Raw genomic sequence first — 59067 nt, 5'->3', positions numbered from 1 at the left:
GAATTGCATTGAAACTGACAATAATAATTAACTTTCAAATTCCATGCTAGAAAACCATATTATCAACTGGTTGCCAAACAAACACATCTTTACTTTTAGTTTGCTTTAAAAACAATCAATTCATTTTTCACAAAATTCTCCCATTCAACTGGTAAAATCTCTGTTGTATTGTTCCTCCTCATTTTCGAGTACAATCCCATGTTATTCAGAATTTTTAGCGAATGTTCACGTGCCTTTTTTTTATGTGTCTGTGTGATTTTTTAAGTATGAATTTTAGTTTCTATGAAAGAATAACGAATTAGTAATGAAATTACTCGTACAGTCTTTGACATCATACCCGTTAATTACCTTGGGAAAGATCCGGAGAAATCCAATGCTTGAGTACTAATATCAGTATTATTGCCAAAGCTAACAGCCAAAGCATTCCCACCTTTAGTAGCTATTCCTCAGCCTTTTGTCATTTATAAAAATTAATTAATTAAAATTAAACATACTTTTACAAAACAACAGCATCTCCTGTATGCGACTTACAGATCAAAATCCATCTCTTTATAATATAAGAAATTAAAAGTGGCATTCTAAAACTAACCAATTTTTAAAAAAATAACCTTTTTATAAATAAAGAGTTTTCTGCTTGTGTACACATAATAATTATTTTTTGCCACTTTATTCCAAGCAATATCCCTTATCACTCACGGCTGACGCTTTGAGACGTGTATATTCATTATCGAGAAAGATTTATTTTGGTTTCGTTTGTTTCCAGCTGAAATTCATACAAAGGAATTTTCAACTGCATTGTACAGTTAACTTCTTAATCAATTAGCGCTCCTATACGAATATCGCGCAGATGACTGTAAAATTCTCGCTAGTAAAGTATACATGACTGTGTACTGCTCGAGATCCTGACAAAGTTTTTACAAACTCATTTAAATTTTTGAAGTAAGAAAGATTGAAATTTTAGCTTTCTTATTTAAGAAAATGATTATTTAACCCCTTTCCTCGAAATAAATGAATATCTGGGTTATCAGCCCGTATTAAAAATTTTCGGATAACAGGGGACCATTCCTAATCGTGCACTAAAGTGCTATTTGCGGTAAATTTTTTATTCATCTCATACCTAACTTTGCGATGACATCATAGTGAATGAGCGGGGAAAATGAACACAGATCCAATAAATTTCCTTCCGAAATTTTCAGTATTGCTTTCCTTTATTTTTAATTTGTTGCCTTTTATTTGATTATTTTAATGAATGTTGCTATTTTAATTATGATGATTATTTTAATTAATGTGTTTTGTTTAGCTGAGCCCAAAAGGTATTTCATGCATAAGTTACATATATTGTAATTCTGAATCCACCAACGTTTAAATCGTAACAACAGCTCAAGTAGAATCTGCAATAAATGCAGAACGGGCCTTGGAGGCAATTTCTGTCCAAGGCCTTGGATGGGCCTTGGAGGCCATCGCCCAACAGGCGAATTCCTGAAATTTCTCTGAAGATACGTTTTTGAAGCTGAATTTTACCAGAAGGCCAAAAACTTTTAGAATTAAGAATGAAAGCTTCGCCAAAATAGGAGTGGCTCCATCAGACCGAAGAGGGGAATATGTATATTTGAGAAGTTTACTTTACAGGGGTTATCTATCTAGCTTTAAAACCTTTTTGCGCATGAGCGAAATAGCTGTTGAGTTGCCACAGGCTGGAACAGAAAATTGTACATAAGCGGCCGTGTTTGCGCTATACCCGTTTTTCCCTAATCACCAAAAAATTTGCCGCTTAAAGTCGATGTAATTTGAAGATTATTTCAAATTTCTGCCACTAGATAGAGGCACATACGCCCTGATTTTCGCGCCGTATCGACGGAGAGCTTCAGCGTTCGTAATGCCAGTTAAAGTTACAGCCTTAGGACAAAACGATCAAGACTGATTAAGACTCAGTAAGCTATATGCCAAAAGAACCAAAGTTCCAAATTCCAAGCCGCAACCGTCAGCCTCCGTTCAGACTCCAGAAATGCAATCTTCATTTGCCATAATAAAATAAACAAACCACGTCTTTAGGAGGTTTGGTTTGGTTTATGTTATTATGGCAAAACACTCGAGGGCTATCTGCCTAAGGGGAGGGAGCCCTTGTGGAGGACTTTCAAAGGGAAACTGCCTCGGGTACAGGTTACAGATTGGGAAAACTACAAAATGGCCATGCAGCCAGCCCGTTCGTCAGGATTCGAACCCTGGACCGACCGAACTAAGTGTTCTGCGATATTACCACTCGGCGGCTGGTGAGCCTATTGTCCATACTTAAAGACTAGTAAGGGGCATACTTAAGTACTAGAGGAACCACCCTGACGCAATTGGGCAGTTTTTTATAATATAAAATAGTTATTGCACACTTATACACTATTGCACACATATTTCATGTTTTTATTAGGTATTTATCCTGAAAATCACTCAACCATCCTACTTACAAACACTTTTTTGCTTCTTTTATTCTGGTGGAAATTTGGTGACTATCCCTTTGAGAATAAATTCACAGCTACTTTCCCCTTTAGATTTTGGTGGAGAATATTGTATTCTTGCAAAACAGGGGGAAAAGAAATATTTCGCTTAATTTTACCGCAGTTGTTTCCATTACAAACAAATCCTCAAATTTAACTTCCATATTTTACAACTGAGTCAAAGCCCATATTTGAAGTAACTGAGTTATTTGTGATAACTTAGTTTAAGCACATATTTTATAGCTGAGTTTAAAGCAAAATAAATATCATGATTTGTCTACATAATGTATTAATACTTGGAATGTAACAGAAGGAAAGCATACGACATGTGTGCTTGTTAAAATTGAAAAATTGTCATGTGTATGGTTGTGAGAGTTCGCAGCATTCTGGAAATATAGCGACTTCTCTTAAAGTGATTGGGCTAATACATAACAGCCAGACTTCCCTTTAAAAACCACAAAATGAAACTGTATTTTTCTACTAACGAAACACGAAAATTCAATTCTGTCAACTGCAGCTGATGAATGATGGTAAAAATGCAATCATTTATATACTTTCTTATTTTGTGTTCGTTTTTTATATTAGTTTTGGATTTAATATAATAGTATTTTCCCTCCATGCTTTATATTTCCAAGGTTTATATATCGTTAAAGTGCAACCTTTCTGTCTGTTCAGATTTCGCGCCAATACTTACATATATGTTTAATCCTTAGAAAACCGAAGCCTTCGCTAACCTATGTGCTTAAAATATAGAAAGCCCGCCACCATTGATTACCCATCCATTAAACCACAAAGAGGTGTGAAGATTTCAAATGACATCCTTTCTACTTCCTAACAAAAAAGCTTCCATTAGCCTTTTAGGACAAGCTATTTGCTAACTGATACAACGCATTTGGGAAATTGCACCTGCTACGGCATACCTTAGGGAAAGGGGCAAAAACAATATCCCGACCTCGTCCGTTTCGAGCAGTTGTGGTCGTTTGAATGACCGGCTGTCTAGAGAGTTTTGGCCTTCAAAGTGTTAAGGGACAACCTGTTAATTAAAAATACCAAAAACTTTACCTGAAGAATAATTCAAGTTAAAATATAATTATTTTAAGTACATTTCTGTAAACTGCAGTTCAAGGTAAGTAAATAAACTAGCAATTCTTTTAATATAAATATGTCTTATCATCTTCGTTTGTTAAGCTCATAGCAGGATACAACAGATGGTGAAACAAAGAAAAAATTGAGAAAACTCATATTTTTGTATAGAAGAATATAATTTTTGTGTCAATTAGAATTACATAATTTATGAGTTTTTATAAAAACATAAAAGTTATTTTAAACGATACATAAGTTTAGACATACATCATACACATTTGCTTTTTCGGTGCAAAGCTAACAAGAAAGAGCTAGGAAATATATAAGGGGCATACATTTTTTAAGTAATACATATAATATACATATTTTTGTAAAGCTTCAATTACTGGAAACCATTTAAAGGACTGTTAATAGATAAAAGCAATGAATAAATAGATCGACAAAACTCAAATTTATTCAATTTAGATAGAGGTACCTTCTAATTCGTATTTAGAAGTCAGAACAGGTATGAACAAAATTCTTTTACTTGAAAAAATGAATCTTTTGTTAGAAAAAGAGAAAAAATTAATCTTCAATAGCTAATTGCAGCTGATTCCTTAACTAAACGCTAAAATTGTCTAAATAAATCCTGTAGTTAACGAATTAGATTTTCTTGCACTCTTTCAGATTTACAAATATAAAACTATTTCAGATAATGGCATTAATTGTGAAACAAGTTCTCTACAAATATTTTAAAATTCTTATCTCTTAATTTTTTTTCTTTTTTTCTATTTTGCCTGATAGGTGGTAGTATGCTCATTTAGTCTTTGGTCCAGCCCATTCCTTTGACGCCCGCTTCGCTACCACAGAAAAAAAAAAAAAAAAAAAAAAAAAAACTGAAATTTTTCATATTTTAAATTACGTCCAAAGGGGCGTTTTTTTAACGTTTTGAGTGTTACCTTTATTTATTAAATATCATGTTCTTTGCACTTAAACCATAAAATTTAGTTCAAGAGCAATATCGCAAAATAATGTTAAATTAAGCATATCTTTAGAATTTCCGATATACACAGTCTCGCGAGCTGGAGATAAAATATATATAAGTATTTTTTTTCTATATAACGTTGCCATTTCTCGCTTTTAAAGCATTGAGTTTGTAAATCAAAAATTCGTTAAAGTTTTACAAAATATAAAATCTATAATAAAACAAATTCCAAATTTGGGATTTCAGATGCCCATATTCGCAGTAGGAATTCGTCATTCAAAATTCGATGGAACTATGTACCATTGTTTTATCACAATGCGAGAAATAGACAATCATTTATGCAGATTTTTCATTATTTAATTTCTTCAAATATAATGCAGGACTCTAACATTTTGTGGCAACAGTTTGAAAAGTGAACCGACGTTTATGAGTCCGACGCAAAATGCCAAAACGAAAGCAATAGTCCTTCGGGACTGAAATCCCTTTGGACTAAAAAAAAAACTTTTGTTGCTTGAAGAGCGTACATTGCTTGAAAAGCACTAAAAATCGACTAGAGCTTTTCAAGCAACAAATTATATAAATAATATATACTTATGAGTTTTATATAAAATGTTAGCCAATCTAAAATTCTTTTCATGCCTAACTTTACATGCTTTAATTCAATATAAAATCTTGGGCAATCTAAAAAATTCTTTTCATGCCTAATTTTATTCACTTATGATACTTTATTTCAGTGTGTTGGTTAGCTTATTACGGAATATTTTTTAAAGTTTTTGGAACATGTAGTGCAGATTCAGATACATCAATTTAATTGTTTATTATATAACTTGCATAATGTTCTTTTAATCCTTTCAAAACTAAAGCAAAAATGTAAAATCCCACAAGATAGAATACAGTGTGAATTGTGTAAGTTCGTATTTTAGTCCAAACAATAAGGAAAGCTCCTCAATGAATGTTATTTTAAAATTAGTTTTCAAAATTCAGGAATCTAATTATTCCTTCTTCCTCCCCGAGAAAGAACCGACAAATGATCTTGAAACAGTAAAAATGCCAGTTCGCTATGAATGGAATTTTACCCTGAAGCAGTAAGCAATAAGTGTTGAAGCAGTAAACATCAACATTACTCTCTAAAATATGCTCAAAAGAAGAAATAAGGGGAAAGCAGAAGTAAATCTGTCACTGCAATTTTCCTAGGTGTAATCATGTTAGCTTTCCACCGAATATAATTAAATAATCTTCACAATTATCCTGCAAAAGAATTTCTTCACATGATTAAGTGCTCGTTGTATATTTCTCTACGTTGTCCATCTGAGCTCTGTTGACTGGTTTCCTTTCCGCTTGCAATTCTAGGAAAAAGAAAGTTAACTTAGTATCATGAATAAACAGAACTAATAATTATTTTATTTTCATTTGACTGAAAAACGGTGATTTGACATTCTTTATTAAAGTCTGCGTTAGAGTCAACAATTGTCTGGAATATTTTTGAGTTGCTGAATATGATTAAATGTTTCTCCTGGTCGATTTACAAAACCTAGTTATTGTTCATTTCAATGTTAAAAGAGAGAAACAATATTATTTCAATTTTTAAAATTCCTTTAATTTTCAATGAAAATATTGTTACGAAATGTAAAGGCGCGGTGAGATGGCTTCCCCCGCAAAGCAGTTTTAGGGTTGCCATAAAATGGCAAAAAAGATAGAATTGCCACATTTGGCGAAAAATCGCCCAATTGGCGACATTTGGCGACAAAATTGGCAATATTCCTCGGACGGTTGAAGAACCTTCTGGAACGAATTCTTACCGATTCAGTCCAGAATGTTCCCGAACACAAGCCGAAAGCTATATAAACCCTGCTGGTCCGCATTCAGGAGAAGTGTGCGTTTCTCATCGAGTGGTGTGTCTCGTCTAGCGAGTCAATCCCTGCGGAAGCGATCGCGTTGACAGCCGGCCAGCGAGTGCCGAGTGGGTCATTGAGTGCACCGAAAGAGTCTCGTAGAGCATCGTGGTTAGTGCATCGTCAAGAGAGCGTGTTGAGCTCCGGAAACGACTGGACCGAGAGTCAGAGCTGTGCTCTGTGTGTCGTAGAGAGCATCGCGAGTTGTAGCGTGGAGAGTCTCGAGAGTACGTGGAGTTCTGAGAACGACCAAGCAGAGTCGGGAGCTGTACTCCGGAAAGCAGAGTCGGGTGCTTTGCAGGAAGCTTGTCTCCACCGTTATTGCCTGACAGTGTGAAGGCTGTGTCGCTGAACGTGTCAGCGTGTTTGTAGTAGATCTTCGACGACTGTAAAAAGTGATTTTGGAGCTGTCCTGAGAATATTGGTAAATAAAGTGTGTTTCGATACTTCAGTAAGTAGTATTGTCATTATTCACTCCAAATCCATACGAACCCTTAATAACGTAACAACTGATGTCAGAAGAATTAAAGGAAAACGTAACAATATCTTTGAGAACTATAAATTCTACACTTATTCTCCTAAATATTAGACACCGACAAGACTGCAGTGCCATAATAAGACTGCGGTGCCAGAATAAATGTTGATTAATTAATAACCATGCATAATTAATGTTTAAAAATCATTTTAATAATTTCAATTGTACTGTTAAAGATACTGACAGACGTTGCGAGGACAGAACATGAAAATTAATTACCTTCTTGCCAGGTATGCAACCGCCGTATTCCGTTAACTGTATGCATGTGCTAATCAACTACACCAAAATAACATGCAGGAGGGGGAATGCGGTAATTTCTTACATTCTTCCTCACTCAGAATAGCAATATAGGATGGGTAGGGAGATCTAGTCGAGCAAATCTAGAAGACAATATTTAATTCAGACGTCACTGTGTAGAAGATCTACTTTACAAGAAACGTGGAAAGTCAGGTTTCCTCAACGAAATTTAAACCACGGTTTTCCATGTGCTAGTTAGATGTCTTAATCAGAGCAAGATTTCCGACAAATGCCAGCCATTGATGTAGAAAAAACAAATCCCCAAGACCATGGCATGGAGGACTGCGATAATTTCTTATACCTCTTTCTTTTTGAACTAGCGACGAAGCAAAGACAAGACACCCAGTCGAGAAAATCCACGTCACCACATTTTAGTTTAAGGGTCATTGTAAAAACTATTAGAGTGCGAAACAAACAAAACCGAGTGCTTCGCTAGGATTCCAGAGACATGTTATCTAGGTGATAGATGGATCTGTTACAATTACATCCCAGGAGCATGCATGAAGGCATGTGATAATTCCGCATAAGGTAACATTCAATTTCCTAATAACTATTAGTGGTTATTTTAAATGTTACCGGAATTCCAAAACAAATTCTGAAACATTTTCACAGGTATCAACTATTCAGTAACTATAACGGAAACGGAGCAGCAAACGTACTTAATGCAGATTTAATCTGTAACAGTGAGGAAGCTTTATGAAATATTAAAAATATTAATGCACATCTAAGAGAGGATAAGGTTTAAGAAATTTCTTTGAAGATGAAGCTGTTTTCTCAGATCATGGATTAGTTCGATTCTTTGATGATCAGAACATTAGCCAACCAATTAGTGCCTAAAGTAAGGTTCACACTAAATGTTTCAGAAAATTTTTTTATTTCATTTTATGTGGTATTTTCTTCTGAAGAAAGGCATGCAAATGGCATATTCTATTTCCTATAACTGTGATTTTGGGAAACTCTTAATTGGACAAAATGCAGAATTTCAAACACCTTTCTGTGAAAGTATGAAGAAACACTTTTGACAACGTTCTGTGAAGCCTGTTCTGTGCATGTAAGAAGAAACAAATTTGAGAAACACTTTTGAAAATAGTATGTAAGAGCTCGAAGAAATGGTATTTAAAAGATTCAAAGATGCGAATGTTTACATCTTAAAGATATTATTTATACACGATTCATGGTGAATTATGATAAAAAAGTACAATAGAATTTTTATTAATTGAGCCTCCATCAACTGAGGTCTCTGTTAAACGAACTAGCAAGTAGTTTAAAGAAATCATTAGGAAAATTTAGTAGCATTAGAAAAGGTACCACGCAAATCAGTAACATTCGCGAATTCTTTTGCGGAGATTAATCTTTTGGTCTTTTTTTATCAGTGAGTCATCTGCACTGCGATACAAAAATGTGATTTACATGCATTAAAAACAAATACAAGACTAACTAATAAGGAATTTGTAGATATTTTCAAAGAATAAAATAATAACGCTTCCTAATGAATAAATTTAGAAAATAGCGAACGAAATTTTCAAGTTTGGCAAGACAAAGAAATCATTTCCGGCGTAGATCATACCCATCTTACCATAAAAACCATGAATTTTCTTATAAAGCCAGTCCATTCACCGGAAATTTAACTTGAGTCGAACTACCAATGTTCAGTGGTTTTTAACGCTAGGCCGCTAGTGAACATGAAGCCCTGAGCAAAGCTGTTTAGTATTCAGATCCTTTTTAGTGATAGTTTGTTGATAAAAGCTTAGTATAATCGCGTGGTGCCTGACGGAGTTATAGGACTATCACAAAAATGGGTAACATATTCTTTCAAAAAAAAAAAAAAAAAAAAAAAAGAAAGAAAGAAACTAACGTTTAAAGAGAAGTATGTAAACAAATTTGACAACATTTCACAATTTGCGTAAATTTTAAAAAGGTTTTTTTTTTTTTTTTTTCCTTTGTAATTTTATCAGGAAACAGTTTAAAAATGTTTCTGACGTGGACAACATACGCCTTCCTTGTACCGATTGTTAAAATATATATATTTTTTTCTTTCCTCGAATTTCACCAGAGATATATTTCTTATTAAATCATTTCAATTCTCACTTCGCGGCAAGGTAAAAATACATAAAAATTCAAAACACCTTCATTAAAAATTGCAAAATACAGAAAAATCTAAACCACCAAATACAGTAAAAAACAGTAAAAAAAGATTTTTTTTTTTTTTTTTTACAATTAAAGTAAGGATAGGGTTTCTACGCAAAACAAGCAATTTAGCCAGCGGGCAGTAAAACAAAATTTTCGGTGCACAAAATTGAAAGTTAAATTTGGCCCTACTGTTGAAAAAGATATTGAAGTTGGTGCACCAACTGAATTAATTCACTGTTCTACTAAGAGTTTCAGATGCTAACAATTGGCAATCTCATTAGGCCTACCGCCACTTTTAAATGGTTAATAATTCTACAACTCTTGCATACAGATTAACTCTTGCATACAGATTAGATACAGATTTAAGTCATAAAAACCATAATCGGAACATAAAAGCAACATAATTCAATTACTTGTAAAGCAAAAAAATGCACAATTTATCAACATTTAAGAATTGAGCTCGTTGAGCTGGACAAAGCACGGGCCTCCTGGCAAGTAAAGTCGCCCTATGACCATCACCGAGCCGGGTAACAGAGTGAGAATATATAATATGTTGCGGCAGATTGCAACGAAAAAAGGAGAGCGCCCAACTACGTGTTACAGAAGTCCCATATACAAAAGTTCAACATTCTACGGCTACTCGTTTTTGAATTATGCGAGATACATACATACATACTTACGTAGAGACGTCACCAAAAAGTCTCTTCTGAATCCATTTCAAATCCTTTTTGGAAAAAATTGTCCTTTATTCTGTCCATACGAAGAGAAGAGACGTTATGCAGAAGTATCGTTCAAATGGATTCGAGAGTGGTCAAAACAGATATTTTCATTGAAATATGATACCTGAAATTTTTTGCGATTAAAATACTTCCTTTACTTCGTTCAAGAAAGTAAAAATCGATCGCAAACTTTGACCATAGCAACAAATAGCATTAAGAAGAGAAATAAAAGTTTATAAAATAGTGTGACGTATAATGACTTCACACTAACTTTGGAACCAATGTTACCAAGGTATGGGGAAGGAAAAACGAAAATTCCATTTCTGCTTTAAGTCCTAATATAGCATACTTTAAAAAATTATTAAAAGAAGAAGAGTTTGTTTTATACTCTGCCAAAATTTCAAAACTTTATAAGAGATACGTTTCTAGATGTTGAAATTTTAAAATAGTTTATATTAAACAGTTAAAAAAATCGTAAGATTTTCGGAAATTTTCCAATAAAATTTCAATCAAGTTTCATATAAAATATTTTTCGCAGCTGTATCGATGATGCAAACAGTAAAATTCTCAAATTTTTGTTTGTTCGTTAAACGAAGATGTACGGGAAAAATTGTTTCAATATTAAATTAAAAGCAATCTAAACTGAATTTTTAAAAAATCGCTTCACCACATTGTGTTGTCATCCACAAAAATGCGCTCAGCAGCTTATCAAGAAATAGTTCGATGACAATCTTTTAACAACAGCTAAAAACATCATAAATAAGCTAAAAAAATAGCGAAAAAAAGTTTGAAAATTTTTCTTAAATATGAATCATGATACTGTAATACTGGAACAATACGTACGGATACTGACCTCGAAGCTCTCTCTCATCTAAATAATTTCGTACGGCATTCTGTATGAAAGGTATGGCCATAAGCTCTTCAGGATTCAATTCTCCATTGTCATCTTGATCGTATTCTTGAACCATTTCGACGACAAATCGTAGCGTCCTAGCAATTCGTCTCTAACAGAAGAAAATCAACGAATATTTAGAATAATAATGCAAACTATAAGACATGTCCAATGTAGCTTTTCATAACAAATTCTGGAACTGGTTATCACTCTTCTACAGGCACTTGGCAACCCGGCGATACATATTTATGATTTCAATGTGCCGATGCATTTAATTAATTTTACTGATGATGTTGTGTTTCAGCTGCTGTAGTGCGAATGCTTTCAAAATCTGGTGAAAAATACTGCGATGTCCGAAAAGCTTTCTAACACTGCCACAGATTTTCTGGAAATGTGCCAATTCGTTTCATTATGCTAGAATAAAAGACAACAGCAGGAAAGGCTACTGTACGTGTATTTTTTATATCCCAAATGTTTAAAAATTGTGCAACAAATAGCTATGTTAATAACGACTTTCCGGAAAAGGCTTTATGATACTTCCGAAAGACCTACGGCAGATTAATACAGCTTCTTCGAAAATCACTAGATTTCCTGATCGCAAAAATCCCCCGCCAACTTTTTACTATGAATGCAAAATATCTGTGCTATAAACCATTTTTAATCCATCAACTGAAATATGGAATTATGGTGCCAATGACGCTAGACCCACTGTGATCATTGACACAGTTGCCAAATACGAAGCGCCGGTTGCCGGGTGCTTGTAGAAAGAAGTTATTTAACAAGAAAAAAGTGTTTGTCATGATGTGATACGATGGACACTGCTGAAGATATAAACTGCCAAAATCGCATTTGTCTTTCTTTTACGCTACAGCAGACGTAAGCGATAATTCGACACTTCTTGCGCAAGAAACAATCCCTGTGAAATTAATATGCATATTTTAAAATTTAAATATTGACACAGTTTTGTAACATTAAAAATAAATTTATGTAATGCAAGTACCAGTAAAAGATGAAACTTTTTTGTTTAAATAATTACGACAAAGCACGCAAGGACTATCTGCCGGGGGAAGGCGGGATCCCTTAGTAGAGAAATTTTGGAAGGAACCTAGATCCTGTCTGCATTACACGCGGGAAAAACCGCGACGATGATATCCGGATTTCGAATCCATGTCTAAATGTCAATGTTCAGCGGTTTCTGAACTGATAAGCGCATACTTAAGTTTTCGTAACAGCTATATCATTATAAGATGAAGTATATCATCATTTTCGGTTGTTCATTTTAATGAAAAATTTTATAATGATTTTTCAAAAGAATATTAAAGTTGGTAAGCTATTAATTTTGTGTAAGATTTCAAAATCTGTAACTTAATTACTGATTGAAATATAAACCTAATATAAGAAATATTTTATACTAACTACTAATTTTTTTTTAAATATATAAATATAAATAATCAGAATTTGGAAATTAAAAACTTTATTTCATTGGACGTGGAACTTTATAAACAGTTCAAATGTTCCACCATTTCCTTAGAAAGTCCTCTACGAAGTGATTTCTCTTTTTAGGCAGACAGCACTTGCGCCCTTGGCCACATTCGAATAATGTAACCTAAAAAACAGTCATATGTTCAAATAATGCAGCTTTTTTTTTTTTTTTTTTTTTTTTTTTTTTTTTTGTTAGCTTATACAGAAATGGCATGCAAATAACAAATTTTATAGAAAGTACGATATTTGTTATATGAATAAATGAAGCTAATATTTTGTGTTACAAAAAATAATTATCATTATACACAGAAAACAATATTTTCATATTTTAGACAATAGGTTTTTTTTTTTTTTTTTTTTTTTTTTTTTTGGAAATTAATGATAAAAATTGTTTTCTTAATTCGTTGCATTTTCTGTAAGTAAAGTTAAATAAAAGGTATTTGAATTCAACCTTCGTACTTTCCCTCTTAATTTCCGAAAACGGATGGAAAATGTTTAATTCAGTTTACTATTCTGTATGAATGAGTTGTTTCATAAGAATAAATTGAATTTAATATAATAAATTTAATTTAAAAATAAATTTAATTAAATATAAACAAATTTTAATTTTAATTTTAACAAACACGTATAAAAGTAATAAAGCAAATTTAAAGCAAAAAAATAATAATAATAATAATAATAATAATTTTTAAAATAAAATTTTAAAAAAGTGCAAACATATAAAAGATTTAATTCTCGAATTAAAACTAAAACAAACAATTTTTTTAAAAATGCATTAGTGAATGACTGTTAAGTATATAAATTGAATTTAATATAATAAATTTAATTGGATATCTACCTCTTCCATATCAAGTTTGTCCAAATTGTGCTGCCATCTGTGAAGCATTACCTACATGAAGTGTGTTTCGGTATTTTTTTTTTTTTTTTTTTTTCTGAAACATACTAAGTTGGAAACGTTCTTTTTAAAATGTTTATAGCTTTATTGCGATATTAATGTTACTTTCCTCAGTCTTTAATTTATAATTTGAGTTTGCTTCTGTAATTTTTGTCATAGTTCTATCACCAGTTGCGGTTAATTTGAAGCCAGGCATACCGGAAGCACATTCTTCTCGCCATCTCTCAACGCCTGGCAAAAATTCTAATTCCCGTAAAAGTACATTTGAGTTATTATTCAGTTTGATTACGGCAAAGCACATTTTCATCTGCATAGGAGGAAAGTGGCCTCCGTAAAAGATCCTGTAAACTAGCTCATCTTCACGGAGTTATTCCGTTAAATGCTGTTCCGATTTTCTTTACTATCAGAACCGTTAAATATAACTTTAATATTTAACAGCGGCTATAATTAAAATTATTTTAGTTGAAAATGTAACCAATCTTCAATGTAAGCAGTGTTTCAAAATACTAAAAAAATAAATAAATGAAGTAAAATAATAATAATAATAATACACAAAATTTCTCGGGAAAGTATCATTTAGATAGCGAAATCTAAACGTCATCCTGTACAGGATCGAAACAAAAGAAAAAATTGATTTCTGATTAACAATTAAATTATTGTATTCAGCATCTTTTACGCTAAAGTTGATAATAAATTTAATATTTTATGTTTCACGAAATATTTGGATAAAAACCATATTGTTTGTACATCAGGAGATAGGATATTACGTAAAAATCAAAATGCTTATATTACTTCTATGCTTCGTAGCATGTTTCATTATCAATCTGGTTTTTTATTTAATTTTCACTTTCATTGATTTCGATAAAAATTAATTTAGGTACTATTCGGTTTTGTGGGGCGTAAAAAATCGCCAAACTATTGTTGACGCCATGCTGTCAAAAATAATTGCGGCAACCCTAACGCAAGAAAGGAAGTATAATAGTAAATAACTATTTAAGATTGATGTTTTAATTTAGATGAAAGGTTAATTTCATATAATACTTTTTTATTATTATAATTTATATGAAAAAGGCTAAATATGACTGAATGGAAGCATAAGAGTAAATGACTATTTCAGATCATTATTATAATTCATATAAAAATTGCCAAACATAACTGAATGGATGCCTGCATCGCTATTTCGCTACCGACTTATCGCTATAGCATAATTTCATCTCGTTGGTTGTTCAAACGTAATTTTCTATAATGAATGATGACTTTTCTTTGAAAATATTCTCGGCAAAGTGCAGAATCGCTCACTTATTTGTTCGCCGCTTTTTACAAGGGTAAAAACAATTGGATTTTTGTAAATTTTCTTTTACTTTTTAAGTGAAAATAGGTCGATGTGTACATAGATAAAGTCAAGGGTTTGCGCAGTGCCATTTTTGCCCAATTCGGGGATTTTTTTTAAGTGAAAATAGGTCGATGTGTACATGGATACCGAGTATGGGCAATTCTTTAAAACGCGACAAGCAGTGGGTGATTCTGCACTTTACCCAAAATTCTATTGTAGACTTTTCGTCATGGGCAATTCCCAAATTGTTAAATCCATAGAATATCAAAAAAGGATTTAAAATCAAAAAATGATTTAAAAATTAAACTAGTATTTAAATGGCGTCTTAAGAAATATAAAACTATATAAACTTCCACAATCTGAAATAGGCGCGTACGCTAGATTTTGCGCGCTGTTTAAATGGGTACGTTTGCTAGATTTGGCGATTTTGCGCATACATTTTCGCTGCAATTTTTTTACGTTCCTCAAAACGGAATAGTACCTTAATTTATTTATTTATTAACTTTATTTTAATGTATTGTTACGACAAATATTAGTAAAATCCTAGTACACGGTACGGCCTTGGCACGGTTTTGTCGCCAACACCAAAATGACCCGTTTACTGCTCATTATAAATGTAGCATTTACTGCTCAGAATAACGTCGCCAAAAGTCGCCAAGTCTCGTGTGTACCGCATACTAGGATTAAACTCAAATATTTTATTTTGCCAAGTTTTAGTGAGCATTCCCAGGTACCTTATTAAAGGTTTTCCATCTTTTCTTTTTGTAATAAGCCCTAATAGCGCATCCATATATTAAGATGTTTACGTTAACATTACCACACAAAGGTACACATTAACATCGCATTTCTCAAAATTTGAGCTATCCAATATAATTTTTAACTATTAATATATGCGTTTCTGTCAGGAGTTTTTAAAAGCATTTAAAACTAACAAGTATATTATCTAAATCCAATCGTAATATTTAAAAAATTGATATGAAAATATAAAAATTTAGGGTAAAATTGCTTTTGCGTACAATACACAATTTCCGTATCATATTCAGACGTCGATCTATAAATTATTGTTCTGAGAATTTTAGCTGGTCAGTATATTATTTCACCTCTGTATTTATTGCATTTATTATAATGAGTTCCAAAGCAAAATGCTATCAGATTTCTCCTGTAAGAACTTAACAACTAACTAAAAAAACTAACATTAGGTTGTTAAAAAAAAAGGCTTAAGGAAAAAAATAAACTTAAAGTGTAACTTAGAGTGTAAATCTTAATCATTCATGTAGTCATTTTTGGATGCTTGTTACATCGCACAGCTAAGCTGATGCATCCATTGTCGACAGAAATTAAGCCCAACTACAGAGAAGCCTTAATGAGGCATCGTAACATCTCATCATCGCTAGGTTCAAGTTCCTGCGGGACCACTTGCTTCGATGTGGAGCTCTTCGTGGTCTTACATAGGAGTCGACATACTGGAAGGCAAAAGAGCTCCTTGGGCAATGACTTTTTTTTTTTTTTTTTTTAGTTTTATTGTTTGTAAGATTTTAGTTCTTTGTAACATTTTGCCTAGCCATAGGAAATAAAAAAAAAAATTCTTTCCAGGTGCAAAATTTGATCAAACCCGAACCAGAGATGTTAGATGGAACAAAATCCAAGGAGTGTAATGAATGAGAGAAGACTTCCCATCATGATGTAACAGTTTTGGCTAGGTCTATAATGATATAAAAGAATGTCCATTGCCTTATAAAACCGAACCACGTTGCAGTTAATCAAAAGAAGAGCTCCAGTGCATCAGTTTATTTCAGCAGTATCTGCATGAAGACATTCCTTTTGATTGCCATACTTACCACCACTAAACGAATGGTTTTTATAACAATTCACACAATATCAAGGTGAGAACATTTCTTAGATCACAATTGCCCTATCTAAATCATCGCTTTGGTACCATGCAAGGTAATGTAGCAACCTTCTTTGAGAACCTTTCCATATCTCAGTACCTTTTTATATGCAACATTAATATAGTACAGCACAGTGCTTAAATTGCGCCGGAGCCCACCGGAGCCCTAAATAAGATGGGCTCCGGTACTTCTTCTTGTAAAATGAACCACAATTTAAAGGGGGGGAAATTTAGAATTCCTAACGTTTTAGTTTAACAGTAAGCAGACCTTGCAATACTTTATTTCCCTAGAAATATGAACTCATGAGAACATGAGACGTTCAAGTAAAATCCCCTCACTCACATGCGGAAACCTTTCCCTTTAAGAAGGGCAATAAATTTGGGGGAGTTTGTTTAGGAACGCGTAAATTTTCGCTATGCCATCGTGGGTACTATATTGTTATCCATGCTTACAGTTAGTTATTCTCACAGGAAGGGAAATTTGTGTTCTTAAATGTGCGTTAAGTGACAGCGAATACAATAAGAGAGAAATACTGAGATAAACTGCTCAAGCATGCCCTCTACATCGTCTTCTCACAGTATCCACTAATGGGGGGAAGCGTAAACAGCAACTTTACATTCATCCTTAGGAGTCAGATTCAGGACTCATTTTAGCCCTGACACACATCTGCTTGATAGCCATAATTATATCAGCAGAGAGCCGCGGTCAAAAAGAACGTTCTTTCTCACCAAAATTCCCCTCATTTTTTGTTTCCACCCACTCATACCCTCACTCTGTTTCGTCCTGGAATTTTCATCAGCTATACTTTAAGCATATTTAATTTTTGCGATGATAAAAAAACTCCTCCTCCCTCTACGATCAGAGCTTAAATTGGGCCGGAGCCCACTGGCTCCGGTGTTTCTTAGTTCTTGTAAGAAATTATAATTCTAGTCGTAACGCACCAGAGCCTAGAATAAGAAGGCTGCGGAACTTCTTTTATGTAATTGAATAACAATTTCAGTAGAAATTTTGTCTCTAAAATTTTATTTTAACAATAAAATTATATTAAAAATCGCTTATTAAATTTCAATTTATCTCTTTACATTTTATTTAATTTTAATTATTTAATTACTTCAATTTTTAATTATTTCAATAAATAATAATTAATTACTAATAATTATCATTAAATTATAATTAATTATCTGATTATTAGCAATTAAATTGTAATTAATTAATTATATAATAATTATTGATTAAGTATCAATATATAAACATGAATTAATTTGATAGTAATTAACTATTTAATTTAAAATTATTAATGAGTTTAATAGTCATTTTATTTATTTATTTACTCTTGTTCCTCTTTGCTGACGGTCTTCCATAGGGCACCGGCACTTCTAATCTTAGAAATAAAGCCCTGGTACAGCGACAACTTTTGATTTTTAGTCGCTAGTTGGATAAAAGTAAAACCCTGCTCTTCTCACATACTTGGGGTAACCACGATACTGTAGCTGTCACCCCAATTTCGTCTGACAAGCATCAGGGACAGCTTTCGTCAGCTTGCAAGAATTCGATTTGGGTAGTCGAAGTTTAGTCTTTTGAAAAATAGTAATTTCTTCTATTAATTGTCTCAAAGATATAACTGATTTTCTCAATAGTTCATTTTTCAACGTCTCGTGTTTAAAACTACTGAGTCTTCCTATTCTGACAGCATATAACAGACCCGAACACAGGCTTTGAATATTTGACCACTATATTGTGGTTAAAAACCTTATGTAATTTTCCAAGTTTAACTTTCATTTTCGTACCATTCAAATGTACATTTACTAATTTCCAATGATAATTTTGTATTGCTGTAGATGTATTTTATGTTGCTGAACAGTAAACTCTTGCCGAACGCGAACTTGCGGAATGCGATTTTGTGCATACGCATTATCTTTATTGTCTCATATTTAATTTGCCCAATACGAGAATTTAAGTTATACACGGTACATTGCGAAACGTCGGCCGTGTTTCGAATATCTTCATTAATGATTGATTTGGAAATTTATTCATTATCGAAGTCAAACATTGCTCAGAACAGCAAAACATGAGCTTTAAATTTCTCCTAATTCTCGATAATGCTCCAGGATACGGTGTGAAGGCTTCACAACATTTCATCCAAACGTAGAGATTTTATTCCTCTCACCAAATACCACTTCTTTAATCCAACCAATGGATCAAGGAATCATAAAAGCCTATTATGCCACGCGTGTTTACATCTCTGCAAATAAAGCACTAGACGAAGGAGAGCACGGCACACCAATGGAATTTTGGAAACAATTTAACGTAAGACACTACACAGAAGTGATTAAACTCGCATGGAAACAAATGAATTCTTCAATAATGAGTACTTGTTGGCATCAGCTCTGGCCAGAAGTTGTCGACAATTTTAAACGAATTGAAAACGAGGCCAAGGAAATTTTAAAAATTGCAACCGCAATAGGCAAAACGAAGGAATTTCAGGTATAGAAAGAAGAGAAATCAAAGAATTAGTCGAGAATGACAATAGTGAAATGACAAATGAAGAATTGGATGATCGTATTATGCTAACAGACGGTGAAAGCAGCAATACTGAAGAAGATGACTTGTAAGCCTTTAACTTGTAAGAAGTTAAACAAATTCTTAAAAAAACACACAAACTGTCTGATTTTGTAACTGAGATTATCGCCAATGAAGAAAGAAGGGATCATTTTATGAGAGGTACTGAGAACATTTGCACTTCTTACTGCGAAACCTTTAACACGACTCGCATGAGACATTTTCCAAAACAAAAATAACCAGCTATTTAAAGGAAATAAGTGTGTATTAGGGTTTGTACAAATTATGCATACTTTCTTAATCTGAACTATTGCTAACCCATTTTTTCCATTGAAAGTTAACTTTTGCGAAACGAGATTTAGCAGTACGCACAATGTGTTAATGACGTAGCCCTCGACAAAAGTTTACTAATTTGTGCTGTTTTTCTTTAATGTACTAGCGCAGTATTTCACGAATCCTGTGTCTCACTTCATCGCCTTCACGATAGACTTTTAATAGTTGAAATAAATGCCCAAAACTAACACCTTCTATATATTTGCCACTTGCGCGTTATTTTTACATGAAGCAGCTCTGTTCCACTCGAAAATCTTGCAAGCAGGATGCGGTTCTGTTTTGCACACATGAATCTACGATGTTTGCGCTATCAGTAACTGGTTATGTTCTACGGTCAAACGCGTAACTTGGCTGATTTCCAGAAATTCGGCTTTACTACTCATTATTTTAGTAACTTAGATATGAAAGAAATGTATCTTACCACAAGATTTGGCAAAGCTGAGTCCGATCTTCGGCCCATTCGTGGAATGGAACTCTTTGTTTTGGTGAAAAATTGACCGTTGACTGTAAGATGTGCAAAAACTACCACTAAAGATGCACACAACAACATATGTGAGGCTGAAAATAATAATAATAATAATAATAATAATAATAATTAAATAACTAGATGTAAGTACTAATGCAATAAAATAAATTTTCAGTATTCTCATAACAGCTGAAATTAAGCCACAGTCGAAAATTCTTTCATGACTGAGTTTCATGAATCTCCACAAAGTTATTTTCCCTTTGTTAGATGCTTGTAAGAAGCAAATCAAACCTGGACCCTTAACTTAGTTTAATCATACTATACATTAGATACTTAATAATTTCATAACAGCTATTTGTGTTATTTGATAGATGCTTGAAAGGTAATTATCCTAGGATAAAACTTGAAAAAAATTTTAATGAATTAAATTGTAAATTTACGGTTATTGTAAAATAGGCCGGTTTCGAATCCCGGGGAGTGCAGGGTTCTTTGTAAATATATAGTGTCAGTGCGGCATGACGGCACTTTAAATATGCGGTGAGCCGAAAGTCCTCTCGTGTGGTTTGGGGGAAGGGGAGAGGGGTGGGAGGTCCTCAGACCCATCCCTCGGGGTGCTTCCCATCAAAATTGGGAGGCGGAACTCAGTTAAATCGCACTGTCACCTGAATGGTGCTCAAGACTGTTGCTAACGATAGGCGTAATCTACCGCTCCTTGCCACGAGAATATAATATTGTAATTATATTATAAATACTAACTATATTAATATTCATAATATAAGTAATAAAAAGAGAATAATATAAATAGTGAAAAATTGTAAATATTGTAATTATATATTATTCAGCGGTTTAATTACTAGATTGCATTTGTATGAAATTGTGAATTAAAAAAAAAAGAACCTTGAGAGTTCCCTCAAAGCATTTAAAGAATAAAGGATTTCAAATTCATATTTCAATAAATTAATAAAAAGGGAAGAAAATTAAGAAACTGATTAAAAGTTTAAAACCGCTGCTAAGTTAACTGTTATTTAATTCATTTTTTACACAGTAAAAAAAAATGATAACAATATTATATATTTCAGGATTCTAATATTTGCGTAGTACTGTGCCATGGCGCAATTTTTTACAAAAATTCGGCATGAGATTTGGAAAACACGGTTTTCTTCTTTCAGTTTTTCAGGAAATCACAAACTTTAAATAAACAGAAATTAAATGAAATAAAATGAAAAATCTAGTGCTAATATTACTTTTAATTTTAATGACTTCAGAAAACTTAGCCGTTGCAATATGCTTCTGTGAAATAATTTATCATTTAGATAATAATTTCCACATAACTATTATAACTTTCTAAAGATAATTTTCTTATCGTGTTTAAAGTTACAATGTTAGCAGCAGCAAGTTAAACAATTAATTGGGTGATTCGAACTCTAAAACTAAGTTCCGATTTTATGCAATGTCATGCGTACTTTTCAAGTATTATTTTAAGAAGACTGGAATACATTTTCTACTTACATATTTAAAAAATGTAGATACACATGAAATTCATAATATAGGATCAAATAAATTATTGTAGCGGGAAATTTCTGCACTCCCAATTATGAAATGAAGAAATATAACAACAGACCACTCGAAAGACACTCAGAAGTTTGCCTGCCATTGTAAACTGAATTAAATTATAAATGTTAACAAAAATGCACGGTACTTTTCCACTTTGTCGGCGCAGGCGATAAAGTCGCCAATAATGGTACAACTGATGCCAAACGGAAAATCCTCGCTGGTAACATTTTACGCCTTATTTTTAAAACAAGTTGCAGCCATTTCTTATCAGATTGATTGTTTCGTTCAATACTGCATACAATTTACATAGAATTTTTACTAGATAGTTCAGTTTTATGCCCTAAGGCCATTTGCGGTAATTAAGTCAATTAGGATGCAATCACACCGCTCACCCGAAGGCGAAATTATAGAAAAGCAAAGTCAGGGGTTAAATTCATCAATTCTAATGAGAATGCACTGCGGTTTTATATAATTTCTGAGTAAGCTATTCGTAAGCATTGAAATAATTCTTGCATTTAAACTTGTATTCCAAATTAACATTTAATTTAAAATTAGTGTAGATAATTACTGAAAGAATTAGATTTTTGCAGCGTAGTTTGCGTGAGATGAGATCACTTGGGGTCACGTGATATGAACCGGCGAATCAGGATGTTGAACCATGAAAACATAATAAATTCTTAAATTAATGTCTTTTTACAAATTTGTTGTGTTTATTTATTTGCTTTCTACAAAATTTTAAACGATATTAAAAATTTATGCCTTCAAAATAAAAAATTCTTAGAACGAACATTTGTTAACATTTTTTATGTGTATACTGTATGTTGTCGCCAATAAAGTCTGCTTGACGAGATTTACGCCGGCGAAACGGAGACGTATCAAATTTATAAACTAATTTTCTTAAAGTTTGACAATTCGTGGAATTTGTCTCAGAAAAATAGCTAAATAATAGAGAAAAATTCGAAATTTTAATTAATTCAGATTTATTCATAGTTCTTTTTCTCCTGTTACTGTTAGAATTTATGCACCATTTACCCGTAGAGTAGTAAAAATTAAAGGGAAATGGCTAATGAGCCAATTCTTGTGTAAAAATAATTTTCTTTCATTTTAGAATCGATGTGGTTTTCATTGCATTGCATCTGAATCAGCAATTTAGTGGTAAAAAAACTGTTGATATTAAGTAAATGCCCTAAAATGTGTAAGATATTTTCTCCCACCTTACCGCGCGTCTTCTTGGTGTAATTGGAAGCATATCCGGCTGACATTCAGAGTTCAATTCTCGACGAAGGCATTGCTGATTTTTGATGTTTCTTGCTTCGATAAACTTAGTGACCCTAAAATTTTATATTACATTCGATTTCAAATCTGTGAAACCGAACGAAATATAAAATACATCATTTAATAAAACTAAAAAATATGACGAAAATAAAAGGCTTATCTATAGTTAAATTTCTCATCAACTGAAGATCATTTCCTGTAAACGACTAAATCTAAATGTGATCAATATTTCGTATAATCTATTAAATATTAGTGGCTTCTCTGTAAAAATTAAAGCAAAATTTAAAATCTGCGATTAATGAAAAATTAATTTAAGAATACAATTTTAAAATATGCATCTGTACTTATTATGATACAAATTAAATGTAGTAAATGAAGTATATAATTTAAAGTCTTGAGCCTTCAGGTTCGTTTTCTCAGTAAAATTTGACAAAAGACTTTTTTGAATAATATGTCATTTATTTTTTAAACATTTTTATAGAATATACTTAAATAAAATCAAGAACAGATTGTGGAAGATTATTTCAGAAACATCTTTTAAAAACAATGAATGTGGACTCATTAATTTTCTGCAGAAAATTTAGAGTGTGGTACACAGGGCTATCAGGAGCTGATACTGCTATCGAGGTTCACTGAGATTGCTACTATAATCACATTCATTTTTAATGAATATTTACGAGGACATCAATAAAAATAATCTTTCCGAAGAGTTAATTTAAAATACTTAAAGATTATTTAAAACTCGAATGACTGAAAAGAAGCAAAGATTCCAATTTTCGAATCTCAATTTTTTTTTTTTTTTTTTTTTTTTTTTTTTCCCCGTGGGATTTGATGATGAATCCTGAAATAACACATTTCTGTAATTAAAATCATTGACTTGTTGAAACTTACCTCGCATGTCTAATTTGAAAATTGCAGTGGTCCTCTTTAATTAAAACTTGATGTACTCTCAGATTTAACTCTTCACTTCTTTCAGCTCCTTATACAAAAGGAATAGCAGCATGAATGATTCCTCTGGGATATCACAGAGTTCAAGTTATACGTCGAAGATGCGGGTTGTCTTCAATCAGCAGCTTATTTATTATTTTCAATTGCTATTGTGTCCAAAGCCCAGATGTTTCTGAAAATCATACATAAATAAGGTTAATATAATGAAAGTAATTTATCAACCTTTTCTCTAGCAGGTGATAATCTCTTGCTCGAAACGAATCTAACCTGGAAACGCACGGAAAGGTGCAGGCAATGTACGTTTTCCAAGTAATGTGTTCTGTAAATATAATTTAGAGGAAAACCTGCAGTTACTAGGAATAGTTTCAAGACCTGTTATTATAAACTGATCATTAAAATGTACATTTTCTCACTTTTCTACATTTTGTTTTTTGACTGGTAATGTAAGGTCAGAACGGAGTCAATAGATATACTCATTTTTCTTTGACTCATGCTTATTTAGTGGTAAACGTTATAGATCTCCCTTAGCCCCGCTAGCCTCCTTATACAAAAGGAATAGCAGAAAACTTTTATTTATTTTACTGTATTAATCCAAATTCCAGTCTTTGAAACGGCTTGTTAACAAATTTTATTATTAATAATTGTCTGCCAATTTTTACATTTTAAATTCTCTCAAAATCGAAAAAAGTGTGAAATTTCGATCTAGACCTTGTAGTCAAACAAACCTAGAAAATCTTAACACGTTGATTAGATTGTTATTTTAAATGTCTTCATAAAATTCAAGATCATCATCCATGGCACAGCTGCCAACCTTAAAATCTTAAAAACCTGGAGATGTTTGCAAAAAAAAACCTGAAGAAACCGGGACTTTCCACTCTGCGTAGCTTCACATTTCACAGGTATTCCAAGCTGACTGTAATTCACTTTAATGTACGGCTAATATTATTAAACCATTTGTAATTCAATTCTGATGTAAAATATATCTAAATGTTATGCTCTTTGGCTAATTTTGTTACTTAATTATGTCACACTTTTTTTTTTTTTTTTTTTTACTGAGAAAATGCCGAGTAGTGAAGGAAAACTTTTATTATCGAATAAGATGAAAATAAAATTGATATACCTAGCATTTATGTGGAAACTTAGTAATGCCCCATATATTGAAATACACAAAATTAATTACAAATATTAACGGATTAAACATTGCTTGAATCTTTATGCAAACATCTACAAATGTCTATAAATTGAGATGAGTCAGATGAAATGAAATTTAGTAAGAAAAATTTAATAAGATGAATAAAATATAATTTAGATGACATAAAATTTAATAAGAAATATTATCCTGAAATTTAGAAGAGGGGTTAATGAAATTGGCAGAACCTAAGTTTCATTAATTCAATAAATTTCATTTATTTCTGGTAAACATTTTCATTAAAGGCTAAAAAGGTTAGGTTAGGTTAGGTTATTTAATTACGGCAAAGCCTCGAGGGCTATCTGCCTAAGGGGAGGGATGCCTTCGTGGAGGACTTTCTAAGGGAAACTGGCTCGTATACACGTTCAACATGGGGAAAACCACGAAAACACTCATGCATCCAGCCCGTTCACGGGATTCGAACCTCGGACCGAACTACCAGTGTTCAGCAACTTTATCGCTCGGCCGCTGGTGGGCCCAAAAATGAGCAATCGCCTTCGCCGTGTATCGAACCACGGACTTCTGGAATACCGGTACAGCGTACAGAACCACTACACCACGAAGGCACACTAAAAAGTAAAAACTGGGAGATTCGATGATTTGCTGGGAGACCGGGGGAGATGTGATGAAAAACCAGGAGAGTTGGCAGCTATGTGATGCTAATAAATAAAATAAAAAAGACAACAAAAAAGTGTCAACGACCTGTGAACATAAAGCTATAATCAAAACTCATCCGAAACAAGCGGAAATTTTACGCTGAAATGAATTACTTGTAAGAATTATGTTAATTTTATTAACAGTTCAATTCTTCCTTTTCTATCGCTTCTTAATTTCAACTTACCACTTCCCGGCCAGAACGTAGTTTTAGAATCCCGTCTAAATGCTAATGAGAAAGAGCGGTATTTAACCGCAAAGTTCTACTGTCTTAATGAGAAAGATACCAGATATTCTGGCTGCACGCGTCCGCCTTTTTAGGCTACTCTCTCGTAAGATATTATTAGGCTCGGCCGTACTTTAGGCCCTTGATAGCTTCCCAATCAATAAGCGTTAAAGGGCCAACTCTGTTAGAATCTTGATAGCTTCGGCTCTATCTCTTTAGTTAAGATTAGTTTAATTTAATTCTTAGTCTCTGAAGTTCACGCCCTATTTACACTTGATTGGAATAATGAAGGCCCTTCTATCTTGTTTCCTGTCACACGAACTCAAGCCATTATTTGCTTATCAGTTCTTAAGATTCTTCATTTTCAGTGTAACTTAGAATTACACAGTGGAGAATTCTACGTTGAGCTCCCGAAAAGGTTTCAACGGGCCATGTCGTTAGAGTCCGGGAACTTTACGTTGACCCTTCCGACCTTTCAGGTCCCTCAGATGGCCGCGAATCCAATGGAAGGATTTGGCTTCATCATGGAAACGACTGCGTGCTGCTATAAGCCAGTCGCAACATCTGATGGTAAAGGTTCAGTGATGACCTTCCTGGAACAACTGGACCTGCATTTTACTTTATATCCAGAGCTGCAGAAAGTCACCATCGCTCCAACAAACGCAAGAGGTCAAGCTCTCAGCTGGTATAAAGAAACTGGAAAGTTTCTGTTCGGGGACCCAAGTTCAGAAACGTACAGCTGGGAAAATTTAAAGTCTGCATTATCAAAAGCATTTCCAGTTGTTAAAGACCGATCGAAGCTAGAATCAGAATTTTTTAGTGAATATCAAAGCAATTTCGATGTGTTGACGGAGTTTATTCTAAAAAAAATTCAATTATTCAATTTATTATACGAGAACAGGCCCGATAGTGAACTTATCGGGGTAATTCCATCACGTCCTACTACCGTCAGCTCAAGATTTCCTCGAAGTCCGTAACCCTCAAACATTAGAAAATCTATTCCAGCTCGCGGTGAAGTTCCAAAGCAGAAGGAAATCGTAGAAAGCGCATGAGAACTATTTTGGCCAATATTCAAGGTTTACTCTTCAGAAGAAACCGCAAGTTCAGCAGAATGCGTATCGGCAGACGGGAAAAGGTGAAAAGTCCAATAGCAAAAGCGCGGATAAAACTAAAGGTGGCGGATACAAAAATCAGTGAAAAGAGGCGGCGGGGAACCGAAATTTAAACGCAAACCGGTGATCGACAAAAAGGAGACGGTCACCGAGTGGGAAGAAAAGCCCCTTAGAAATTAGTCTAAATACAGTGGTGGGTGCAAAATCTAGTTATGCCGGAAATACATATTCTCGTAAATAATGTACCGACTACTGCCCTCCTGGACACCAGGACTTAGTGTTCATTTCTCTCGGAAGATTTTTTAAGAAATATTTGCGTCGTTATAGACTATTTAAAACCACAGGGCAAAAAGTAATTGCTGCCCAAGGCAAACAGTGCGTATGTTTGGGAAAAACGGCACTGCATGTAAAAATTAAAAGAGATGTGTAAAAAATTTACTTACATACGTAATATTAGGTGTCGATTTCTTACGCGCAGTTGGCGCGAATCTTAATATCCAGAATTCTACGTTTGAGGTGCACATGGACACCGTGAAAGAAGAGGAAGGGTCTATGCCGGAAATCGACTTAGACCACCTGAACCTTGAAGAGAAAGAAAAGATTGAAAAGGTGGTAAGAAAATTTAATTCAATGAAAAACCTGGCTTCTGCCAGGTAGTGAATCATGCTATTGATACAGAAAATGCCCCTCCAGTCCTGTCGAAACCTTATCGATATGATAAAGTCAAGGAACAGATTCTGGAACATCATATATAAACAATGTTAGAAAATAAAATCATTGTGCCAAACATTAGTCCATACGCAAGTCCTGTGGTCCTTTGCAGGAAGAAAATTGGCTACCGCCCGAGCACCCGAACCCGTACAGTTTTGCAGTTGATTATCGAAAACTTAACAGTATAAAGAAGTATCCCACTCATCCGCTACCAATAATTGAGAAAATGTATATAAAAATTAGTTCTACTAAGTTTATGACAACCTTAGACTTAATGTTTGGTTATTTTCAAATCGCCGTAAAACCCGAAGATGTTGAAAAGACTGCGTTCATTACAAATTCAGGCGTCTATGCCTTCTTAAGAATGCCGTTTGGTTTAAGCGGAGCACCGGCTAATTTTAAAGCAATGGACATAGTTTTAAGGCCAGTTTTGGATAAAAGTACAATAATTTATTTTGATGATATAATAGTCACCAGCGAAACAATAGACGACCATGTGAAACACTTGGAAAAAGATTTTAATTAGCTTAAAGAGGCCGGTTTCAAAATAAATGGAAAAAAAAAAAAAAAAAAAAAAAGCAGGTTCGCTGCCAAGGAGTTGCGGTGCCTTGGGTATAAGATTTCAAATAAGGGCATAGAGACTGATAATTCAAAAATATTAGCGATTAAAAGTTATCCTCCCTCAAACACGGCTAAGAAATTATCTTTCTTTTGGGGCTTATGTTCCTATTATAGAATATTTATTAAAGACTTCGCCAAAATTTTTGAGCCTCTGCTAGTGCTAAAAAGAACGAAAGCTAGATTTTCTTGGACAGTCGAGGAGAACACCGCTTTTGAACAACTAAAAATGCTCTAATTAATGCCACAGTCCTCAAATTCCCAGAAGGCGAACAAGATCAAGGAATTGCTGCAGTTGCATCCAATTATGCAATTGGAGCTGTGATAGCCTTCATTCCGAAAACGCTGAATTTTACCCAAAGGAACTATTCAGCAACAGAGCGAGAAACGCTCGCTGTTTTATTAGCGGTTCAGAAATTTCGCGTCTACTTCGGAAGTTCTCCGATAACAGTATACTCGGACCATGCGGCAGTCGGTCGCTTGTATTCGGGGAACAATTTATCGCCTCGCCTGATACGGTGGACATTAAAACTACAAGAATTTAATTTAATTATAAAACACATGCCGGGAAAAGAAAATTTAGCTGCCGATGCCCTTTCAAGAATAAAAATCGATGAGGACGGGAATACAGTTGAGTGTGCTATGCTCACTTCAAAAGTTATTGAATTTCGTCAATCCATAGTTGAAGAATTAAGAAAGGATCCGAAATTTAAAGACATTTACGCATATCTTGAAGACCCTGAAAAGTTTGAACATATAGATTTAACATCTATTCGCAATAGGGCAGAGCATTACGAAATAATCGACAAATTGTTATTCTATACAAAAGTAACAAATGATAATCAGGAATACCGGCCAGTAATCCCAGCGAGTCTACGTTTAAATACTTTAGAAGAATTGCATGATCTGCCGTCCGCTGGTCATTTCGGAATTCAAAAAACCGTACAGAAGGCACGCGAAGCGGTTTATTTTCCGCAGTTGCAAAGCGTAGTTACGGCGTATGTTACGACGTGCCATTTGTGCCAATTAATAAATGATGTTAATTACAGCCCGGCCGGGTATTTAAAAACATAAAGACCACTTTCCCAAATGAAATGGTTGGCATAGATTTGCTCGGACCCTAACCTAGAACAAAAATAAATAAACATAGATATTTGTTATTGATTGTATATAGACCATTTTTCAAAATAGGTAGAAATAGTCTCTCTTAAACGAGCTTCAGATAAAATAGTCACAGATTCGTTCTTAAATAAGTATATTTTAAAATACGAGGCTCCACTAAAAGTAATTTCAGATAATGGAAAACAGTTTGTTAGCAGTATATTTAAAAATTTGTGCACAGGACACATACGCACAGGAGGCAATATGCCATCTAAAAATGGTACCATATAGACTTCAATCGAATATTGCGGAATGCGTAAATAAGAATATTATAAAAATTATCATGGGATACGTTAAGAATTACCATGACCGCTGGGGCAGCTGTGACAATGAGTTAGGTTTTGCCTTGAGAACAGCAAAGCACGATACTACACAGAAGGCCCCCGCAGAGTTATTTTATGAAGAAAAATTTTGACGCCTTTGGATAAGCTGTTCTTTGTACAGCAAAGACAAGAAGAGTCCAAGTTAAAAGACATACAGAGAATTATTGATGAAGCAATTAAGAACCCTGATGTAGCAAGGCAGAAGCAGAAAATTTACTACGATAGAAATAGAAGGTAAATGGAATATAAAGAGGGGCAGAAAGTACATAAGTTGAAACACTTATTATCATCCGCACCCGAAAACAGGGAGGCAAAATTTGAATCCAGGTTTGAAGGCCCGTACATAGTTGAGAGAATACGGGAAGCAACTTTTTATTTAAATGCCGAAAATGACCAACAACTGGTTGCAAATATTGGCCAAATAAAGCCTTACTACAGCGTAATGATTTTCAAATTTTACAGGACTTATTACAGGATCCTGGAAGGGAGGAAAGAATTCCGCCAGCTCAAAAGCCCAGCTGGAGTCTCCCAACACAAAAAGGAAACAGACGGATCAATCACTGGCCAAGTGCATCCAACCCGGAAAAGGTCCAGGCGCACAGAAACGGAGGAAGGTAACGCCGACAGACCAACGAGCCAGAACCGAGGATTCAACAAGAACACCAGTACCGTCGGCTAAGAGAGTGAGGCCTGCTGAGGAGGTTCCAGCGAAATAGCAGTTTCAAAGACCGCCGGAATGAACAAGATGCAAGCCACGTTTTCCAGCGGCAACAACTACGAGGAAGGCCCAAGGAGGTCCACAATTAAGGAGAAGAAAAAAGATAAAAGACCAGCCGATACAACCGTGATTGACCCATGAAGTTAGAAGGTCTAAGCGCAAGTTTAAAGATCCCTGAAGGACGAATGGCCCCACCAGAGCTCAAGAGGAGACTGAAGTTCCAAAACCCGCAGCCGTACAAACCCGAGGTTTGTACACAAAGGGCACAAGAGGGAAAGGAGTGAAGCAAACGGCACAGGAGGAAAAGGAGTGAAGCAAACGGCACAGGAGGAAAAGGAGTGAAGCAAACGGCACAGGAGGAAAAGGAGTGAAGCAAACGGCACAGGAGGAAAAGGAGTGAAGCAAACGGCACAGGAGGAAAAGGAGTGAAGCAAACGACACAGATCATCAAAGTTCCAGAAGAAGGTTGGAGGTCGTGAGGTATCCTACGTTGGAACAATTCTGTCAGATCAGAATGGAGGAGTACAAAAAAGATAAGTGAAAATTTCTTTATTTAATTTACTTTGAAAAAAGATTCAAATTATATCATCTTGTTCTAAGTTGCTAAAGATTTTTAGAAACGTTAAATCGCAAATAGCGAGAACTTAGTTGTAAATAGCTTGTAATCATAGATTTTTATGTTCGCAATTTGGCGAGAAGCTACTAGCAGTAAATAATTTTGTTAAGAACTCGCAAGTTGCGAGAATTTAAATTGTGAATATGTTTAGTCGGAACGACTCTTTGAATACTGAAATCTGTTAACTTAAAGTTAAGATTTGGTGTAAAGATGGTAAGTTGTAGCTAAGCAACTATGACTTTTGACGTAAAGTGAGTTTAAAAGTGATGTGTTAATATCTAAATGTTTATGTTAAAGTAGAAAATATTAGAAACGTGTGTTAAAGTATCGTAAATTTAAACGTTTACAAGAGATAAATTTTGGCCTCCGTGTAAATGAATTTCTGAAAGAATTGAATGTTTTAGAATATATATATATATATGGTGTGTGTTTAATGTTAGGCTCTCCAGCTAACACTTTAAAGTAAATTTAAGCTTTCACTTAGCACATTAAGAAAGTGTTGACGTGTAGAAAGTCTTGTGAGGTCTAGTATGTTAAATTTAACAATTTTACCTGTTGTGTAGTGGTAGTTTTGTTCGCAGTAACACAACATAAGTGCCCTAAGTATATTTGAGAACAAATTTCTGGAGAGTATGGTGGAAACAGAGTTTAAGTATGAATGAAAGTGTGTAAGAGCCAAATGATGGAATAAATGAGTAATTGTAAGGAAGACGGAAATAAGTACTAATTCTATTTCCTTCCAGATAATTTGGAAGGACTCAAAGCCTAAAACTCCTTGACCAAGAAGAAATTGATGTTTGTCGAGAAACAGATGAATATTTGTAAAATGTTGTAAAATTTTCTAGTGTAAAATTTTCTAGTGTTAGTCTAGCTTTAGAATTGTTGTAAAGTTGGCCCGAAGAACAGAAGTTTAAAGTGAATCTAGTTAATGAAAGAAGTAGAAGTGTATAGTTTAACGCTAGGAAGTTTTTAGACTTTAAAGTCTTAAACAAGGTCGTTTAAAGACCTTTAGCTTTTGATTTTGACCTTTAGCTTTTGATAAGTCTGGTCGGGAGTTATGTAAGGATTATGTTAATTTTATTAACAGTTAAATATTGAGTTAAACTTCCTTTCCTATCGCTTCTTAATTTCAACTTACCACTTCCGGTCAGAACGTAGTTTTAGAATCACGTCTGAATGCTAATGAGGAACAGCGATATTTAACCTCGAAATTCTACTGTCTTAGTGAGAGAGGTACCAGATATTCTAGCTGCACGCGTCCGCCTTTTTAGGCTTCCTTCTCGTAAACTATTATTACGCTCGGCCGTACTTTAGGCCCTTGATAGCTTCGCAATCAATTAGAGTTAAGGGGCTTATTCTGTTAGAATCTTGATAGCCTCGGCTATATCTCTTTAGTTAAAATTAGTTTAGTTTAATTCTTAGCCTTTTAAGTTCAAGTCCAAGTGACGGCTTTATTGTAGAACTCCAAGACGGAGTTCTGTTACACTTGATTGGAATAATGAAGGGCTGTTTTACCCGTCTATCTTGTTGTTTCCTGTCGCACGAACTCAAGCGATTATTCACTTATCAGTTCTTAAGATTCTTCACGTTCAACTGTAACTTAGAATTATACAGTCGAGAATCCTACATACTTAAATGCGGTACAGTGATTATTGAAGAAGAAGACACTTCTTTAATAATCCCTGTAATCAATTACTTCTAGAACAAGAAGCTACTATTGCAAAACATGAAGGCATCATCGAAGAATACCGCAGAACGTTAATCTATAAAGAGGATTAGAGACCTGTGCCCATTTTGCCCACAAGTGGAGTATCAAAGTACTGACAAGGTTGCAGCGAATGAACATCCTTCAGCCGTGAATGTTCAAGCAGAAGAAGAGGCACCTTTTACACTAGTGCAACGTAGGAAACGTAATACCAAAGGAATCCCTCAAAAGAAACTTTCAGATCACGTCCTGCTTTTCGAAGCAAAGAACGAAGAAAGAGCTCCCGAGCTAATTCGCACGCAAATAGCAACAAGCCTACGTCCAGTGAAGTTGGGAATTATATTGTGTACCAAATTCGGCTTAGGCGCTGTAAGGAACGTTTAGTCAGGTACCGAGAGCGCCGACATCTCCAGCGCCTTAAGCAAGCCTTCGAAAAAAATCAGTCTCTGACGGATTCGCTTATTACCCGTGAGCGTTCACAGAAACGAAAGACAATTATAATTTTCAACGTTTCTGCAGACCTTCAAGCAGACAGTATAAAGTCAGCTTTTGAGGCTGTAAGTCCAACATCAGCAACAAGAAAGATTTTTCCCCTCATAGCATTTCCTAGAGCGAATAACACTAACCACCTGGCTTTTGGATATTGTCCCTGAGATTTTAGAGGACGTACGTTTTGGAAGAAAGCGTATTCTTCGGATTCAGCTCCTGGCCTTTCAGACCATATTATAGAGTTATCCGCTGTTTGCCAAGAGTTTGACCACTTCAGAAACAACTGTATCAACGTTCAAGTTTGTGAAAGCTGTGGAGACGGCCACTCGCCGAGGGAATGCACCGCGGAGGAACACTGCCACAACTGCGAAAAGCCAACGTGACGGAAGGCACGGACTAAATGACTGCACACAAAGCCAGCTCAGGGACTTGCTACGCATACAAGGCGGAGATCAGGCAAATGGCCATTACGAAAAAATAAACGTTCCCCGTCAGTATCCTAATCTACTCTTCTACCAGTTTAACCTACAGCGCTAAGAGCGGCTACGGCCAACGGGATGTGAAGCATGCTGGAACAAGGAGCAGACTTTGTGCCCCTGCACGAGTCATACACTGCTTATGGTAACATCCCTGGTGTGCCATCATCCAGACGGGCTTACTGTTTGCAAAATTCACTGGCAGCCATTATTTACAATGGGTATCTCACTCCTCTTCTCCACAGTCGCACAGAACATACCGTGAGAGAACTACTGGAGACTCACAATACTAAAATCATGCTGACCTGCGTTTACTTTCCTCACAGTGAAAATATTGATGCGCTCCTAAGTGAGTTAGACCAAATGTATCTCTTCACGTCCACTTTCAACATTGTGGCAGGGGATTTTTAATGCGACTAGCCCTCTGTGGGGTGCAGATCGAGAGGACCAGCGTGCGATAGTGGTACAAGAACATATGGCAGCAAACAGGCTAGTGATTGTCAACATCCAAGACTCGGCAGCAACCTTCTGGACAACCCGTGCGCAAGGTTCGCCAGACCTGACACTGATCCTCACACTAGCCGCTACATTCAAGATTGGACTGTTACTGATACCACCACCCTCAGTGACCACAGACTCATTAGATTCAGACTGGGCACCTCACTTGAGTACTTCATCAAACGCAGATACAAGGCCGCGTACGGAGGGCATACTAAATTAATTAAAGAACTTGGACCACAAGTTTCTCATCTTGTATGTCTGCTCCAGAACTGCGCTGTTCGTGAATCTTTGAATGACGCTTACAATAAAGTAATTGAAGTAATTACCACAGCATGTGGAACTGCTTACAGACTAAAAATTATACGCACTGCTACAAGCACCCATTGGTGGACTACAGACCTGACCACACAGCGTAGCAGAGTCCGAGCACTGGGACGAGCCGAGGCTACGACTGAGCAGTAGCTGCGTGATATAAGAAAGCAGCATTACACGAAAACCTTTGCACTTTTTAAGCGCAGTATTCTTAGTGCCAAGCATGCATCATGGCGCAAATACTGTACAAATACTTCTAAGCAGTTTGGTCCTGCCCTCAAAATTGCAACTGATCAAGGTTTCTGTCCTACCGCACTCACAATGGATCTCAAGCCCACAAAAAGTTCCACAACAGAAGTAGTACAGCATGTACTTAATTCCACTTTTAAGATGAGTTTGCCAAAGATTACTCTGAGAGACAGAGAGAAGACAGGTCTCAATTTGAGGTGAAGGCCTGGAGTAATATATTTGGCACCGAATGTTCCCCGACTGAATCAGAGTTAATAAGCATCATTAATGCCCTGGCTCCATAGAAAGCTCCAGGTCCAGATGGTGTGGACAACATCATTATCAATGTCCTGCACAAAAAATTCTCCGCGCTCATAAAAGCCCTGGTGGAAACCTGCTGGAAACTTAAAATTTTCCGAAAGGTACTAGAACTGGGATCCTGAAATCCGGTGAGTTGGCTTCCGCCCCAGAGTATTACATAATCCATACAGAATTGGTTACCAACTGAGCAGTTTAAGGTCCTTGAAGATATTAAAGCAGTGTGTTTCTTAGGAAGCCGAATCTCTTACCCATCGTGCATAATAAATGCATACTTATTAATACATAATACAAATATAAAATATAGATTCAAATATGTGAAGCAATTACATAATACAAATACACAGCACATTCTTGAATAAATGCTAATACGTTCTTAAATAAGTACTAAAACATTACTGAGTTAAAAACATTATACAAAAATTATTACATCTTATGAAACAGGTAGTAAAACTGCAGAAGTGGCCTTGTTTCTGAAAAAATGGAAAAGATCCGTATGTCCCAACTTCCTGTTGTCAAGTCTAACGTCTTCGAGAGAGTGATTCTGACTAGACTTAAATATTATCTAGCCTCAATAGAGTCATACACAAACAGCAATATGGCTTTAGCCCCGGCAAGTCAACTGAGCATGCTCTCCAGGATCTTATAATAACTTTAGTCAATTACAGAAGACATTATATGCATAGTATAATCATAGTCCTTGACATGAAGGATGCTTTTGACACACTCTGGTGGCCAGATGTGATCCACATTTTGTGTCTATAAGATGTCCTGTACGTTAACTGACATTATCCACAGCTACCTTCAAGATAGGAGGGTACAAATTACTATAAACAAAGATGTAGTCACAAAGACCATTACACAGAGCTTCCCTCAAGGATCCTGTCTTAGTCCTATTTTGTGGAACCTTGTGGCCAACTCAGTGTTTGACTGCTTTAATGACCTTGAACAGACCAGGCTCATTGCTTACGCAGATGATTTCCTACTTGTCATTGCAGGCAGAAATAATGTTACTAAAAGAGCACAAGCCTGTCTAATATCTTTGGCGAATGGATCAAGGAGCACAAACTTACAGTTTCAGTTAATAAAACACAGGCAATAGTGATTGGACTTTTGCGTCCAAAATAATTACGAATAAAAGTTATCCAGCAACTGAAATACCTCGCGCTGACTATAGTAAATAATAGGTTGTCTTGGATGTCACATGTCAAAGACCTGAAAACGAGGGTGAGCACTCTCACAAATGAAATGAAGCGCACAGCCTCACTCAGATGGGGAGTGCCTACAAAACTTCTTAAAATTTAGTACAAGACAGTTACGGAGAAAGTCGTACTTTATGGCTCATCTGTATGGGGCGCGAACCTTACGGAACAAATGAAGCGCAGTCTCCTATCTATGCAGCAACAGCAGCTCTTAATGATTTGTAGAGCTTATAGGAGCACATCGACTGCACCACTACAGGTCCTAGCCGGTATACTACCAATAGACATGATAGTTGAAAGACAGGCGGCTGTAACACACGTCATTCGGATGAACACATCATCTACGCTATAGGATAAAATTTACATACATACAGACTACGAAAAGCCCAATACAATAGATTGGTGCCATCCGGCGAATTTTGAGCAATCTACACTGCACGAAGAGTATGATATGACCATGTACACAGACGGTTCGAAAACGAAACTCGGTACGGGAAGCAGCTACTGTGTTATGGTTAAGAGTAATATAACTCATAGTTTGAATAAAAGCCTATGAGCACAAAATTCTGTGCAGAACTGACTACTCTGCAAGCAGCCATTCGCTATGCTCTCCAACAATCTAAATATAGCACCATCATATATAGTGATTGAACTTCAAGTCTCGCAGCAATAACAGGAACTCGCAATAGAAATCCTTTAGTTCAGAGTTACAGAGAATGCTTCTGAAAAACACCTGGGTCCAAGACCGATCTTCTCCTGGGTGCCTGCTCACACAGGAATCCAGGGCAATGAACGCGCTGATATGTTAGCAAACGAGGCAGCTAATAATGTGTCAAATTGTGAGCAGACAATGGCACTTCCCGTTTCTTTCCTGAAAAGAATGATGAGGAAACAATTAATGTCTAAATGGCAAGCACACTGGGATTTAGCAAACACGAGAAGAAGGCTGCATCGGCACTTCACAAAAGCCAGTATAGAAATAAGGAGTAACTCCTCTTATCTCACACAGTTCCTCATTGGGCATGGGCCCTTTCCATCGTACTTGCATCGCTTTAAACTCAGTAATTCTAACAACTGTGAGTGCTGTGATGAAGGTGATCCAGACTAATTTGCATTTGAATGTAGGAATACCGCGAGCATTCACTTACGCTAGCCTTCTCATGAGCACTGGCAGGTATGGACAGCTAGCGTTTTAGATAATAGATTAGCATTGAGAAAACTTGAACGTATCATGAGCTACTGCACAACAGCCCATATGACTGTTACGCAGTCGGGCATTAACTCCACATCTATCCAATTGTAAGATAGCTTCATGCAGTTCTTGATTGCACTTCATAGCTCTTATCCATTTTGCACCCCAGCAATTTTTTAATTGTTTTGTAATTATTTTGTAATTTTAGTAAACGTAGTACTGTTATATCCATTTTGTACAGCAACTTTAAATATATACCTGTAAGGATTAACGATTGTAATATATGCCTAAAAATGTAAATATACACTTTGAATTGATACGTAGTCTTTAAATGACTTCAACATGTCATTAATGTATGTCTTGTAAATGAATGTTATCATCATTATTTTCACATTAAATTGCATTTTTGTCTAGTTTTTCATTGTCTACATTAGTGTGCCTTCACTTTTCGTAAAACTATACTCTGATTTATTGTATAACAACACCATAATGATGTCTCGATATTGAAAACATGTACTCTGTTCCAGAGCCCTGTATGCTCATGTTATTTCATTATTGGTAACATTTCATTCTTAACTTTATTATGCACTTTGTGTAACCCAGAGGTATATTTGGAATTGAACTGTGCTTTTGTCTACAATAGTGCATTTTTGCATTGCACATCATAGGTCTTATTCTTTTTGCAGCCGAGGATTTTATAGCAATTCTTGATGGATACTTGTAGGATAAAACGATTGTAACATATGCCTTAAAATGTAATTGAACACTGACGTGAAATGTAGGCTTTAAATGTTTTGAACATATGATTTATAAATGAGTGTTAACATTATTGTTTTTACATTTAACTGCATTGTTATCTAGATACATATTGTCTACAATAGCGTGCCTTCACCTTATGTATTCTTCACGGGAAACATGTACTCTCTCCAAGAGCCTTGTATGCTCATGTTGTTTCACTATTGTTATGTTTTCCGGAATTACTCTGTTTATGAGTAGAACAACTCAGTAAGAGTCTCTTCTCTGAAAACTGTACCTTCTTCAAGAGCTTTGTTTTCTCATGTTATTTTTTCCTTTTAAAAACACAATGCTGTCCGTACTCTCATACTAGCCCTTGGCTGGGTTTTGACTGGAAGTAGTTCAAATCTGATGAGTAGGTGAAACTCCCGTGTGCTCTGGTCGAGAGCCTGCCTCAGCGGCGAGTAGTAGTAGTGGTAGTAGTGATTATTAAAGCAATACTCACCACAAAAACGTACTTGAAAAGTAGAAATAAATCAGCTATTTTAGTTTTCACGCATTATCAGTTTTAGTCGGAATATAGGTAGGTCTGGAGTCCAAACTTTTTGATTTTCTGTAAAATAAACAGTGCAAGTAACAGAGTTATCCAGATGGCCTTTTTAAGCAAATTCTAAAAATCTTTTTTCAGTCAAATTCTAAACAATTTCTGAGTTTTGCTGACTTTGGAGATGGATTTTCGATTTTTTTCCCCTTGAGTATTTTACGTCAAGTATTATTTATGTGAAAACGCATGCATTTTTCCGTGAATTCCGTGGGATGTACCTGGTAAAAGTAGCTGATGATTCCAAACAGAAAAAGTAAAAATTGAATAATTTGAAAAGCATAGACAGAAGCATTATACGATTTTCACAGAAATACGCAGAAAAACATGAGATTTTTGTAATCATGATTTTTTTGGGGGGAACTAGAATAATCTCATTTTTCACCCACAGATAATGCTTCTGCTGTGTAAAAGTTCCTACAATGGCGCAACACCGCTCGTAACGCAAGAGTACTCGCTGAGAGTACAGAAGTTCAATGTCACGGCCCCCATTCATGAAAATGATCGTCAGACATGTAACGATATCATTAGAAGCATCGAAGATGACTCAGCTGTAAATTCTGTCACATGGTGACGAATAATTTCTTTTCGCGTGACCAGTAATGACAGCCGCTCTCTATACATTTATAACATCAAATAGCCACGCTATAAAAGTCAGAAGGTGTAAGGTGTGGAAACGTTAGTAGCATTTGTAACGGAAAGAGCAATTGAGAACTCGTTTATCATCAAATGACGATCGCAATAAATGCTAGGCAAGAGAGTGTTAAAGAGAGAATGATGCTGCCTTCTTAATAGCGCTGCATAATGCTCGAATGTGGCGAAAACGTATTGAAATGTATCATGGTGGACTTCCTTAACGAAAAAAAAGAGCCTATAGTGAAGGGCGCAATGTGTTAATAATACATTACTTAGGTTAATGTTTATTATTTTGTATTTTAAATTTCCTGGCTCGTGAGCAAACTTCACTCAGATTTTGTTAGTATAGTTTAGTAATTTGTGTATGGCAACAATAATAGATATTCAAGTTCTAGAACAATGTAACAGCGCTAGCAGCGTCATTGTTTCTTTCGTGATAAAAAATTGTTTTCGTTGAAACTGATTCTATTCTGGGAATAATCGCCGTAGTTATAGTGTTTTAATGATAGTCACTATTTTAAACCTATGATACAAATCTTTAATTAAAGGCTACTTCGTGCTGAAATGTGATTTTATACTTGAAAGCTAGAAAAGTCTGTGATGCTTTTTCTTGTATGCTTTAATATTTGTAGCGTCCGTTTCCGGATTTTTTTCGTATTTAAAGATGCTTCAAGTAATACAAAAATTTTAAAAAGAAGTTTTGAAACAAGTAGTGGAAGAGATCGGTGAAAGTTTACCACCAACCGTTACAATAGCAGGTTTAAAAAAAGTTTATTTTAAGCAATGCAGAATACAGAAAGGATCCTGAATTTGTTGAAGATTTACTAGCAACTGCTATTGTGGATCGAAAATTGTTAGAGCAAAGACAAATTGAAAAGGATAATCTGGATTATGATCTTCAAAAACTGTGAAAGGATCAAAAACTTCAAAAAACATTAATGAATTATGAACTGGAATTGGCAAGATTGAAAGCACAGAATTAAAGTGAGTCATTTCCATCTATTTCTATTTCTGATGTAAACAGTTCGAAACGAAAGTTTACTTTGCCTAGATTAGAATTTATACAATTTGGGGATGATATTAAAGATTGGCTTCCTTTCTGGAGTCAGTTTAAGCAAATTCATAAAGATGATGATATTGCCCCTGAGGGTAAATTCCAGTACTTAATTCAAACTACCGTGTCGGGTTCCCGCGCTAGAGAAGTTGTCGAGAGTTTTCCGCCTATCGGTGCTAATTAGGAAAAGTTTAAAATCCCATTTTAGTAGAGAAGATATTTTAGTCGAAGTATACATTAGAGAATTAATGAAATTAATCGTAACTGTTCAAACTAAGGAAAAGTTTTCATTAACTTCTTTGTACGATAAACTTGAATCTTATTTACGTGTTTTGGAAACGTTAGATTGTGACAACTGATAAATGTGCCTCTATTTTATATCCAATGGTTGAGTCTTGTTTTCCAGCAGATTTTTTAAAAGCATGGAATCGTAGTAATTCTTTAGACTCTAAAACGTATGCGAAGGATCGATTAAACAATTTAATGCAGTTTTTGAGATTAGAAGTAGAGGGAGAGGAAAGAATATGCTTAGCTTTGGCTGGATTTGATCAAAGCCATACAAGAAAAACCTATAGAGGGTGAAGTTAACTTGTTCAATTTCAGAAGATATATCCCTAGAGTTTTCTGCTTTATTTCTGCTGGTACACGAAAGACTATAGTACACGAAAGACTATAAGATTACTTTTAGATTCAGCTTCGCATAAATCATATAGTTTAAAGAATGAAGCAGAAGAAATGAACTATTTGCAATTCGTCAAGAGAGTATAGAACGTCCTCTTTTCGGGAGTGTTTTAACAAATGAAGTTTAAGCATAATTCCTATAAAATAAGATTGAAAAGTTTACCTGCAATTTCGAAGTCCTAGATCAAGCTACAATTTGTGACAATATTCAACCTGTGTGTAAAGGCCCTTGGATTAGAGAGCTAGAAGAAAATGACGTAATTTTAATCTATGTTGCAGTTAATTGCGAAACCGTTCATATTCTCGTCGGAGCCGACATAACGGGAAGGTTGTTAACCGGAACTAGGAAAATTTTGTCGTCTTGGGTCTCGTTGCTGTAGAAACTAGTTTAGGATGGACATTAATGGGTAAGGTACCAGTAGAGGAAACTTCTAATGAAAACTTAGCAATGGCGGTAACATTAATGTTTGTAAATGAAGCTGAAGTTTCAAGTCTACAGAGATTCGATTTAATAGGAATCAATGATCCTGTAGAAAAGAAATCTAAACATGGGGTTGAGCTTCAGACCAAAGAGCATTTTTTAGAAACCGTTACGGTAAATAATGATGGTCGGTATGAAGTTTGCTTACCTTGGCCTGATGATACCTTTACCTGATAATTTTAGTTTAGCTAAAAAGAGGGTCGAGTAGACCACTTCGAAACTTTTAGCAAAGGATTTGTATCAACAATATGAAAATGTATTTTTAAGTTGGATTGATGAAGGTATCATAGAAAATATGCCCACTTCTGAAGTGAACTCTTATGATAATTACTTACCTCATCGCCTTGTCCTGAAGTCAAGCAGCAGTACCACACCTATTCGTCCAGTGTTTGATGCTTCAGCGAGGTTGACAAACCAACCTTCTCTGAACCAATGCTTGCAGTGCGGTCCTAATTTAATCAAACTTATTCCAGACGTCCTACTGCGATTCAGAAAGCGGCGATATGGAGTCATAGCGGACATTAAAAAAGCCTTTCTACAAATAAGTATTTGAAAAGAGGATAGAGACTTCCTGCGATTTTTATGGTGGGAAAACATTGAAGAGAAAATGTTCAGTTTTTCGACATGTCAGACTTGTTTTTGGTGCAAAATGCAGCTCTTTCCTTCTGGCCTCAGTTATTGAGCACCGCATTGAAAAAAGTGAAGATTTTGAACTTGCTTTTAATGGCAACAATAATAGATATTCAACCTCTAGAGCAATGTAACAGCGCTAGCAGCGTCATTGTTACTTTCGTGATAATAAAGATTGTTTTCGTTGAAACTAATTCTATTCTGTGAATAATATATAGTGTTTTAATAATAGTCACTATTTTAAACCTATGATGCGAGTCTTTAATTAAAGGCTACTTTGAGCTGAAGTGTGATTTTATGCTTGAAAGCTAGAAAGTCGGTGATACATTTTTTTTTTTTTTTTTTTTTTTTTGTAAGCTTAAATACAATGCACCTGCAACTCCTTTGTTTTCCATCGTCTATCATCTTTACCCCTCGATCCCTTTAAAGAAAATTTTCCACGATTATGTGTATTTCTCTCTCATCCAGTTGTGTGCTGTTAAGCTTCCTTTAAGCGAAAATCAGGTTTTGTCAGTCTGTAGGAGAATTGACATGCTATTTGCATTAATTTATGTCGCTTGAAAAGCCCAATTTGCTAATTCAGGCTGTCTTGTTTCTAATTCAGACTGTCTTGGTTCGCGTTGGATATTGCAAGGTTACGTTTTGAGGATGATCCTGAGTAATCTTTACATATTCTTGTACGAAATACCATTTCTTCAAAGCCACTATAGTGATATTTGTCGGTGGCATCTTTCATTCTTAAAAAAATTTCTATGTCTTTCTGTGTATTTCTGTAAAACTCACATCGTGCTAAATCTGTAAAATCTACATCTATAGTTCTTGAATTGTTGAAGTTTTATTTTTACCTTTGGATCACCCTGTATTTTTATCTTCTTTTAAGAAAAATTTTTGTCTTTAAATTAAGAACTTGCCGTTTCGTTAATTTTGGACATTATAGAAATGGTATCACAGTTAAATTCATAATCATATTTGTCTCTGATATTTTAAGTGTGTATGTGTGATTCCTAATCATGATCACCAGTGAAATGCAAATCGACCTTGAAATATACTTTCACCAACTTTGTTTTTACTTGACTAATAACTTATTTTAGAATATCAGAGTCAACAGAAATATTTCACTTGTGCCCTCAGGTAGGTAAGTAGGTAGGTTACGGAGGACTGGAACGCCTGGTGTCTAACAGAGGTGCCCTCAGGTAAAACGGAATATACAAAATATAGAATGCATGTAAAACTTCAAACCTATTCTCACTCATTACTCCGTGCATTACGACAGTTTAAGCGGCTGTGAGAAAAGACGTTAAAAATGTTTTTTTTTTCCTTTTGTTGGACAATAAATCGCCAGCATCTGGTAATTATATTCAAGAAAAATATAAAACAATGAGTGAAATTTAAGAGGAAGGGATGAGTAAAATTGCTTTTGTTGGTATTGTTACCTCAAGCTGATTATTATCAGTTTAACTCTAGAATACGAAAGCTCCGAAATAAATTATATTGCAATTAAGTCGTAATAAACTTTATGATGTATATATTCATGTAAATAACGCATGGGAAACGTATTACACCAAAATGAAATTATTGCTTATAAAAGAGATATTGTTCATTACTGTGTAGACTAGCAGAAACGAGAAGTGCAGAAGTGCAAGAAAACGGTGTTTGTTGAGGTAGGTTTTATTTTACAAGAAGCACCTACCACGATTGAATATTATCGCAATAGGTAAGCTTCGACTGTAACATAGTTGTAGGTTACTCAATTCGCGTGCTATGATTTTCTGTTGTTTGGAGTAATTAATAAAACACAAAATGTTTTTTTTAAAAAAAATCTTCATTTGAGTGCATGGTAGGACGGAAATTATACGTAGTTGTTAAGAAATTTTACAATAGTTTATCAATAAAAGATCTAAGACCAATAATAAAAAATAACAACTAAAGTAATTTAAATATCGGGTCTCAGCCACCAGTTAACACTTTGATTACTAACGGACATATATATTCCAAGAAGTTAAATAAATTAATACTCAAATGGTTAAATTATTATATGGAAATAATGGGTAATTGGGAAACCCCAACTGAATGCAAAGCGTTAATGCTGGTGTGAGAGTCGTGGTATAACGACTGCTTTTAAAAAAGCCCTGTAAGGATTTTAGCATCTTCAGTAATGACAAAAAAATGTCATAACCGTTTAGTTTTACGTGAAGGGTATTAATCTTAAAATATAAATAATGCAGTTAAAATAATATGCCTATAGATATATATTTTCATTAAAATTTTAGAGTTTCCGTCATAAATTTAAAAGTTTAACATCGTTTTAAATCTTATTCATATTTAAATCATCATCCTCAGATGCTGTTAAGGGGACTCATACACCTTAAAATTCATAAGTTCTTCGAATATGTGACTGTTGCAAGAATCGGGATAACTTATTTATTTTAAAAGCTATTACTTCCAACTTTTTACAGCTGACTACATAATATAGCTGCTTTCTGAAATAGTCATCAGAAAGTTTGTGTTGCCACAAATATTTTTATAATTTAATCCGCTTTGTGACAACATTTTTCGTCAAGTTTCCACATAGCGCGCACAATTTAAAACATTCTGTTGCATAAATTAATTTCATATTTAATATATAGTTTTTATAACAGTTAGAAAATACTGTGAACCTAAAATTCTAAGAATGTCGTGTTAAATTTTTATTTTATTTGGAGTTGAGTTTATAAAATGTATTTTATTAAAAAAAATCTGTAATGTTTTCGTGCATAAATTTTTTTAATACTAAAATATTCATCAAATTTTTGGTTCACTTAGAAAATAGTGCCTATCTAAAGAATTCCATGAAATTTCAAGTACGTACCATTAGCCATTTTTAAAATATCATGCGCGCAAGGTGGAAACATGACGAAATATTTTGTCACAAAGCGGATTAAATTACAAAAATATTTTTGGCAACACAAACTATCTAGTTACTAGTTTCTAAAGCAGCTATATTATGTAGTCAGCTGTAAAAATGTGGAAGTAATTGCTTTAAAAATAAATAAAATATCCCAATTCTTGCAACAGTCACATATTCGAAGACCATAAGGGGTTTAAGGTGTATGAGCCCCTTTAAGCTAAAGCAAGTGCTGTCAGTAAGGATGGAATTGCATAGTTTCAGTGGAAAATGAGGTCAGCATTATATTTAGCTGTTCAGTTTATGAATATAAAAAAAACTGCTTTTATTCAGGTTTTCGTATGTATCAGCATTTTCTATAACTTTTGCTGCTTAATTTATAAAAAAAAAGTTTTAAAAAATAAACTAGATATGAATAAATGTATATGCAGTTCTTTAGTTTTGAAAAGGAGGGGGACAATGATCCTATAGCAATGGTGAAAGGGATGCGTAAGGCAAAACGGGTATAGAATCACAGCTTTAAAGATATATGCTACACTAATATTAGTAAATAATATAATATCGTTTTAAAGGAAAATTAATTTATCATTTAACTTACTTTGATTGCTTATAAATTAGTCTCCGAAATGCCCTCTCTCCAAAGGTTTTCGATGATTGTGAAACTATTATGAAAATCGTTAACGAATTTATCGAAATGAAATTGTGTATTTTGACGAAAAATGATGAAACGTCTTTAAACTGGCTAAAAAACAATTGAATTTCTAAATCTCTAGATGAAGTCCAAGTGGATATCTAGAAGAGTTTTCGATGATATGAATCCTGAAGAAAGTATATTTGATAGAAGTGACTTCTGGATTAAACCAAATTAATACAAAGGATACAAAGGATAAGGACGTGGATGAAAACTCTTAAACTTTCTAAAACATCACAAGAAGCATACACGTTGTCCAGGGATTCCCAACCCTATGCCCGTGAGCACCATGGCGCCCGCCGATCGTTTAACTGTGCCCGCCGCTGCGCAACCACAATAAAAATGTTTTAGTTTAGTTTTTAATAAAATTCTATGTGAAAGTTTTCTTATTTTTAATTAAATAGAAATACCAGCATAAAGAAAAGCGGCCAATCTCTTTCTCTCTCTCTCTCTTTTTTTTTAATATGTGCATGTATTATTAACTGTATCCAACTATAAATTCACCTTTAAAAAGTAAATAGTGCCCGTCATCCAACAGACATTATAGAATGTGTTCTTAGGGACAAAAAGGTTCGGGATCTCTGACTTAGTCAAACAAGTGAAGAACCATTTTCTAGAAATAAACTGAATGGCTAAGCAATTCCTATATGTTATTGTTATTATTCATCCACAACAGACTCTCGTAAGAGATAAAAATATTATGTATTAATTTTAAAGAAAGCGAACTAATTTTTATTTCACAGTTCAATGCTATAGCATACAACAACAGATTAAAAACTCGTTCAAAATTACCTCCATTTGAGTTTTCTTCGGCTGAATCTTGATTTCTGTACCCTGCTTTTTTTTTTTTTTTTTTCTCTCTCTCTCTCTCTCTCTCTCTTCAATTCTTTGCTTTTCTTGATAATTATTTATAAATTTCATATCATAGATCTTGTATTTTGTAATTTTGTATAAGTTTTGTAAAAGATCTTATATAAAAAGACTCTTTTATTCAACTCAAGAACAATACATATAAAAGACATTCCTGGTGCTTACAGGGCCTTGCCAATACTTCGGCGGCAACTCAAAATAAAAACATAAAATTAAAACTTATCCTAAGTTGAATAATCAGCCGAAGCTGCATAGAGATATTTAAACGCGTAGTTGGCTCTTCGTCCTACCACCGACGTAGACTAACCGGCAATTAATACGCACATCCGTAAAATAGCGAGAAACAACGTAGCTGAATGGCAAAACACTCTCTGTCTGAAATACTTTGGTACTTTCGTCGGTATACTGGCTTAGCAGGAGATCTGTCTGAAATAACTCAGACATCAGCTTAAATAGTAACTTACTGATCCTATTTTGCATGATATGCGAAAGTGAAATCTTATTCTGGCAAGAAAGCGTGGGTTGAAAATAGCAGGTATAGGAAAAGTTGCCTCAAAAATAAAATTAACTCTTAAGAAAATTAAAATAAAACCCCACAAGATGATAAATTTTGCTCTAACACTATTCAAATGTTTAAAATTATTTACTTTAGTTTAATTATAAAAATACATTCTTTACTGAAGAAAATAATTTTAACATTTAATTCTTGCTCAAGAAAAAAAATTCTTCGTATTCAATGCTACTCAAGAAAAAATTCTTAAAATTCATTAACTATAATAAAGATGTTAATTTTGGTTAATTTTTTTTTCATATAGTTTCAGTTTTGAATATGAAGTTCTAAATTTATTGAAAAAAAAACTGCTCTAGTAACTAGACAAAAATTTTTACTTTAATTTACTCCGCAAAATCAACAACAGTTTTTCAATTAAAATTTTATTTTAATCTAATAGTTTATGCGTATTCATTAAATTAAATTTAAATTGATACTGAATGACAAAATAAAATTTTACCAAACTTTCTTTATATGAAAGAAGATGTAGAAACTAGTAATGAATAAAATCTAATAAGGATATATATATATATATACATGTGTACTGAAATCCTATTTCTTTTTACAGCTGTTGTACTGTCTATTTACAGCTTTTGTACTGTCTGCATTATCTTATACAGGGATTATGTTGAAAGGTTCTTGAATCTATCAAATCCTTCATATAATAAGAAAGAAAAAAAGCAAAACATAACTTTAATATTAAAAGCAGTAAAGTAAATTTAATATTAAAAGTAGCAACCTTTGTTTAAGGAATTATAATTTTGAGAATGCAGTTTATATAAACGCACATATATTCATAAAGAACGTACAAATGGTATTGCATAGACGAGTGGAATAATTAGAACTCTTGAATCTTGAGGTTCATTTGCTCATATTTTTTTTTAAAGTACTTGAGCAGTAATCCATTTTTTTTCCCTTTACCCAAACGTTTTTAAGTCAAAGCGAATATTTAAAATGGAGGATTATTTCAAGTGTGTATGCATGGACTCTACATATGAAATATGCAATCTCTCTCTAAAAATTAAGAATATGTCATTTATTGAGGTCAAAATATGCGATATTGGGGATGCAGATCCCCCGAAACTGCAGTAATTGTCTTTCTTTCTAATGAATACTTCATTTGGATGTTAAAAAAACTATCCTACCAAAGTTTTGAATAAATGTTTAAAGATGTTTTAGGTTATTATCCGTAAGATTCAAATGGCGAAAAAGCACGAAGATCCGAGTTTTCTTTTGTGAGAAATATGGAACAGATAAATCACATTTGTTATACAATGAATTGCAAGCTGAAAACAACACTTACCTGTTTCTGTAACAAACTGACATCTCAATCTGTATAAAATCAGAGCAAAATAAGAGAAAATCATCTTACCTTTCGATATACACGGATCCAAAATTTGCAGTTAGAGCTACTCAATTATGCCCATTACTTCAAACAAAATGTTTCAATAATATATCGTGTAGATAATTCTCTCTCTTCAGTCAAACTTCGGCTTTACTCAAAGGAAGCTGGAGACCGAATGATGCCATTTGACAAGTTCCGAGATTTTATACTCCCATCTTTAATCTCTTCTCAGATTGTTTATTCCTTCGACTCGCGGGAGGGTGGTCAGCATCGCATATGTGACCTAATAACCTAATAATTAGTTATCTAAAGTTTTCAGTGGGGGCTTACGACCTAATTTGATACCCGACGGGGGTGGAACTAAGCAGACCTTTCAATTCAGTTCAAGGTGGAAAATACATTGTGTTTCTTTCAACTATTTTTGGTCAACGAAAATGTTTAAATATTGATTTGTCTGCTCTTTTGCTTTTCATTTCCCTTGCACAACTTCTGTCATCTTCCAGTAACAAAATTTTCGATCTTAACAATTTCGAGCAGTTAAAATATTATTTTTCGCATAGCTCTTTAAAAGTTCGTGAAACCGCCTTCACTGAACTGTCACATAGTCTTCTCCCCCTTAAATTATCAAACACCTATTTTTTTTTTTTTTTTTTTTTTTTTTTTTTAGCTAACCAACCTCAGAGATGACTATTATCCATTTTGGGTATTTACGTATTAGCTCAATCATCTCAGTAGAACTCGCCATGGTTACCGGAATTCACCATGCGCATAACAGCTTCTTCAGTCAAGAACGTCACCATTTTTTGTATGTATTCTTTCTGTTGCATTCTAAGTTCTTAAAAACAAAGCATGAATTTTTTTGCCTTAAACTCAATTTTAAATATATGCGGGTGTAATATATGAAAAAAAATCGTACTTGTATATGGGTTTATAGATTGATTTTCCCATATAAATTTCTAATTAGAAATGCCTACAGCGGCCGAGCGGTGAAGTCGCTGAACACTGATAGTTCGGTCCGGGGTTGGAATCCCTGCGAACAGGCTGGCTGCATCAGCGTTTTCGTGTTTCCCCCACGTTTAACGTGTATAGGAGCCAGTTCCTCATAGAAAGTCTTGGCACGACGGCATCCTTTTCCCTAGCGTGCTTCGCCATTAACAAATAAAATTGTTGTTTGAATTCTAAACTAGTAAATCAAACCTAATTAAAAAGTAAAATGCTTATGCATATATTTAATAAATAATACGTTGTTATTAAAAGTTGTAATTCTTCTTTTGTAAAATATCACCATATTGCATCAAATTGGTTGCGTTAATGCGTAAGGGCCATCATTTTTACTTCCTTGTACGAAGTGAAAAGGAAGTATTGTAATCGCGAAAAGTTTCAGGCAGCATATTTCAACGAAAATATCCATTTTGACCGCTATCGAATGCAATTTAACGATGTTTTTGCGTGATATCTGTACGTAAGGACAGAATAAAAGACTCTTTTCCTTCAAAAAAATTATAAAACTGCTTTAAAATTAATTCTGAAGAGAATTTTTCGTGGCGCCTGTACGAACGTATGTACGTACGTGCGTACGTACGTATCTCGCATAACTTAAAAACGAGTAGCCTCAGAACGTTGAAATTTTGTATATAGGACTGCTATAACATGTAGATGTGCACCTCGTATTTTGGTTGCAATCGGCCGCACCAAACGTATATAAATATATTTATATATATATCCACTCTGTTACCCGGCTCAGTGATCTCAGTTTCTTTACTCTTATATGTTTGTAAATTGCACATTTTTTGCTTTAAAAATGATTGTATTATGTTGTTTTTATCTTCCGGTTAAGGTTTTTATGCCTTTAGTAAATCTGTATGCAATATTTTTAGAATTATCAACAATTTTAAAGTTGTCTAAGTGTCGCTAAGCCTTTTTTTAATGGCGGCCATTGATGTTTACATTTGAAACAGGAGACTAGTGGATTTGTTGCCAATATAGAGAAACTTAGCTTCGCAACAACAAAGATAACGCATTCATTTATTATTGCCAATTAAATCATGCTTAATTCTTTCTGGAATTTTTTCGAGTAAATAAGTGTTTAAGATTTACTTCGTAATTTTTAATATAGATATTTTGAGTTTTTATGTATTTTTGCCTTTTCGCGAAGTGAGAACTGAATTAATTGAATGAGAAATACTCAATCGTCTGTGTAAAACTGTTTCTTTTTTGTTTTGTTTTCTTAATTTCTTTTATACATCATTCTAGCTTTATTATAGTATTTGAATAGAACATGTGGCAACGATTAGATAATTCTATTCTTTAAATGATATAAATTTTGTGCATTATGAGTTAGAATATGAACGAAATATATAAGTTAACTGTTATATAATTATTGGATTATATAACAGTTAACTTAGTTTCCGTTATATAATTATTATATAAGTTAACTGTTATATAATTATTAATAATGTTAAGTGAATCTAGCGCCAGAGTTTCGCTATGGTAAACAAATACTAGAATGAATTTTAAACAATGCATTTATTCTATTGTGGTTTATGCGCTGTTGGCGAAGTAGATTTAATTCAATCCAATAAGTTTAAATGAAATGCAAGAAAAAATGCGTATAATTTAATATTCCAATTTAATATTCCAATAGAAGGAAGTCATGTGGTGTACACATCAGATTTTTTTCAACTGTTGCACTAAGCTTTCTCAATAGGAGTGAATTTGTGTCTTTTAAATGTATGTAAGTGAATTCAATTTGCTATTCGTTTTTTGCCGTTATTATACAGCAAACGTCGATTTAATATTTCCAGCGAGAAACATGCTTTAATCTTCAGTCCTTTTCGACTGTAGTAAAAATTTTTGTAAGCGTAAGAAATGTAACTCTTGCATTAGTTATTTTAATAAACAATGAGCTAAATAAGATGATACACTTTAAGATATTTTTATTGACAATACTTATTTTAGAAACGAGAACGCTATCGTAAGAGATAAGAATAGCACATTTAATTTAAAAATGGCCAACAATGTTGGGGCTTATATGTTTCTGCAAGCAATTGTTTGGTGCATATTATCTTATGACAGTAAAGATTCTACTATTTACTACCTTAGAAATGCGCAAACATTGTGTTCTAGCCAATATATTTGAATTAAGGTAGGAGGAACTTACATTTGCATCTTTCTTTCCTGGTGAAATAAAATACGAATGGCAGATTTTATGTGAAAAATTCCTCATCACATTAGTCTCTTATTCCAGGTTTTTCACATAAAGCTACCCATTCCCTGTGGTCTAATGCCATATGTTTAGTTACATTCATCCATGCCACTCCAACAATAACCCAGCAGACAAGGCAGATGAACAGAGTCGTAGCTAGGGTTTTCAGCGCCCAGGGGCAACTGAAGATTTCGCGCCCCCAACTGCTTGCCAAGGATGGAAAACATTTAATTCTAAAATGTCGTAACATCAATTTGGCGCCCCTTGGATTCTGCGCCCGGGGACAGATGTCCCCCCTTGCCCCCCTCTAGCTACGCCCCTGCCGATGAAAATGGGCGATTCATCTGAGGTGCAATTCTTATCAAACAGGCTAGATGCATCGGTTTCTTGCGATTTCCTGCATGCATAACGTAAATATGAGCAGATCTGTCTTTAACAGTCCTCCATGAAGTCACCATTTTCAAGAAAAGAGTTCTCGCGTTTTATGCTTTGAGATTATCAGTTGATCAACCAATCATACAGCCATTTAAGTTTGTTTTTCCTGTCATTCACCATTCTCCAAATCAATATTTGTCTTTCGATTTCTTCCTGCTGGGGCCGCTTCAATGTGCCACCCTTGTAAAATAAATGAATGCTGCTCTTTAAAAATCTATCAAGTAAAAGGATTATATGGTTAGATTAGGTTATTTGAATATGGCAGCGCACGTTGAAGGCTATCTACCTAACGGGAGGAATGCCTTCGTGGAGGAATCTTTCCCCGAAGTCTTTACGCTCTTTATGCTTCTCACTCGTTTCACGTTATGCATGTAAAAACCACGAAAACCAAACATGCAGCCAATCCGTTCGCCTGGTACTAAACTTGAGTCAAAATCCCAGTATTCAACTTTTTTAAACACTTGTCTACTGGTAGAACCAAGCATTAAATGGATTATTTGATTACGGCAAAGAACGCGAAGACTGTCTGACTAAGGGAAGAGATGCTTTCATGAAGGATTTTTGTAAGGAAAACTAACTTTTATTCACCTTACACATGAAGAAAAATTAAACGCCCAAACAGGTAGCTCGATTTCGACGAGATTTGGAACCAGGTAAAGTTACCAAGAGATTGATACTTTTGTTGTGAAACTGATCAGTGTTTCATAAACATGTTCAGAGAGAGCAACCAAGATCAAATAAATTGACAAGAAAACGTCCTCAGTTTTTGAACTGTATAATAAAAATAACTTTTAATTAATATTTTTACAATACTAAATTTTTATATAATTTAATTACGGTATTTGTGGTAAAAGTTGTAAAACGATATAGTGTATTTTGATATTTTTATTTTTACCTTGTATGTGAAACTAATTTTGTATTTTGAGTTAAGCAGAGAGATGGTGCTGGCTGGTTTCGAGAGAAAAAGGGAAGATTCTCCTTTGTGTTGTCGGCGTATTAGCATGTCTTAATAGTTAGAGAGAAGACAAAGCCCCGCAAGGTGATAACAATTGTATTTTCTGAAGTCTGCAATTGTACTATGCTGTGATATAAGTATAATTATTGAGAAATGAGTCAACCTCGTCCGTTTCTTCTTTTACACCAAGCATGGCTTTCAGCATGCCTCTATATTCGTTTACATACTATCCAGATAAGTTTCATTTCCCAGTTAGTCTTTTTTCTGGATTGATGTATACCTTGAATGAGTGAAAGAACTTCTTATTGGTGAAATATGTTTTTTATTATTATTATTATTTTGAACCTGTTTATGTCTGGTAGACACCTTTACTTCTTAATGTTAGGATTTGTTTTGGATTTGATAGCTCGTGGCAAATCAAAATTACTTTTTGAGTATATGCGTGTATAAAGAATTTCTGTCTTAACAACTTCTCTTCGGGCGCACATACATTTGTAAGGTTAAAAGTTTTTAAACAACCGGGTAGCTTTATAAATTAGGATATAATGGAATAAAAATTATATTGGGAACTACTTACGGTAAGCAAAGATATAAGAACCGTTTTCAATTGTCTTTTCCTGCATTTAATTCTGTTCCTTTTCATTACAGGACAACATGTATCATACAGTTTTCAATGGAGAAATGTCATATATGCCAAAGTTATTGGTCACCGTTACATTAAACGTGGTTTTCTTATTTCTTATAGCAGTGGAATATGTATTCACTAAAGTATACTATCAAAACATTTAAAGTTATCAGTCTATGGAAAGGACATCTTCGAGGAGCATTTTCTAAGAAAAAACATCTCCTACTGACGTGACACACGGGGGAAAACCACACTTATATCAGTATTCTCGTTTTGAAGGTAAGAAATGCCAATAAAAAAGTTCTTAAAAGTGTTTCAGTCTATTTTATTCTTTGTTTTATTAAAATAATAAACGTATACCTTTATTATACTTAGAAAAATTTCACCACTACCGAAATAAGCTGGTGGCGAAAGCATGTTTTCTCGTTAGAAGTATCAAGGTGGCGCATTATCTTTCTAGAGTTGGCGCATGTAGTAATATAGTGGCTGGTTTTGATTTATATGATTTATGGTAAAACCCACAAGGGCTTATCTGCCTGACAGAAGAGATGCCTTCGTGGAGGAATTTTTGAGGTAAACTCGCTCGTATCCACCTTACACAAGAAGAAACCACGAAAACGCCCATGCAGCTAACCTGTTCGTTTGGAATCGAACTCAGGTCGAACTACTAATGATCAGCCATCTTACCGCTCGGTCGCTTTAGGCTGTCCTACATTAGAAAAGATCTAATGTTTCTTACGATTAGAAGCATTGTTCCACATTCGAAATGAGCTGATAACGAAGGCAAAATTTTTTGCTGGAAGTCTAAAGCTGGTAAAGATATCGTTTTAGAGAAAGCTGTTTAGCGCATTTTCCTGCAGCGTAGAAGATTTTATAACCTTGTTTTTTTTAATTCTTGCTTATTTACATGCTATCTATTTACTTGCTTGCAATATCTTCTTACATACGATATCTTTTTCGATGTCACGCGAACTAAGTTTAATTTCTTCTTATTTTTAAAGGTCTTATGATTTACTGCTTATATGTCTTTCATGAAAACAATTTGAAGCGGCTATATTTCTGTTTTGAAGCAGTTTAAGACAAGAAGTTATTTCGAAGTAATTTAAGGCAATTAGTTATCAATTATTCTCTCTTTTTATGCAGCGACAATAAATTAGGTTAATCAGCTAAAATGTTGCATTTCTAAATTTTGTGAAAATGCATTGTTTCAGTTAATTTTCTAGTTTCCTTTAAGATTTACTTACGGAAATGGTTTGGGAGGGCGAAAAGATATGAATTAGCCTAGTTCATTAAGAAGAGCAAATGCTTTGTCCATGAGGGAAAGGCTAAAATTTTTATTTTAGAATTTTCTGAAAGGAAAAGGAGGATAATTAGGAGATTAAATAGGAGCCGATGGGCTTAAATTACAAAATAACGCATAATTTCAAAAACTTACTTGAGAATAAGATTTTAAAAACTTTTAACTTCATAATTGTCTTATTGCTGTTCAATTTTTGTTTCTGCAAAGTGATATATTTTGATGAATTTTAAAGTTTCACCTCTGTAACGTATTGTGTAAGTTATTTGTACTGTAACGTATTGTGAAATATTAAACAAAATGCAAGAATTTAAATTATTTACCAAACACGGTGCTACAGTCAACCCTCGATTAATCGGCCTCAGATTAAGGAGTTGAGAATTGTCTAAGGGGGAAACAAGTTAAGTTTGTTTATTGCGAAAGGATAGAAAATTATTGGGGGAAAAAAAAAGCATCAGTGTAAAACAAAATTGTCTATAAAAAATATTAAAAGGAAACGTGGGTTAATAGAATTGATAGCAAATGATGTTTGCTAAATGAGCTCTGCCAAAAAAATTAATAAAATAAAATGTAAATACGCTATCCATAACTAAATTTCTTCATATCTAATTATGTATGCTCTATCCTTAATTTATAGTATTTCTTTGTTATCTTTAGGATACAGACATATATTAGTTTTCTTTGTTTCTATCTATATCTAATGTAGATACTTAGATAAAGTTTCCCTTGGCATGCCCCCCCGGCCAAAAAATAAGCATCCCTTCCTTTAGACCCTGTGTGTTTTACCATGTTCTAATAACTTCTTTTTGTTTTTAATAGTGATTTAATTTAGGCAACCAAAAGAAGAATGTGTCTGCATTCTCCAGATTCGTGTGCTTTGCCATATTCAAATGACCTAATCTAACATTTTTTTTAACGGTGATTTAATTTATGCAACCAGATGAACCAAAAGAATAAATCGGCATTTTCCTTCAGGCATTTCAATAGCTCGAATATCATGAAAGAGGCTATCTTCTGATCGTTTCCAAAGGAGATCCAAAATATGAGAAATCTTCATTCAGTTTTGTTCTTTGGATGAACTCCCAATCCCTGAATTCAAATTTAGCTTCTGCCATCATTTTCTACGAATATTTTATGAATCTTTTAAGCTCTTGTTCAGAATCCATATAGGTGACACAATTGTCTACTTAAAAGGAATTTTTTAATTTCACCGCAGCATCTTGAACAGAAGGATTCCGATACTGTTCTAAATGGTGTTGAATAACAGCTCTCAAATAAGAAAGGACTGTAATTCAGTCCGAAGACGAGGCCAACAATGTTGAAATACTTTGCTGATCTTCTTTATTCTATCCTCCCACCTTAAAAATGTTAGATATTTTGTAGCTTCCTCAAAAACAGATATATGTAAGAAGGCTTTCGTTATGTATAAGATCACGCCTATTCCCTAAACCTATCATGCCTTAAACCTCATTAACACTGAGGGAATAACCTCTAATAAATTCAGACACTTCATCAAGCGATCCTTTAATGTTAAACTTCCTCTAGTTTTACAAGAAGCATCAACAACAGGTCTCACAGCTGTGGAGGAGTTAGCCTTAAGCATTCCTCGATGAGGAAGAGGAGGCTCCTAGTCCATCACTAGAAGTTTCTGTAACATCCTCTTTACACCATTCATCGACGATACATTATAACTTTGGTAATTCTTACCGTTTTCCAAACTTTATCCTTGAAGCTATTAATCTTCTCCCTGCAATTTCGTTACTCGACAATTCATCTAAATTTCGCATCCATGGCAGTCTGCCTTTTTAATTTACAGTAACAGTCATAGAAAATTTTCTGTAGCCCTCCTTTCTAAAATTCTACAAAATTTTTCACAAGGGTCACCTATTCCTATGGTTTCTAGGTTCCATAAATTAGTGATATCATCTCTCTGAATAAGAAGAGAGTTAATACAACTTCCTTCACTAAGCTTTCTTCGTCTTCTCATTATTAATCATTAAACTGGATATTTACAGCAGTACGATCACACATTAATGTACGAGTACAGTTTTCCAGCGAAGTCAACCCTTATCATCAGTTCAATATGGAGTACATTTTATTCGGATAACACTGAGATTAATACATTTAGCTTTTAATTCATTCTTGCAAAAATCTTCTCGAATTCTTTGAATAGATCCACAGATAATACGTTGATCAAGAACTTCTATTTGGCATAAATAAGGGCTGTGCACATTTTCGACATCAAAAGTATAAAAATTATGGTCTTTTTTTTTTTTTTTTTTTTTTTTTTTTTTACACCCCTCCTCCAAATACTGTATATGTTAGACTTTCAGATCTCATAGGTTTCAACTTTAATTGATCAACTGTAGACTTCAAGATATACGAATGCTGAAATCCAGTGTCGATAAGCAGTCTTATGGTTCGCTTTCTTCCTTTTATCACCAAACACTGACAATTAAAGTTGGAAAGTACACTGTATCATTTGCTCATGTGCTGCTACAATTAGCTATAGAAACATTTGGGTTTTCATCACCGGCGATAATTTTATTTTCCGTTTTTTGATTTACAGCCAGTTCTACGGCCAAGCGGTAAACTCGCCGAACACTGATAATTCTGTCCGGGTATCGAATCCCGGCTGCGTGGGCATTTTCGTGGTTTTCTCTATGTGTAAGGAGTATACGAGCCAGTTTCCCTTAGAAAGTCCTCCATGAAGGCATGGCCTTTCCTTAAACAGGTAGTCCTAGACTGTTTTGCCGCAGTTAAATAAACCAAACCAAACCAGCTAGTTCTGGACACACAAAGCCCAATGCCTTTTAGAACAGATTATGCATTGGACACATGTGATTTTTCGCTCTGTGTCCCACTTTTAACCAAATATAAAAAACCCTTTTGTTCTTTATAATTTATTGCTTTTGACGCAAAGGCATTTTTTAAGCTCCAAAACAGTCTTTATTTTCGTGCTAATCTTCATTTTGATATTTTATATCTCTTCGGGAAGCAGATTCAAAAATTTTAAAACCTGATTTAGCAAGTGAAATTCTTTGCTCTTCTTCGATTTCATTTCTTAAAAATAACAACAATTGCTTTAACTTTTCATAACAGGAGTCTTCTGGCTTACTTACCCAGAACACAGAACACCTTTAAAATTTCCTATAGAGAATCCCGCATGCTGGAGATAAAAATGTTTTAATCCGTACAGTGTTGTCACTGCTTGCTTTGAAATCATTGAGTTTTTTCATCAAAAATTCGTTAAAGATTTACAAAATATGAAATAGATACCAACACAAATTCAAAATTCAGGCTCCCCTGGGCTCATATTCGGGTCGAGCACTACGTTATTCAAAATCTGATAGCTGTAAGTACCGTTGTTTTTCCACAATGCGAGAAACATACATACATTCATGCAGAATTTTCATTATTTAATTTCTTAAAATATAACACCGGGCGATAATATTTGGTGGCAACGATTTCAAAAGTGATTCAATGCTTTTATAGTGACTCGACACAAAATGGCGTTTCGTGACTAATAGCCCTTCTGGGCTAAGGCGCTTTGGCCTAAAAATTCTAAACTTCAGCTTTTTGAATCAAAACATTTCCTTGTGTTGCCAGTCGGAGAATGCTAACATCGAAGTAAAATTATTGATATAAAATAACATAAAAATACTATAGCGTTTAAGTAAAAAACGATATAGTATTTTTATGTTAGTTATTCCTCTTTCTTCTGCTTTCGAACTGCCTTTGAATTAGCCATCATTCTGACTGAATAGTTGACGTCATTCCCGGTGACGTCTCGATTAACAGGAATTTGATTGTATGAGAAGAAATTTATAGATATAGCCCCGTTAGTTTCCTTTTCATGAAAAGTGTTCACGGAAGTTTACATTTTTCGAAAAAGTTTAACATTAATAT

At 34.3% G+C, this 59067-nt stretch overlaps 1 protein-coding gene across 2 annotated transcripts; it reads right to left on the bottom strand.

Annotated features, from left to right (window-relative positions):
* Window positions 1-1556: 1556 nt before the first annotated feature.
* On the bottom strand, window positions 1557-48809 carry LOC118187404 (uncharacterized). 2 transcript variants are annotated; one of them, XM_035357620.2, is made up of 5 exons: window positions 48669-48809; window positions 23676-23904; window positions 19911-20047; window positions 10950-11110; window positions 1557-5879 (listed from the first exon to the last, which is right to left on the bottom strand). In XM_035357620.2, the coding sequence occupies exons 2-5, from the start codon at window positions 23680-23682 to the stop codon at window positions 5798-5800; spliced, it is 387 nt and encodes a 128-aa protein (XP_035213511.1). In that variant the 5' UTR covers window positions 23683-23904; window positions 48669-48809; the 3' UTR covers window positions 1557-5797. The 2 variants fall into 2 exon arrangements, with proteins under 2 accessions (XP_035213511.1, XP_035213512.1); XM_035357621.2 differs by having other exon boundaries at window positions 10960-11110; window positions 48669-48807.
* Between the last annotated feature and the right edge of the window lie 10258 nt (window positions 48810-59067).

This window comes from Stegodyphus dumicola, chromosome 5 (genome assembly GCF_044657685.1).
Source record: "Stegodyphus dumicola isolate Sdum_Otavi_A_Nest chromosome 5, ASM4465768v1".
NCBI lineage: Eukaryota > Metazoa > Arthropoda > Arachnida > Araneae > Eresidae > Stegodyphus > Stegodyphus dumicola.
The sequence above is the reverse complement of the archived record's forward strand: the minus strand, read 5'-3'. Positions and strand labels throughout refer to the sequence as shown.

Bases quoted from the DNA above. Each gene is read 5' to 3' on its own strand.
- LOC118187404 (XM_035357620.2), bottom strand. The intron at 11,111-19,910 runs GTAAGATACATT...TTCTTCTGTTAG, and splicing joins CAGCTTTGCCAAATCTTGTG to AGACGAATTGCTAGGACGCT. The intron at 5,880-10,949 runs GTACGTATTGTT...TCTTTTTCCTAG, and splicing joins GAGCTTCGAGGTCAGTATCC to AATTGCAAGCGGAAAGGAAA.